Here is a 67,900-nt window from a genome sequence, read left to right as displayed (position 1 = left end):
TCAGGGGCAGCGCAAAGCCATTGATGATGCTTTGGAGTGGAAAGGAGGGGAGCAGGGTTCATGCAATCAGGCTCCAGTCCCTCCTACCAGACCCCCCCCAACTCGCAGGGCTCAGCCAATCAGGCCCCAGTTCTTCCTACGGGTGGGGGGTTGGGGGAACCCCAACTCCAGCCAAAGCAATTACCTTCCTAAGATCTCCAGCAGTTCGGCCACACCATTGAAGTGCTCCAGCTCATAGATGAACCTGCCGGAGAGGAGAAGACTCTAGAGGGTGGGAGCGTTGGGACGGGTTCAGCTCTCCACCAGCCTGACTCACCCTGCACAGCTGTCCAGCTCTCCCCAACCCAAAGCAGTGCACCCTTCCTGGTGCCCCAAAGCAGGCCCTACTGAGTCCACACCCAGTCCAGCCGCCTCTGCCCCTGTCAGTCCCAGCTCATTTCTTCCAGTCCCTAGCGGTCCTTACCTGATGCCCAGACAGTCAGCAGGCACCCAGTCTAGGACCTTCAACCTTCACGCAGTCAACCAAAGCAACGCCAAACACCTCTACCCTGCACTGTAATTCCCCAAATCCCCCTGGGAGGCAGGGCATATGAAAGCCATTACAGAGATGAAGCTGAGACTCCAGCTAAAGGCTACTTGCCTCAAAGTTAATAAGTGGGGAAGCTAATGGACTCTGAGCTCCTAGAGAACAGGGGGCATGTCTTCTGTTTTATCACTAGAAACAACAGCTAATGTTTCAAAGGCCCCACCTCAGGCTAGCAGCTTTGCCAGATGCTTTGGAGGCCCCATCTGGCTTCATCTGGAGAATGGCCCCACATTAGTACAGGCAGTGTGCCCACTTCAAAGAATGAAGCAAGCCGAGAACTCAAGGATTTGCCCGATTTGACCCAAATACTTGAACCAAATACACAACCATAGTCTCATCCACAAGGTCACAGGGGCTCCCAATGCCCAGCGGATATGGTGCTCATTACACGTTTGTAGAAAACCTGATACAATCAGAAGATCTAGACCCTACATTCGACTCGGCTGCCCTCCTCCCTCTAAATACTTAACTGACCCCTGCTTTCCTATTTTCTTACTTGCCCTCTATTTGCTCATCTGTAAAATGGAAATAAAACTTAATTCTCTACTGATATCACAGGCTTCGTATCATCAGTACTACATTGCAGAGACAGACTTTGGTAAACATATAGCCCACACAGCCTGGTAGTCCCAGCAGGGCCCTCCTTCCCTGCCTCCCTCCCAGGTCTCTGCTAAGAGGCAGCAGCCACTCACCGGAGGAAGATGTGGTTGCACTGTTTGCGGATGTAGGCCCGGAGACCCAGGAACTTGCCATACACCCGATGCAAGATGGTCTTGAGGTACTCACGTTCCCGAGGGTCCTCGCTGTCAAATAGTTCCAGGAGCTGTAAGACCCAGGGTTAGGGGAAATAAGCCCAGATGTCAACCTCTGTTTTTCCCATCCTATACCCATGGCCCCCAGATAGCCTGTGCCTGCCGTATGGTACCACCCAGCCTGGGCTCCCCAAGTCACCATCAGGACAAACTTTTGATCCACATATCTCTTGGCCACAGAAGGCTGGAAGTCTGGACTCTCCAAGAAACGCAGGAAAAACTCGTATACCAGCTGGAGGTTGGAGACAAACCAAAAGGTTCGCTTAGTTACGACCTGACTGACTTCCCTCTCAGCCAACAGTGAGCATCTATACAAACTCCCCCCACAACCCTCTAATCTCCTCTGAAATGCAGACCCCTGCTCCCCAGCCCTTCACACCTGTAGATGTGGCCACGAAGGCTCAAGGTTGGGCTCATCCTCTTCAGGGTCAAATTCTGGGTTCTCACTGGGTGGCAGGGTCCGAAAGATATTTATTGATATCTAGGGGGACAAGTCAGGGTTCTTTAAGGATGAGACCTTGGAGGGAGAAGTTTTGGGAACTCTCAGAGTTCTCTATATCCCAGGCAGGCAATGACCTTGTGACCATCCTGCCTCCGCCTCCTATGTAGCTAGGATTATAGGCATGTAGCTCCAGGCCAAGCACTTTTCAAGTACACTGAGCCCATGGGACTTGAACCTGAGGCCATGCATTGAGTTTTACCGCCAGCCCTTTCCTCATCCAGTTCTCCTGGACTGACCTACTCCCCAGCAAGCAACCTACTCCTCTGGACAGTTTTCACCTAAACACCAAGTTCATGAAAACCTTAAGCCAGGGGCTGGGGACGCAGCGGTGGCTTGCCACATCTCCAGATGGATGTGGTGGGACAGTAAGATTGAAAGCAGTGAAGTCCCAGGCATTTAAAAAGAGTTTAACTCCTGAGAAGGTTTCATAGAATAGGATATGCTGGAGTCAGGCCATGGGAGACAAGCGGCTCGAAGGACAGGTACCCCAGGCCAGCCCACACAGGTGCAGGGACAGCAGGGAGAGGGACTCCTGAGTGGGTGCTAGGCTCAGTGGAAATGGAAACATGGTCCTTGAGGCCAAGCTGAAGAGCAGACATTAATTCTTCCCACAGGGGGCCTAGTGGTGGATGGATAGGATTCTTGTCCACTGAGGCTGGCCAGTGCTTACCATGCGGATGACGTCTGGGTAGACAGGCTCGATGAGGACACCCCGGGTGCTCCCCACACATTCCACCAGTTCATTGAGGGCCGCACGCTTCACCTCCTTCCCCTTGAGGTCAGCCACACAGTCTAAGAAGTCAAACATCACCCCACACTGGGCCAGTTTCCGGCTCAGCAACTCATGCAACTCAGAGGCTGGCACATCTGGGGGGGAGGGACAGGGAGACTGAGCCTGGACCACAGCTGCCATCCCTCTGGCTGACTTTCCAAGCAGTTTCAGCTGCCCCCATATGGGGTAACTCTGGTACATCTAGCAACAAGTCTAGTGCCATCCTTCATGCCTGGGAGGATGCGGGTAAGAAGGTGGTCCTCTTTTCTAACCCAAGATCAGAGATTTCATCATTTTAAAGCAAGACCACAAGCTCTAGATACACAGTCATTCCCCCAAACATCCACTGCCTCACTCCTAGGTAGCACATGGATTTATCAGCCAGAAGTGGAAAGCAGGGCAGGAGTGAGGTTGGGGTTGTCACAGGGAATCACGCCAAGCATCTACCCGAAGACCTAGGCAGCTGGCTGTGCTGATAGGAGCATCCTGAAATGTAGGCTGTGTGCCCCACCCTTGGCCCTTGCCTGCCCCTGGCACCACTTCCAGATGCCCCACCTCCAGAGATGACAGGCCAGTCAGGCCATGCGTCAGCAGAGGGCTGGAGACTGAGGGGTCAGTTCCAGTGGAGTTCCCAGCCTAAAAAGGTATCCAAGCTCTACCTGACGGCTCGGTCCTCCCCTACCTTGCTTCCTTCTAGGCTCAGGTACCTTGGCAGATAGCAACAGCTCACCTTTGAGAAGGGGCAGCGGAGTGAGCTCTTGCTGGTTGCTCTGATAGCGGAATTGAGAAGAGCTGTGTGAGCGGCGGGGCCGAGCTCTGCGGAGGGACCGGCGGGAGAAGCCATCCACCTTGTCTGGGGGGGGCACTGGAGACAGCCCTGGGGAGGAGGGGCTTGTGGGGGTGCTCGCAGGGGGCAGCTTTGTCTCCATGGCCAGCGGGCAGCAGTCAACCTTTCAGAGCCTGGGGGGCTCCTTGTAGGTCTTGAGGAAGCTGAGTGAGGCCACTAACTGGGATCCATCCTGACCAGCGTGTTGTGGGGGGGGCACAACCACAGTCCTGACCCCCCCAGGGCCTCTGGCAACTGCCCAGTCCTGGGGGGGACAGGCAAGGTAGGAAGGCAATGGCTCAAGTCTTTCCTGGGGGTCCAGAAGAGTTCAGTCAGGGTTCCCACGCTGGCTCTTCTGGGAAGTCAGGTTAGAAAGGTCAGCAGGAGAGACACAGAGAGCAGGTAGGTTCTTTTCCGGAGACAGCCCGTGTGCTGCTCCAATCCTCTCACTTCTTTTCCCTCATCCCCTTGCTAGACCCCTAAACAAGGTGCAAATATGTCCCTCCCTTCTTCCAGACCCAAGCTCTAAAGTAGCCCCTCCCCAAATACGGCCTACGGCTTCTACTCAGGATGGGGACTCTGTTTAGTATCTCCAGCTCCTTAGAGCAGTGGGACGCCCCTGCTCCACTAACGCCTCCCGTCCCGGTGTACTCACACGAAAATAAGGGTCCTGCTCTCATGCACCCCCTTTGAGACCCTAGCATCTCTCCCTGCATCCCGCTCCTTCCTGATCTCCAAACCTCATGGTGGTAGTAGGGTACACACTCACTTCTCAGAAACACAGACTTTGGTCGCCGACCCCTAGAGGCTGACTCGGAGGAGGGGGCGGCGGTTTAAGGGTCCTTAGCGGCGATTCTGCCGCTCGGGGCGCTGGGGCTGGGCGGCGGCGCTCCTGGGTTCGCTCCCGGGCTCTGGGGGTGCTGGAGCATGCCCCCAGCTCAGCCCCAGAAGGGGCCGGGCGCTCGGCGGGCTCTGGGCTAGACCCCAGCAGCACGCGATCCTCGGCAGCTATCTCGCGACTCAGACCCGCGCGGTGCAGCGCAGCGGGAGCCCCGGCTCGCTGCGCACCGGCACCCGCCGCCCAGCTGCTCAGGATGACATCAAGTCACCTCCCCCCCTCCCGGCCCGTACCTCCCCTCCTCTGGGGGGGCTGCGTCAGGGAAGCCTCGGGGCCGCTGGGAAATGTAGTCCGCGCCCTGCTTAAAGAGAGCGACCAGGCTTTACGGGTAACCCCGGGGACAGACTCTGCACTCCCGGGACAGAGCTGAGACTTTTAAAACCTGCAAGCAGAGTGGGACGGACTCCAGCTCAGAGCTGGACTCCCGAATTCTGGAAGGAACACTGTGTAGGGAAAGAAGAGGATTCTGGGGTCGGAACCTTCTAGTGGCAGAACACAGGCCTAGCATGATGTACCAGGCCCACAATTTGGTCTGGGCTATATATGCCTCAGGCCAACCCCACAGGAGGCCCATACACGACCCAGAATGAAGCCAGATACTTTTTTAAAAAAACCCTTGAAACCGGCGTTGGAGTGGTTAATAGTCTGCTCTGCTTTTGCGCCTGCTGGGAGGGGTGTGGTTCACTAGATGGTCCTGGGAAATGTAGTCCATCCTTCGGGCCTGCAGTGCCCCTCCTGTCACTTGCTGTCTATGGTGACATCATGGTCTGTAGTTTAAAGGGCCAGCCCTGGAATGGCAAAGCATGAGGGCAGAAGTACCACCCTGGAGTTGCCCCCATCCTAAGGTAACCGGACCTCCCACCTCATCTGGCTTCAAGATGTGCCCTGGAGAGTCAGCGTTCTTGATAAAAACACCAGTGCTGGGTATCCAAGACTCAGGTATATTCCAAGAGTTTGGCACTGTGGCCAAAAGTTCTCAGCCTGCAGACCTGGACCCACTTCATAGTACCTGGACTCTAACACTCTATTCCCTACAATGGCTGTGAGATGTGAGATCTTCACCCCCGAAGTTTTTCCCGGGTGACTAACTGGTCCATACTGAACATCAGGAGAGAGAGAGCAATGTGCCTGGACAGTGGGGTCAGGGGTCACCCAGCTTTGTCCCCTGGTGATCACCTAGTGCTGCAGAAGCCTATGTCCCCAAGATGCGCCCATCCGTAGAGCAACGAAGAACAGAAGCCTGGGTTGAGGCCAACAGTTCAGTTGAGCTGAAGTCTAGGACTGCACAAATGGAGACCCAGCCAGTACTCCCTTTGCTCTTCATCTGCCAGGCAGAACAGGAACCTCTAAACCACTACTTGGCCCACCTCTGAGGCTCAGAACAGGACTTTCCTCCCTTACTGCCTAATAATAACTTGGGAAAGTCAGATGCACAGAGCCTCTTATGCCAGACCAGGACCCAGAGGCCCAAATAGGAGACTGGTCCATGGGGGCACAGTCTGTCATCCGAAGCAGGATCAGGCACCAGCTGGCTTTAGGACCCTCCTCAGACCCTCTGTGCTGGGTCTTCAGACCTGGGTCTTCAGACCAGGCTGACCAGGCAGGGTGGGGACAAGGCAGGGGTAAAGCTACTGGACCAAGTGGCCTTGGGGATAGGGCAGGGGGCCCTGCTACTACCAGGTCTCGCTATTGAGCTGCCCAGTCCTTTGCTTTAGAAGTGGAATTTGGATTGAATTTCAAACAGGCATTGAAAGATAAAAAATTGAAAAGTCTCTTCTTATTCTTTGTTTTTGGTTTTTGAGACAGGATTTCTCTGTAGTTTTGGAGCCTGTCCTGAAACTAGCTCTGTAGATCAGGCTAGCTTCGAATTCACAGAAAGTTCACCTGTCTCTGCCCCTCGAGTGCTGGGATTAAAGAGGTGTGCCACCACCACCCGGCTTTTTTTTCTTTATTTATTTATTTTTCCAGACAGGGTTTCTCTGTGTAGCTTTGGAGCCTGTCCAAGAACTTGCTCTGTAGACCAGGCTGGCCTTGAACTCACAGAGAGGGCATGCGCCGCCGCCGCCGCCGCCGCCGCCACCACCACCACCACCACCACCCAACTATCTCTTATTAGCAAAGTTTCATTATATTTACTTCTATCTCTCTGGTTGTGCTGTGTCTGTTATCCCACCTGTCTTGGAACTTGGAACTGCTTAGATTCTGTGGGTGATCTTTTTACATTTTGGCCATTCTTTACAATTTATTTATTTGTTTGCTTATTTTTCTGATTTTTCTCTGTGTAACAGTCCTGAAGTTCCTGGAACTCACTTTGTAGACCAGGCTGGCCTCGAACTCACTGAGGTCTATCTGTTTCTGATCCTGAGTGCTGGGATTAAAAGTGTGTGCCACCGTGTCCTGTACACACTCAACTTGTTTGTTTGTTTGTTTGTTTGTTTGTTTGTTTAAGACACGGTATCTCTGGTAGCCTTGGCTTTCCTGGAACTCAGGGTGTAACAGAGCCTCCACAGAGTCCCACATGCCTCTGCCTCCCAAGTTCTGGGATCAAAGGCATAGGACAACCAGTTTGGGTTTTTTTTTTTCACTCTGTAGCCCAGGCTTACCTAGAGCTATATAGCCCAGGCTGGCCTTGAATTTACAACCACCCTTTTGCCTTTCTCTCCCAGTTGCTGGGACTGCGGGTGTGAGCTACTTCACCTGCTCTATTATTAGTAGTTAATTTTTCCTCCAAGAAATGGTCTCAGGTAGTTTGTACTTGCCTTAGCCTTGTTGTGTTGCAGAGAGTGGGTGACCTTGAATTTCTGACCCTCCTGCCTCTACCTCTCAGGGCTGGGATTACAAACTGACATCAGTATACCTAACTCATGTTAACAATGGGGATTGAACCCAGAGCTTCTTGCATGCTCACTAAACAAGTGCTCTACTAGTTGAACACCATTCCTAGCTCTGATTTTGTCCACCTGTTCCTGTCTTTTGTTAAATAAACATTTGATGAGTGTGGGACTGGTCAAGCCTGTCGAGGGCAGCTAGATCTTCTGGTCACACCACAGATACTTTCATAATAGCTGTCCCCATTCATCTGTCTCTTTGAGTGGGGCCTCTACAGAGTTCCCCAGTTCTCTTGGAGACTCTGTAAAGCCCCTTCCATTTAATGAATGGGCTGTCCTTCTGCCACGCCACTCTAACAGAAAGGTGGAGGGGTATAAACATAAGAAATGTTGGGGGGGGCACAGTTCAGTGGGAGTGTTTGCTTAGCTCAAGGACCTGAGCTCAATCCCCTGTACTAAAAACAAACAAACAACAACAAAAGACAACAACAACAAAACAGAACAAAAAAAAGCAACATATAATGAGCAAAATAAACCAGAATCTCACAGGCAAGCCTGGCAAAGCATGCCTGAAATACCAACACACACTGTAAAAGGCGGCAGAGTTTAGGAGTTCAAGGCCAACCTTGACTACGCTTTGAGACCATCCTAAACTGTGAGATCCTTAGCTCAAGAGATTAATGACTTGCTGAGGCTACCAAGAGCTAAGAGGAAGCCAGGTCTGTCACAGACAAGGATTTTTGCTCATGCTTGCTTCTAGGAAGTTTGTTCTTTTTTTTTTTTTTCAAGACTGGATTTCTCTATGCAGCTGTGTCCTGGAACTCGCTCTACAGAGCAGGGTGGCGTCCATTTCAGAGAGATCTACCTGTTTCGGCTTACCTAGTGCTAGGATCAAAGGTGCATACTCAGTTTTTTTTTCTTTTCTTCTTGTTTTGTTTTGTTTTGCTTTGTTTTTCAAGACAGATTTCCTCTGTGTAGCTTTGGAGTCTACACTGGCTTTGCAGAGTGCTGGGATTAAAGGCATGCACCCCCATCACCTGGTTTGGTTTTGGTTTTTCTATGTACCTTTGCTGTCCTGGAATTCACTCAGGCTGGCCTTGAACTCATAGAGAACCTTCTGCCTCTCCCACACCCAGTTTGTTTTTAAAGAAAGGGTCTCCAGTTGCCCAGACTAGCCTGGAGTGGTCTAGCAGAGGATGGGCCTTGAATGTCTGATTCTCCCGCCTTCACTCCCAGACTCTGGAATTGTAGGCACAGACCACCACACTCAGTTATGTGATGTTTGGGATCGGTCCCAGGAATTACAAAAACTGCAGCAATTGCGCGACTTCTGCAGTTCATATCTCGTGTCCCACAACCCTTTCTTGAGACAGGATTTACCACGCCAGACTTCTTCAAGCTGAGAGTCAAACTATCAAAGCTAAAATAGAATCCCAATTACTCTTGGGTATTCTTTATGTCTGTTATTATGGAAAATGTTTGGTGACCAACTCCATAGAAGAAAGGTGGGTAAACTTTGTTTCTAAATGATTAAAAAATAAACATTTTAGGTTTTGTAGGCCTCCGTCTTGATCTCAATTCCTGAGCTCTGTCTGCCACAGTATCAGGAGAGCAGCCCTCGATTGCATTTAGCAAGTGAGCTAGCCTGTGCCCACTAATAATGTATGAGTACCGGAGTGAATTTTGAGAGACCTTTCCCCCCATGTTATTCTTTCTTCCATTTCTCCCCAACCATTTAAGAACAGAAAAGTCCAAGAGGCAGGAAGATCACCACAAGTTTGAGGCCAGCCTCATCTATATGGTAATTTCCACACCAGCCAATAATCTATAGTGAGACCTAGTCTCAAAACAATGAGAGAAAAGCTGCTTCGAAGTCATTTTTAGCTTCCAGGCTGTAGAAAACAGTAGAACCCTGCTTTGGAGGAAGTTGGATTATTGATTTTAGGATTAGAGATATGAAAGCCATTATTTCAGAGAAGGCCCCGAGGACCACAGAAGGGAGGGTCCTTTAATCTCTTGCTGTGCATTCCTTAGTAAGGAGTGGGGCAGAGAGGGGGGATCTTTCTGGTGATGGGCTAAACAACCTTTGATTCTATTTTCTAGCCCTTAAAATGAGAACAATAGCAAATTGAATGACAGTAAGGACTCCAAAGTATGGTTGAGGAGAAAGTTTTTATTGTAGATAAGAGGAAGAGAACAGTCAGAAGCATCTGGAAGAGGCCAGAGCAGGGAGACAGGGAGAGAAGGCAAATGAACTTGGCAGAGAGAGAGAGAGAGAGAGAGAGAGAGAGAGAGAGAGAGAGAGAGAGAGAGAGAGAGAGATATGGGGGGAGGGAAGGGGAGAGAACCAAGAGAGCAAAGAGGAAGACCAAGAAAGCCTGTGGTCAAAATGGCAGAGTTATCTTCCTAGAAGCTGGGGGAAAGGGAAGCAAAGCCCCCGGGCTGGAGAGGTTCAAGGGACAGGGTATGTCAGCTAGGAAGACTTCATAAAGTTTCATGCACTTGAGAGTGGGGACTGCGGGTGCCTGGAGGCCAGTTTAGAGCTTGATATGCTAATAGGTACCATGGCTCGTGTAATAGTGCCACAGGCCCCTTTGCCAGAGATAAGAATGACTCCTTTCAGCAGGTAGGAACTCTCTTATGCCCTTGAGGGAATGCTGGCTTTTATCTAAATGCCAGACTTTGGGAAAAGTAATTTTTTGGGACCTGCTGAGGGGGCGGGGGCGTGGTGGCACATGCCTTTAATCCCAGTTTTCGGGAGTCAGAAGCAGGCAAATATTTAAGTTCTAATTCCAGGACAGCCAACTACACAAAGAAACCTTGTTTCAATAAACAGAGAAACAAAAAGTGGAAACAATAATAGTTTCTCTTTAGGGAATTGCTAATAAGACTGAATGAGATAAATGGTTAAAAAAGTTTTACAAACTGCAAATGTGTATTTGTTGCCCAAATGCGCGCTGCAGAATTCTCACTGACTTTACTCCTCTAATCAGCGGTCTACAAAGTTAGATGGGTCAGTGTTCCTTTAAATTCTTCCCAATCACCTAAAGAAGGTGGACAAATCTGCACAAGCGCACTTCTCCCGGCCTGACCGTCGCCTTTCGGTTACAGCCTTCCCGCAGCTCGTAGTTTAGAGGTTAAAGGTCCTCCTACGCAGAATTTACGCGCAAGCGTAAACTACGATTGGGAGCACTTTATCTCGCAGGGAACTCGGTCGGTCCTTTTTTCGCTCCTCGAGGCTCCGCCTCCTGTGGCCAATCAGCAGGCCTCGCCCTTTACAATGACCAATGGCATTGAGCGTGGGGGCGTGGTTGGGCGTCCGGGGGCGCGGCCTGGCGCTGAGAGAAGCGGCGGGGCGAACCAGGGGCTCTAGTGAACAACGCAGCCGGACGGAGGTCGCCGGCTGGCGGCTAGAGAAAGCGGCCCGGGCCCTTCGGTCCCCGAGATGTCACGATGGCTGTGGCCATGGTCCAATTGTGTGAAAGAGCGTGTCTGCCGCTACCTGCTACAGCACTACTTGGGTCACTTCTTTCAGGAGCACCTCAGCCTAGAGCAGCTCAGCCTGGATCTGTACAAGGGCAGCGTTGCCCTGCGGGATATTCACCTGGAGACCTGGGTGAGGAGGCACAGCACAGCCGGGATGGTGTGAAGGGAAGGAGCACGACCACCGGAGGGGCTTCGCGGAAGGCTTGGGCTGGAGGACAGGCACTGTGTTTGGAGAGGCCAGTGGGTCCCCACCGTCTCCGCCAGGCCCCCTGGCTGGCCCTTCACTTTTTAACCAGGAACTAGGACAGGAGTCCCTGTCTTCTCCCCTCAAGGGGAGAAACAGCCTGGGGAATGGGTGTCACTTGCCGAGAGAATGCCACAATTATCATATGGAGTTAGGGGAAGCTGGTTGGGAAAGGGGATTCCCGAGAGTTAAGGAGGGGAGCCAAGAGACTGGGTTGCCGGGGGAGCCCTGCTAGGGTTGTGACAGAGCCGGAATTGAGGTAGTTTAGTCAGGGGAGGCTTTGGGGGATATTGAGAGCCCTGCCATGGACACCTGTAGAAAATGTCCTGACCTCCTGACCTCAATGATCCTGAGCATAAAGGGTGGCGATCGCCCCCGGATGTGGATGTCAACAATAGCGTCACTGCCTGCTATGTTGATCCACACCTCGTGTGACTGCTGCTGCTCTCTACTTCCTGCTTTTGGGAGAGTGGGAGGGACCTAGCTTGGGTTTGGGAGGGATTTGATTCCTGGCATCTCTACCTGGAGGGCAGCCCTCCAGGAAAGGTGTTGAGGTCTCCCTTCGGGCAGAATAGGGGTGGGGGTAGGGGTGGGATGAGATTCTGGAAGCTGAAGCTTAGAAGGTCTGAGGCCTAAGATGTGGATTCAGGGGCAGGAGGCCGGAGGTGACAGATGAGGGGCACTGAGTCATGGCTAGGATGACTGGGGAGTAGCCAAGGAGCCACCAATTAGAGGCTCCAGTTTATACTGGTATGGGGTCATCCCAACAGCTCCAGAGCAGTAGAATGGGCATGTGGAAGGGCTTTTTCTTTTTCTTTTTTTTTTAGCTGGCCATTGGGTTTGCAGCTCCACTCAGAAAGACCTATAGGTGGGCCACACCTTGAGAACAAATACTGAGTTGTAGAGTTGGTGGCGTCTCTTAGTGGCCTGGTATAGGAGGCCTCCGGCTTGCAAGAGATCCCAGCATCTCTCTAATGCTCCTTTCTTGGGGGAGTTGATGGCATTGGCTGTTTTCTGGCCTTCCCTGACAGCATTTCACTTTCCTTGACCCTTTCAAAGAGACCACATGCTGGAACTAAGTGGAGATGGGAAGCTCCCAGCCTTGGTTTCCATTTTACCTGGAGTCACTAAGCCTAGGCCTCAGTTTCCCATCCACGAGGAGAAATTTTGAGTCAGTCTCCTCTTGCCTCCTGGCTCTGACTCTGTTTATTTATTTATGGGCCCAGTAGGTGTTTACTGAGGCTCTTTCTGGTACCACCCAGAGCACCTGGGGTCATAGGGAGAAGGACAGTGACTCATGCCCTTAGGAGCTCCCAGATTGGCATGGATGCAACCCCAACACAGACATTTCTGTCCTATGTCTTAGGAGCTCACAGGTGGGCAGGGATGCAACCCCAGCACAAACATTTCTGTCCTATGTCTTAGGAGCTCACAGATGGGCAGGAATATTCTATTGTGGGCCTGGGACTCAGGGCCCATGTGGCCTCAGGTCAATCCCTCTCCTGAACATTATACCCTTGAACTCTTTGCCTGGGATGAGCCTGGATTGCCTGCTGCCCCCTTGACTAGGTCCCTCCACTTGTTCTTGTGCCTATGCTAGGCACCATCCTATTCCCTCTGCCTGGCTGCTTCCTCTTCCCTCTTCAACTGCCCCATCCTAGGTGTGCCCTGTTGGGTTAGGTGCAGGCTGTACTCACCCCTTCCTGGTGCTTGGCATTCTGAGACCCTGGCTGACCTAGCCAGACTGGGAGGTAAAGGCATTTATTACCTACTCCTGAAGCCTCTGGTTGTCACATAGAAGGTGCTCAGAGTATTATGTGGCCCAAGCTGACCTCTAGCTCAAAATGACCAGCCTGATCTTCTAGCCTCTGCTTCCCTAGTGCTAGAATTAGGTTGAGGCTCACCACATCCAGTTTCGCTCTGCTGGAGATGGGAGCCAGAACTTAGTGCACATTAGACAAGCACTTACCCAACTGTAGACCAGGCTGGTTTAGATCTTTAAGATTCACCTACTGCCGGGCGGTGGTGGCGCACGCCTTTAATCCCAGCACTCGGGAGGTAGAGGCAGGCGAATCCCTGTGAGTTCGAGGCCAGCCTAGTCTACAAGAGCTAGTTCCAGGACAGGCACCAAAAACTACAGAGAAACCCTGTCTCGAAAAATCAAAAAAAAAAAAAAAAGATTCACCTACGCCTGCCTGTGTGCTGGGATTAAAGGCATGCCAGCCATCACATCCGGCAGTAAATGAAGTTTTGAACCTAGCAGAAAAGGAAACTTTTTAACTGTCCAAACTTTTAACTGGTCCAAAGGGTTGAGCAGTTTGAAGGGGAGATGAAAACAGGTCAGGGCCAAAGGGAGGGCCTTGTAAATAGCATATAGAAGGATGATGGTACCTAGGAGTTCTCCAAGACAATGGTTGTGCAGGACTGTGGCGGGTAGCCGTATTTGGACTTTCAGTGAGCTGATTTAACTTGCCTCTTGCCCAGTCTGTGAACGAGGTTCTGAGATCGATGGAGTCGCCGCTGGAACTGGTGGAAGGTTTCGTGAGTTCCATTGAGGTGGCTGTCCCCTGGGCTGCACTCCTCACTGACCACTGCACTGTGTGTGTGTCAGGCCTCCAGCTTATCCTGCAACCCCGCCAGGGACCAGGTGAGGGCAGAGCAAGACCAAGGGTGGGAAGCTGCTGGGAATGACCCAGCTCTACCCGAGTCCCTATTCCTTCCCACAGGACCAGGGGCTGCAGACTCTCAGACTTGGGCCTCCTGCATGACCACGAGCCTGCAGCTGGCCCAGGAATGCCTACGTGAAGGGCTGCCTGAACCCTCAGAACCACCACAGCCCCTGGAGGGACTGGAAATGTTCGCACAGACCATTGAGACTGGTGAGCAGGCCCCTGCTCTATCTAGCCTGTTCTTGGGCCCGCCACAGTCTACAGAACCGGTGCTCTAGACAGCAGCATGAGCTCCACCTTGCTGCCCCCTGTACTGCCTAACTCTAAACACTCTTCCACAGTGCTTCGGAGGATCAAGGTGACCTTTCTGGACACTGTGGTGAGGGTGGAGCATTCAGTGGGCGATGTGGACCATGGCGTGGCTGTGGAGGTCCGGGTGCAGAGGTGAGGAGGGAAGACAAATGCCACTGCCCTCAATCCTAGCCAGCCCTCTTAGGATAGGGCAGGGTAGGGCAGGGTTGATGAGAATCGGAAGTGGGCCCTGCTGAGAGCCTGCACTGTTGTCTAGGGCCAGCAGGTATAGGCCCTGTGAGTCCAAGGACCCTGACACTCAGCCAAGGCTAGTTGAGTTTCCAAGATGGAAGCCAGGCTCCTCAGTTCCATGCCGCTAGGACAGTTTTAAAAAGGGAGCTTCTGGCCTGGGATGTCTAGACGAGGCCAGACCCTTGGCTCCACAGACTGGAGTACTGTGATGAAGCAGTGCGGGACCCGAGCCAGGCTCCCCCTGTGGACGTGCACCAGCCTCCTGCCTTCCTGCACAAGCTCCTGCAGCTGACAGGGGTCCGCCTGCACTTTGAGGAGCTGCCCACCCAGCTGGACCCGCCAAAGCCCCCTTTGCAGATTGGTAGCTGCACGGGGTACATGGAGCTGATCGTGAAGCTGAAGCAGAACGAGGCCTTCCCAGGCCCCAAGGTGAGTCCTAGACCTTGAGAGTTGGTTCTATCCTAGATTCATTCCCCGAAGTGCTGATTGATTGGCCCCTAGCTGGATGTGGGAGGAACCAGGTATAGCAGTTCATACCTGTAATCCCAACATTTGCGAGCCTGACAGAAGGCTGCCAGGTTCAGGTCCAGCCTAGACTACAGAATAATTCCAGTTCTTGTTTTCTTTTCTTTTTTTTTTTGTTTTTGTTTGTTTGTTTGTTTTCTGAGACATGGTTTTTATGTGTAGCCCTGGCTGTCCTAGAACTTGCTTTGAAGACCAGGCTGGTCTCGAACTCAGAGATCTACCTGCCTCTGCCTCCTGAGTGCTAAGATTAAAGACTTGTGCGCTACCACTGCCTGGCTTAATTTCAGTTCTTGCGTGAGGATTGGGGGGAGCAGGGAGTGACATTGCTATCTTCTTGACGATTGAAAAAGCAGAGACTCTGAAAGATGAGGTTGGCCAAGTCTGTATAGCTGCTTGATAGCAAATTTTGTATTACAACTGGGATCTCATGTCCCAGGGTATGGGTAGGTGGGTTGCTGTTCTTGGGCTTCACGGCTGTCCACTTGGTCCTCAGCTGGAGGTATCCGGACAGCTGGGCTCCCTGCACCTGCTCTTGACCCCATGCCAGCTCCAGCAGCTTCAAGGACTGCTCAGTGCCATCAACCTTGCAGGTGAGGCTGCTGGGCGCTGGGTGGCAGGTGGGGTGAGCTAGGGGTAACCATGTAGGCTATATTGAAACATCCTTCCTACAGACCCAGGAGGCCTGACTGACAAACTAAACAAGAGCCGCCCACTGGGTGCTGAAGACCTGTGGCTCATTGAGCAGGATCTGAACCAGCAGCTGCAGGCGGGTGCTGTGGCTGAGTCCCTCAGCCTACACCCCATCACCAACCCCCTCAGTTTGGACAGCGCTGGTGGGTGCCAAGCCCTTGCAGATTGAAGGGGCAGTTTATGTCAGTGCAAGAGCTGGGGGGCCCTGCTTATCTATCCCTGACTGCCCCTCACCTCGCCCCCAGACCTCTTCTTCTCCATGGCTGGCCTCACGAGCAGTGTGACCTCGGCTGTCTCTGAGCTCTCCATGTACAGCGTAGACCTGGGCTCCTCTGTTCACAGTAACATGGCCTTCCACCGGCCCTCTACCCCAGCCCACTCAGGTGGTAAGTTGACCCCTTAGGCACTTATTCCAGGGGCAAGATGGGGTGGAAGGAGCATCGGGATGGCCGGGTGTCAGATGATGCAGGAGGTCTCTGATGCCTGTAGACCACCGTCAGTGGGGCTCTCCAGGCTCCTAACTCGGTGGAAGCTGCTAAGGCAGTATGCACAATCTAGATTTCTTTCTTTGTTCCTTTCTTTTAAATTTATTTAGTTTGTGTTTGATGTATGAATGAACGTTCTGTTTGCATGCCAGAAGAGGATATCAGATCTTATTATAGATGGCTTTGAGCCACCATGTGGTTGCTGGGAATCGAACTCGGGGCTTTTGGAAAAACAGCCAGTGTTCATAACTGTTGAGCAATCTCTTCAGTCCACCGTCTAGGTTTATTAGTGAATGCTTTGGCCGGGAACTCCAGCTCTTTGGACTCAGTTCCCCTTTCTATAAAATATAAAAGGGCATAGTGAAGATTAGGCTGTATGGTTTAGTAGGTAAGTGTGGTAGGTCGAAGACTGGGATAGCTGTTTTATCACATCAAATGACCCTTCTAGCACCTTCTGAGGACTAGACTGAGCCTGGTCGGAGGGCCTGGCATACAAGAGGAATTAGGTGTCACCCCTTTCAGGCACGTGTGATTTGGTCCCCATTGTCCAGTTTAGCCAGTTTCTTTCTTCCTCTTCCTCCTCCTTCTCCTGGACAAGGTCTCACTTATGTAGCCCTGACTGGCCTGGAATTCCTATATAGGCCAGGCTGAACTTGAAATCACAGAGATCCACCTGACTGCCTGACTCTTCCTTCTGAGTGCTGGGATTAAAGGTGTGTGCCACCATGCCAGGCCTAGCCAGGGTTTCTCCAACTATTCAGTGGCCAACAGTGACTCCATTTAAGATTCCCAGGAGCCCCTATTGTAGCCTCTCTTTTCCCAGGCAAGCCGGCCCCGACTCCGACTCCAACTCCTCTTGCGGACACCATGCGCCCTGACTCGCTGCTGAAGGTGACCCTGGGAGGCGTGACCCTGACCTTGCTTCAGACAGCCGCCCCATCTTCAGGACCACCAGACCTCAACACTCACTTTTTCGCTGAGTTTGATGCTGCCAAAGATGGCCCCTTCGGCTCCCGAGACTTCCACCACCTCCGGCCACGCTTCCAAAGGGCCTGCCCTTGCAGTCATGTCCGGTACACACCACAGCCTGAGGCAGGAGCCTGGGGGAACTCCCAGAGCCCACAGCTCCCCCTGAAGCTTGTATTCTTGCCCACAGACTAACAGGCACAGCTGTGCAGCTGTCCTGGGAGCTGCGGGCCGGGGGCCATGGTCGGAGAACAAGCAGCACTGACGTGCACTTTGGGCAGCTGGAAGTGCTAGAGTGCCTGTGGCCCAGAGCCACCTCAGAGCCGGAGTACACAGAGGTGAGGGCACAGGAGGGACTGGGGTCAGGGGCTTCAGGGCAGCCTGGCCTTGTTTACCTTGTGTGTCCCCCTGTAGATCCTGAGCTTCCCCAGTCACTCGGACTCCCGAGCCTCCTCTCGACCCTGTGCCCACCTGCGTCACACACAGATCTTGCGCCGGGTGCTCAAGGTAACCACTGCTGCCCCAGCCAGGCTACCTCTCCCTCTTCAGAGGCCCTTGCGTGTCTGTCCTCGTTCTGATCTTGCTATTACTGTGGTCTGATTTCCCCTTCCCGGACTCTGAGGTTGACAAAGCCAAGTGTTGGTACTTTTGTTGTATAAGCCAGCATGATGGGGTAATGGCACAGGCATGCAGTCCCATCATTTGGGAAGCTGAGGCAGGAAGATGACCAGTTGGAGGCCTGCGTGAACGACAGATTGAGTTGAAAACCAACCCAATCAACTTAATGAAGTCCTGTCTCAAAAGGTTAAAAAGGAGCTAGGCAGCACAGTGGTCCCTGGGGGTGTTTAAAGCCCCCTCTGTCCCTGCTGTGACTCCTGTCCCAGCTCCCTTCTCACCATTGGGAAACCTCTGTTTTGTTTGTGGGAGCCCCTTCCTACCCTGACCTCACTCACCACAGCCCTTACCCCTAACTAGAGCCGGTCCCGGCGTTCTGTTGCCTGCCATTGCCACTCAGAGCTGTCACTGGACCTAGCCGACTTCCAAGCTGATGTGGAGCTGGGGTCCCTGGATCGACTTGCTGCCTTGCTACGTCAAACCACCACACCCCCAGAGCCACCCGCTGGCCTACTAGTGAGATGCCTGCTGGTTTTGTACTGCAGGTGGGGGGAGTAGGCACTGAAATTCCCTGTGACAGCTCTGACCCCCAGCCCTCCCACAGACAGAGCCCCCACAGGCCACCGAGCAGCAGACAGTGTTTCGACTCTCTGCACCCCGGGCCACCCTGAGGCTACGCTTCCCCATCCCAGACCTACGGCCTGAGCGGGATCCCTGGGCTGGCCAATCTGTGCGGGCTGAGCAGTTGCGATTGGAGCTGAGTGAGCCCCAGTTCTGCTCAGAACTCAACAGTGGGCCTGGCCCCCCGGCTCCCACCCGCCTGGAACTGACCTGCTCAGACCTGCAAGGTAAGTATGTCCAGGTACAGCTGGAACAGAGGCCTGGGACTCTTAGAGAGTTGGGTTTGAGATTAAGGAGGGTCCAGGTTACAGTTGGAGAAGACCCTTTTATCCCAGGGACACTGACCTGACCCAGCTCAGCAATGGGGAGGAAAAGAAAAGAGGCATCAGGCTAGACAGATGGCTCAGTGGTTAAGAGCACTGACCACTCTTCCAGAGGACCATGGTTCAATTCCCAGCACCCATGTGGCAGCTCACAACTGTCTCTAACTCCAAGATCTGACCCCCTCACATAGACATACATGCAGGGAAAATATCAATGCAAATGAAATAAAAGTAAATAAATTATTACAAAGAAGAGAAAAGATCTCAGCAGTGAGACCCTGTGCTCTCTGTCCCCTCCAGGAATCTACGAAGATGGAGAAAAGCCACCTGTCTCCTGCCTGCGAGTCTCCAAAGCTCTGGACCCCAGGAGTACTGGGGCCAAGTACTTCCTACCTCAGTAAGTGGAGTGCTGGACGGGGCAACTGGAGAGGAGGGATCTATTGGTGTTGGTGGCAGGCCACTAACAGGTCTGTGTCCTGGCAGGGTAGTGGTGACCCTGAACCCCCAGTCCAGTGGCATACACTGGGAGACAGCCTCTGAGAAAGGCCGGGACCTAGAGCTGTCTACCGAGAGTCCGTGTGAGCTCCGGCAGCCTGAGCCCTCGCCCTTCTCCTCCAAGAGGACCATGTACGAAACTGAGGAGGTGAGGCTCCCTGACTCTCCACTGTGGGTGCCACTTGTGGGCCACTGCTGAGGGGAGCATCTCCTATTCTGGGTAACAAGGGACTCTGAAGCACCCACCCTGCCCAGGGGTAGGAAGGGAGGCACCAGGAGCAGCAGACCCTTCAGGCACCAAGATCAGGACCCTGGTCACTTCAGCCATCTAACACCAGTGTGCTCTTGGGCCTCAGGATCCTCTTCTGAGTTGATGGGTACTGGTGCCAAGTGTGAGGCAGCAAAGAGCCTGGGGAGTGACCACCTGGGTTCTTAAGTCTGCTCCCCGGTGGCCTGTGTGTTTCTTTCTCTGGAGTTGCTGTCTTGAAGGCAATTATGAGGGTTGCAGAGATTCATGAAGTCTTGGATGCTTGTGCACTGTGTCCAGATGAACATCACCCACCCCAAGAGAGAAGGGCCCCAGTGGATAGATGAATGGCTGATGCCAGAATCTCCACTTCTGAAGCCAGAGACAGACCTAGGCAGGTCTCCTGACTATCCTCTCCTGTCTAGATGGTGATCCCTGGAGATCCCGAGGAGATGAGGACATTCCAGAGCCGGACGTTGGCAATGTCTCGCTGTACCCTGGACGTGATCATGCCCAATGCCCACATCTTCCTGCCCAGCAAGGAGGTCTACGAAAGCATCTACAACAGGTGGAGACATGGGGTAGGCTGGGCTGGGCTAGGCTCAAGGCCCTGTCCTCTCTGACCTCTGCTGTCACTGCTCCACACCAGGATCAACAATGACCTGCTCATGTGGGAGCCTGCAGACCTGCTTCCCACAGCCGCCACTGCTGCTCGGCCACCTGGCTCAGTGGGCTTCAAGATGTGCAAGTCAGCCTTCAAGCTGGGTAGGAGAGAAATGCTAGTTGGGAAGGAGTTTAGGTGCAGGCGGGGTGGGGCCAGCCTTCCACATCTCCTTCTCACCCTGCCAACTTGTTCACTCAGACTCAGACTCAGATGAAGAGGACACCCAGTTCTTCTCGATGGCATCAGGTGTCCCCCAGACTCCTGCCCCCGAGCCTTCCCATCGTCAGGCTCAGAGTACCTTCTCCACACTGGTGACAGTGCTGAAGGGCCGGATCACTGCGCTCTGTGACGCTAAGGTGAGGCAGCCCAACTCCAGGGAGTTCCTCTTGTCCAGCCAGACAAGCCTGCCAGCGTCACATTAGGAACCCAGAGGGTAGAAAGCCATTGCCACAGTCTGCCTGCCCACCCATACCACCCATCAACCCTCACGGCTGTCAGCCACTTCCCAGCCTTTCTCCGTGTTAGGCATGAGAGTACCTCCAGCTGCAGGCTGGTGCCTGTCCGTCCCCTCCAGCCAGCAACACATGGCGCAGACTCAGTCAAGTCTGGGAGGAACTGGAGCTACCTCAGATTAGGCCGCTGTCTCTGGGTGTTGGCAGTGCTGGGCGCAGCAGTGACGCCCAGCATGTTCACATCTGCAGGACGAGACGGGGAAGCGGCTGGATGTCACTCACGGGGAACTGGTGCTAGACGTGGAGCAGGGCACCATCTTCAGTGTCACCCAGTACCGTGGCCAACCAGGGCTTGGCTACTTCTGTCTGGAAGCTGAAAAGGCAACACTCTACCATCGAGGTTTGGGGGCCACTTGAGTATATATCAGGCCAGGGGAGGGCTGTGGGCTGTAAGAAGGGTGGTCAGCGGCCTCAACAGGACTCACAGGATTCTTCCTCAGCGGCCATTGAGGACTACCTGCTGCCTACTCACCTGGAAATCCCCAGCTTTGCTCCTCCGGCTCAGCTGGCTCCCACCATCTACCCATCAGAGGAAGGGGTGACTGAGCGGGGAGCCTTGGGCCGCAAGGGTCAGGGTCCCCCCATGCTGTCTGCAGCTGTCCGAATCCACCTGGACCCCCACAAGAACGTCAAGGTGAGAATTCTTCTGCTGCCCCCTGCCCACTTGACTTGGGCAACTGCCTCCCTAGTGCACACTGGAGCTGGGCGCCCACCGTCCTCCCAGCTGACCGACTGCACCTCCTTCCCCAGGAGTTTTTGGTGACAATAAGGCTGCACAAAGCCACTCTACGCCACTACATGGCTCCACCTGAGCAGAGCTGGCACTCCCAGGTGAGCAAAGGTGCCTGGGAAGTCACATGGCCCTGTGACTCTGGACTTTTGATTTGAGCAAGCAGGTCAAACATGGCTAAAGAGGCCAGCGTGAAAAATACAGCCTGGCTGAGCGGTGCTGGCACATTCCTTTAATCCCAATACTTGGGAGGCAGAGGCAGGCAGATCTCAGTGAGTTCAAGGCCAGCATGGTCTACAGAGTGAGTTACTGGACAGTCAGAGCTGTTACACAGAGAAACCCTACCTCAAAACAAAACAAAAATAGAAAAAAAGAAAAATACTGGACTGGAGCTTACCTTGGTCAGAGAGCTCCTGACCAGGGGTATGGTGGACAGCTGGTGGGCAATGGCAGGGTGCCAGGCCAGTATTAGAGGAAGAGGTCACTTTGTCCTCTTTGTTGACCCCTTCCCCCGTCCCTCACCTTTGCCTGTGTAGCTGTTGGACTTCTTGGATGTATTGGATGATCCTGTGCTGGGCTACATGCCCCCAACGGTCATCACTATTCTACACACACACCTATTCTCCTGTGCTGTGGACTACAGGTACCCGGGCTGTGGGGTGCTGGGGATGTAGGGTCAGGGCCAGCCTCAGATGGAAGGAACTGCTCCAGCCGCATCTGCCCCTCAGGCCTCTCTACCTCCCTGTGCGAGTCCTCATCACCGCTGAGACCTTCACCCTCTCCAGCAACATTGTCATGGACACCTCTACCTTCCTGCTCAGGTATGCAGGCTACCCCAGACCTGGTCCCTCCACACCCAGATGGACGGTGCTGACTTCCTGCTGCCTGTCTGCCCAGGGCCTCTTGGACCCATCTATCTGTATTTGGAGTGATGGTGTCCCATATTCTCACATGTCAGGAATGTGGGTTGTTTGTTCTTCTACCCAAAATCCGATTTGAACCGCAGTGTCCTGGATTTGTAATCTCCTCTGGCAGTGCTATACAAGTATACAAATGAATGGAGAGCTAGAACAGTAGCCAAATGCAGCCCTGCGTGGGGTGCAGCTCCACACAGCACCAGAAGGAAGGAAAGACATAGACCCTTACTACAATGCCTACTGGGAAATTTTAGATTTAAAAAAATGTTTTGAAACTTATATTTCAGCTGGACAGTGGTATCATATGCCTTTAATCCCAGTATTTGGGAGGCAGAGGCTGGTGGATCTCTGAGTTTGAGGCCAGCCTGTTCTATGGAAGGAGTTCTAGGACAGCTAGGGCTGGTACATAGAGAAACCCTGTCTTGAGAACTCACCGCAAAGAAAAGTTTTGTTTTACTGGTAACGGTAGTTTAACCTAGGGCCTCATGCTTATGCTACCAAGAGCTACATCACAGTTTAAAAAAATGTGTTAGGTGGGCATGGTGGCACAAGCCTGTGATCCCAGCAGGAGGTAGCAAAGAGGAAGGAATGGGCTCAAACACAAGCCCCCTCTCAAAAAAATAAAAAAAAATTTAAAAAAATAGAAATTTTGGTATTGGTGGAGAAGGTGTGTGATCCCAGTCCTGCCTGGACAATTTAGTGAGACTGTCTCAAAAACTACCTCAAGTTAGACTCAACGTGGGTCAGGTCCTGTGTTCAAGATGTACTAGATGGATAGACTGATGATGCTGTAGGGGGATAGGGAAAGGGGACCCTCCACACCGGGAAGTCCAATGCAAATTAGAAAGTTTTTGAGTGTCTGAATTCCCATAGGAGTAAGAACCCGCAGGGTCTTCCCAGGTCCCCTGTGACCGTCAAGGGGCAGTGCTGAGGCTGTCAAGGTCCCATCACTTCCAGGACCCCTCCTACCCCTCTGCCCACTTACTACTGAGCTGCCCCCTGCAGTGGCTCCTGGGCCCTTCTCAGCCCTGTTCCCCACCAGGTTCATCCTTGACGACTCCGCTTTGTACCTGTCCGACAAGTGTGAGGTGGAGACCCTGGATCTGCGGCGAGGTGGGCAGGGCCTGGGGTGGGCTCTCCCAACACTGAAGGGACAATCCCCTGCCACACTCAGCAGCCAGATGTCACCCAGCTGCTGACCTGCACTCAGCTACACATACATGCATTTTACACACCCATGCTCACAACCGTACTGGACACAATCGTGGTGGGTAGTGCGGGACGGGGTGGACGGAGACCATGAGAACCTTCTGCCCTCTGCCTCAGATTATGTCTGTGTCCTGGATATTGACCTCCTAGAGCTTGTAATCAAAACCTGGAAGGGGAGCACCGAGGGCAGGCTGGTAAGTGACTGGCAGCAGAGGTCAAGGGAGCCTCAAGAGGGTCACAGTGCATGCCCTTGCCTTGCCAGGCGACCACTAGTGTTCCTCCAACTCACTGGGGGCACCAGAGGGCACTTGCAGGTGGGACAGAGGTGGGACCCAGGGTGACAGCCACTGTGGGTTCGTTTTTCTCGTCTTCATGGCGAGATAGCAGTTCCTATATAATTAGGTTGAAGGGCAGGGGTGGGCAGGTACCCTGGAACATGGGTTCCCCCATCAGTTGTCATCTGACCAAACAAGAAAAGGTTCTCCTTGTTCCTGTGGAGTGGGGAGCCTGGCATGTGGTGGCTTCTGTGCCAATGCCATGGCCCACCGCCCACAGAGCCAGCCACTGTTCGAGCTGCGCTGCTCCAACAATGTGGTGCATGTGCACAGCTGTGCCGACTCCTGCGCCCTGCTGGTCAACCTGCTCCAGTACGTAACCAGCTCTGGTGACCTGCATCCCCCACCCCGGCCCCCCAGCCCCACGGAGATCGCCGGCCAGAAGGTACAGGTGAGGCCTGGCCACATAGGCTACCAGAGCTCGGCCAGGCCACTCTCTTTACACAAACACAAGGCCTGGATTGGAGGAGACCCGGAGATACCCCTCCTGGTGCTCACTCGTGCCTCTTCCCTCTCCTGCCCAGCTCTCAGAGAGCCCTGCCTCCCTGCCCTCATGCCCTCCCGTGGAGACAGCCCTCATCAACCAGCGAGACCTGACTGATGCCCTTCTGGATACTGAGCGGCGTAGCCTGCGGGAGCTGGCCCAGTCATCAGGTTGGTGAGGGTGCTCTAGGGACACCAGACCCTCGGGTACCCTCAGCTGCATCTCCTCACACTGGCCACTTTCTCCCGTAGGTGGCCCCCTTCCTCAGGCCTCTCCTGTCTCCGTCTATCTGTTCCCTGGTGAACGGAGTGGGACCCAGGCCCCTTCGCCTCCTACTGGGGGCACGTCTCATACTTTGGAGTCCTGTTATAAGACAAAGGAACATGACAAAGAAGAGGAAGGGGATGGGGACACCCTGGACAGCGATGAGTTCTGCATCCTTGATGCCCCTGGCCTTGGCATTGCGGTATGTGTTGGGATGGGGGTTCTGGATGCTCGGGTAGCTGTTCAGCACTAATAGAACTCTTAGGTAGGAGAAGCAGCCAGGAAGCAGCCTTGGCCTTGTGCTTGAAGGGACAGGTGGAAGTCCAGAAGAGGAGACACAGTGTCCTACTCAGACAGGGGATAGAGGAAGAGAGGGCCAGTTAGACGGGAGTACCGTGTAACTACAAGGGCTAGTGGAATGTCCAAGCTCATTGAGGGTCTAGGCAACAGGGCCAAGAAGAGCAAAAGACTATTCCTGGACAGACCACATCAACACAGGCACTGGGCTGGTAGTCCAGGAGGAGGAGAAGAGGGAGACAAAAAAGGCAGGGGCTGGGGTTGGCCACCTCTTTTTCAGACATCTTTGCTTGGCTATTTCCTGGCAGCCCCGAGATGGGGAGCCCATTGTGACGCAGCTGCATCCAGGTCCCATCATTGTGCAAGATGGGCACTTCTCCCAGCCGCTAGGAAGCACGGACCTCCTGCGGGCGCCTGCCCACTTCCCAGTGCCTAGCAGCCGTGTGGTCCTCCGGGAGGTCTCCTTCATCTGGCACCTCTATGGGGGTAGAGACTTTGGCCTTCACCCCACTTACAGGTTAGAGGCATGTGGGTGGCAGTTGGTGGCATTAGGATCTGGGCATAGCCTAGCTGGCAACCTCAAGCTTCATGAGCCTCTCCACCCTGAACTTGAGTTTTTTCCTTGCCTGAGGGTCTCCTCCCCTAAGCTAAAAGGCCTGTGCTGAGGTTGAGGAGAGCAGATGTTTCCTTAGAGTTAGAGTTAACTTGTCCTCATGTGTCTTTTCTCAGAGCAAGAGTTGGCTTCACAGGCCCCAGGGTCTCCCCTTCCCGCTCCTCTGGTCCCAACCGACCCCAGAACTCCTGGCGGACCCAAGGTGGCATCGGACGGCAGCACCAGGTCCTCATGGAGATCCAGCTCAGCAAAGTGAGTGCGAGGCTGAGTGTGGGGTGAGCACAGAAGTGAGGCTCTGGGGAGAGAGAGACACTGTCAGCTAGAGCAGGGCAGTGGCGGGTAATGGTGGATTGCGGAGGGTTGGATAACAAAAGCCACAGGTCATGTGAGAAAGAGATGTCCAAAGGACTTGAGCTCAAAAGGATGTTAAGGGGTTCCTTTTGTTTGTTTTGTTTTGTCTTTTGAGATGGGGTTTTTCTCTGTAGCTTTTGGGAGCCTGTCCTGGAATTTGCTCTATAGACCAGGCTGGCCTTGAACTCACAGAGCTCCTCCTGTCTCTGCCTCCCACCTGGCCAAGAGATTCCAAGTTTCTTAGAGCAGCCCATTTGGTGTTGAGCAAGCATGGCAATGTTAGTAGCTGGGAGGGCTCAGGGAAGAGCATCCTGGCAGTAACTCGAAGACCGGGTGGGAGCCAAAGCATCCAGAAAGAATAAAACCCTCTGTAACAGAAGTTTGGAGATGATGAATCAGGCCTGGGCTCAACCATACAGTGAACAAGAACAAGGACAGGTGTGGAAGGGATGTCAAGGCCCCCCCAGGACAGGAAGTAGAGCATGCACCCCTGGTGTGGAGAATGCCTTAGAGAGGATGGAGCCATCCTGGGTAGAAGGAAGGCATTTAGAGACCAATGAGGGATAGAATGAGCCTCAGCAGTGTCTGGCAAGGTGGGCCTATACACTTGAAGTAGAACAAAGGCTTTGGAAAGGTTGGAGAGGTTTGGGCTGGTCAAGTTCAGTGTGGCCAGGTTGGAGGGATTCGGGCTGGTCGAGTTCAGTGTGGCCAGGTTGGAGGGATTCGGGCTGGTCGAGATCAGTGTGGCCAGGTTGGAGGGATTCAGGCTGGTCGAGTTCAGTGTGGCCAGGTTGGAGGGATTCGGGCTGGTCGAGTTCAGTGTGGCCAGGTTGGAGGGATTCGGGCTGGTCGAGTTCAGTGTGGCCAGGTTGGAGGGATTCGGGCTGGTCGAGTTCAGTGTGGCCAGATTGGTGCCAGGAGTGCAGTGGTGTTAGCAGCCAAGTATGGGCCTGAGGCAGGGTCAGGAAGGGGCCTCAGCCAGACCCCCCCCTCTTGGGCTGCAGGACCCAACTCAGGCCTCATCCACCCACAGGTGAGCTTCCAACATGAAGTATACCCAGAAGAGCCAGCCCCAGGTGGGGGCCCTGGCCAGGAGCTGGAAGAGCGGCCACTGTCCCGCCAGGTGCTCATTGTTCAAGAACTAGAGATCAGAGACCGACTGGCCACCTCTAAGATCAACAAATTCCTTCATTTGCACACGAGTGAGCGGCTGCCGAGGCGCACACATTCTAACATGGTGAGCGTGCCTAGATGCAGACAGCCTCTTCCATAGACCCTCCTGAAGGTGTTGTGTGTCTAGAGGACAGAGCAGCTCAGCCTTGGTGGAGGGAACAGCATGGGCAGAGGCAGGGTTGATGGCAGCTGGGAATGGAGTTCCCAAAGCTCAGTAGAGACTTCGTTTCTCTTCTGCCATCAGCTTACCATCAAGGCGCTGCATGTGGCTCCCACCAGCAGCCTGGGAGGACCAGAGTGTTATCTTCGGGTCTCCATGATGCCTCTGAGGCTCAATGTAGACCAGGTGAGTGGATGGACCAGTGCAGAACCCGGCGTGACCCCTCCCCACCCGCAGGTCCTGAGTCTGACCCAGACCTCTTCCCACAGGACGCCCTCTTCTTCCTCAAGGACTTTTTCACCAGCCTAGCAGCTGGCATCAACCCCCTGGTCCCAGGGGACACTTCAGCCGAGGGTGAGAGACCAGGCCTAGCGGGGAGTCTAGATTCTGGCCACCTCAACCATCCCCAGTTCCATCCTGGGTCTGTGACCTCTCTTCTTACAGCTCACCGAGAAACCCACAGTCGGCCCAGCAGCCCCCAGGAAGGGCAGTCTGAGGGCACAGAGACAACAAGCAGCCCCCAGGAGGCTCCAGGCAGTGGCCACAGTTCCTCTGACCCACAGCCTATCTACTTCAGGTAGGAAAGAGGGCTCTGAACCAAGATGTCTGCCAACCAGGTCAGTGAGCAGGTCAGTGAGCAGAGATTCTCCTTTCCCTTCTTCCCCTTCTAGGGAGTTCCGCTTCACATCTGAGGTGCCCATCTGCCTGGATTACCACGGCAAGCATGTCACTGTGGACCAAGTGGTGAGTGATGCCATCAGGCAGGCTGTGTGAGCCACTCGCTGTAGGTCCAGGGTCTGGGGCCAAAATTCACAGTATGTATCCCGAAACATAACCACACCCCTGTCCCCGCTCCCAACAGGGCACTTTCACAGGGCTCCTCATCGGCCTGGCCCAGCTCAACTGCTCCGAGCTGAAGCTCAAGCGGCTCTGCTGCCGGCATGGGTGAGCCCCAGCTCCCCTTGGGCTAAAGCCTTCCTCTGCTGTTTCTCATGGGTTATATGGCCTTGGCTAAATTTTCACTCTACTCAGACCTCAGTTTCTCCTTTGTAGTAGGCTATTGTTGTTCCACACTGCTGGGTAAGACTCTGGGGCAGCTGGGGGTGCTCGCAGTTCTTGTCTTGGAGGTACCCAGCCACACTTGTCCCTATACTCTCAGTGTGTGGCTTGCCCCCACCTCGTCCCTGTTGCCTCTCCCTTCCAGTCTCCTGGGTGTGGACAAGGTGCTGGGCTATGCACTCAATGAATGGCTGCAGGACATCCGCAAGAATCAGCTGCCTGGCCTGCTAGGAGGTGTGGGCCCCATGCACTCAGTTGTACAGCTCTGTGAGTATCTGGCTCTGAGAACTCTGCTTTGTGTACTTTTCACAGAACAAACAGAGATGAAGGGAAGTAAGGAAAACTCCCAAACATGGGAGAGGGTTTCAAGGGAAGGCGACACTTTTTAAACAATCCCATTTATTTTGTGTATGTGGATTGTGGGTTGTTGCACGCATGCCACCTGCCACAGAGCACATACAAAGGTCAGGGGATAGCTCCTTCTACCCTGGGAATCCTGGATGTTGAACTCGGGTCAGCAGACCTCATGGCAAGAACCTCTACCTGCTGAGCCACCTCTTTCTTTTTTCTTTCTCTTCTTTCTTTCTTTCTTTCTTTCTTTCTCTCTCTCTCTCTCTCTCTCTCTCCCTCCCTCCCTCCCTTCGTCCCTCCCCCCCCCTCTCTGTCTTTCTTTTTCTTTCTTTTTTGGGGGGTGGATGGTTCAAGACAGGGTTTTGCTGTAGCTATCGGGCCTGTCCTGGAACTAACTCGTGTAGACCAGGCTGGTCTCTAACTCACACAGGGATCCACCTGCCTCTGCCTCCCTAGTGCTGGGATTAAAGGCATATGCCTCCGCCACACAGCCTGCTGAGCCATCTTACTGGCCCTCCTGTTTTATCTTATTTGGTTTTTGAGGCAGAGTCTCACTATGTAACCCTGGCTGTCCTGGAACTCACAGAGGTCCCCCTGCCTCTGTCTTCCAAGTGCTGGGGTTCAGAGCACCCTATTTTACTTTTTGAACGTAATCTCATGTAGCCCGTGCTGGGATCACAGGCAGGTAACGTCAAGCCTAAGAACTCTTGAAATTGCACTTGGATGTGAGGAACTGTGATCCAAGCACTGGGGAGACAAAGGCAGGAGGATTGCTCCTTAGTTTAAGGACATCTTGAATGGGGACTAGGCTAGGCCAGGCCAGGGGAAGCTACCTAACAGTATTCTGTCTTTTAAAAAGGAAAAAGAAACTGGATTGGGAAAGGGATAAGGGACCTTGTGCAGGGAAGAGAGGCCAGGGCAGTCTTGACATCTCTTTCTGATAATCCTGTCCTACATACAGTCCAGGGGTTCCGGGATCTCCTGTGGCTACCCATTGAACAGTACAGGAAAGATGGGCGCCTCATTCGGGGACTGCAGCGTGGGGCTGCTTCCTTCGGGTCATCCACAGCCTCTGCTGCTCTGGAACTGAGCAACCGGCTGGTCCAGGCCATCCAGGTGAGCACAGGACTGGCCAGGAAAGGGATACCCTCATCCCCAGGCTCCTGATTCTTTGCTCACAGTTGAAAAGGCTGGGCATAGATAAGGCACATGACATGGTGGCTCATGGTGGCTCCTGGGGTGGGACCAAAAGTCTGTTCTCGGCTCTCAGAGCCCACGTTGCCATGCCCAGCAGCCCTTTGTGGGTGATTGCACAGGAGCAACTGCAGACACTGGCTCTGGTTCATCCAGGTTCTGGGCTGTACTGGGCCCCAGAGTGCACCCCATCACCACCACAGTCTTCCGGTCTGTGATTGAGCTCTGAGGTGGGACTGGGTGAGCCTCCAGGCATGTGGGAACACTTTATCAGGAGACCTTTGAGCTCGGCCCAGAGAGGGAAGGGCAGGCTCCACGCTTCTCCGCAGTGGAGAAGTTCATTTGGATGGGAAAGGCTGGGAGTGGACAGAACACAGGAGACAGAGGGTGGGTGGGCAGAAGGTGGGGTGAGCAGTGGGCATGTTCTGATGACTCTTAGGGTCGGACTGTACAGGGGCATTCTAGTTAGAGAACTAGACAGCTCAGGCAGGTCTCAGCTATGGGCTGCCTGGGTGTGAGGCCCCAGGAGAGTTTTCTCCAGCAGCAAGTACCTTGACCCACTGCACTGATATATCTCACCAAGCCTAAAAGGTTTTTTTCCCTTTTTAATTTACTTACTCTCTATGTGTGTACCCTAGCATGTATTTTGAAGGTCAGACAAAGGGGGAATCAATTCTCTCTACTGTGTGGATCTCTGAGGTTGGGGGTTGAATTCATGTCACCTCCAAGTAAATGCCTTGACCTTTGGAACCATCTCGCCAGCCCCAGAAAGGTTTGCTAATGTCCCCTTAAATTAAGGAAGCCTTTTGAAGAGCTGGAGAGATGGCTTGGTGGTTAAGGCTGCTTGCTGCTCTTGCAGAGGACCTGAGTTCAGTTCCTCCAAAGGATCCTGGGCCTTCTGACTTCTAGGGGCACTGCATTCACACAGTATCATACATAAATAAAAACGAATGAATAATAAAATGAAAATGTAAGAAGGAAGTCTTCTGAGGTAGGTGATGGGAAAAGGCAGGCAAGGAAGTAGACCGAATACGACAGGGAACAGTTATGCTGAAGGAGGTCTGGTCCCAGGCTGGCCTGCCAGGCAAAGGCTGCGTCTGCTTGGCCATCTGTCATCCTCCAACTCTGGTGTCCTCAGGCTACAGCTGAGACAGTATATGACATCCTGTCCCCGGCATCTCCCATCTCCCGCTCCCTACAAGACAAGCGTTCTTCACGGAAACTGCGCAGAGGTCAGCAACCTGCTGACCTCCGAGAGGGCATGGCCAAGGCTTATGACGCTGTCCGAGAGGTGAGAACCACCCTAGTCCCACGCCCAGCTGTCCCATCCCCACTCTCTTGCTGACCTCTGACCTCCACAGGGCATCCTGGATACAGCCCAGACCATTTGTGATGTGGCATCGAGGGGCCATGAGCAGAAGGGACTGACGGGTGCCGTGGGGGGTGTGATCCGACAGCTGCCCCCAACAGTGGTAAAACCAATAATCCTAGCAACAGAGGCCACATCCAACGTGCTTGGGGGCATGCGGAACCAGATCCTGCCGGATGCTCACAAGGACCATGCTCTCAAGTGGCGCTTGGAGGAGACACAGGACTGACTACAGGCACCTAGGATCTACCCACTGTCCCAACATGCTCGTCCTGTCCAGCCAGCCACAGTGGTGCCACCAGCTCCCTGGTTTCCTGATTGCTGTGACCCACAGCTAGGCCACCAGGCCCTTCAAGGGATGGCCACTGTGAAGGATTCCTGCCCAGCCTGCCTATTGCCAATTGGCCGTGAGAGTGGGGCCTCGCGGCTTTGGGGCCTCTGCCCTGTCTGTGCACTTTCGTCTGGGGAGAAAGGACGCTGCTCCTCCCTGCTACCTGGGCCCACACTGCTGCCTTGTTCCAGAATGAGGATGGAGGTTTCTGGACCCGCAGACCCCACTCAGCCAAGTGTCTCTCCGTGTCTCATGGGGAGGTGGGGGACAGATGTCATGTGGGTCAGTGTATTTTTAAGATCCCTGAGCGTGTGGGTCAGTGTCTGCATGAAGTGGAATAAACTTGCCCACCGCCAGCCCCTCATCCAGGTCCTGTGTACCTGTGAGCTCCAGTCTGCCCTGCCAGTTCCCATCTCTGCAGGCAGTACCTGCTTGCTGCCACCAGAGGGCAACACACTCCACCCTTAGCCTTCTACTGACACTAACAAGCCTCTTCCACTTGGGCTCAACCTTGCGACTATCCTTGGTGCCTCTCACCCTGGCTCTATTTCTGACTGTCAGTTGCAGACTAAGGCTGGGAGGAGTCGCCTGGTGATCCCAGAGAAGGAATGGCTCTAGGAGCCCAAATTAAAGCCCTGTTTCTTGGTTCTATCCGTATAAGACCCCAGCGCCCAGCCTTACTCTTGGGCTGGAGCAAAGCAGGGCTCCAGGCCAGCGCTGAGACCCTGGATTGTGGCCTAAGGTCTACCAGCAGAGACAGCACCCAGGACTGTCCCACTCTAGAAGGCTGATTCCTGGGCCCCATGGAGGCTGTTCCCACCATCTTCAGCAAAAGGCTTTTGGAATGCGGGCCTTAATGGGGAGACATACTGGGACACTACTGTGGCCTCCAGGAGGTGCCCACTGCCCCCATCCCGCTTTCCTCGTTCACTAGGGAGCCATACCAGTGACTTCACCCTCAGTGGCACTGCCAGGAAGTGAGTGGTCTGGGGCGGCCGAGGAACAAGTTAGGGACCAGAGGTCCCTCGCTTTGCTGAGTGTCCTGGTGGCCACTGAAGTTAACTGTGGTCTCTTGGGCCCCATCATAGATCTGAGTACTAAACAGAGACCTGACCTCCCTCCCTCCTCCATTTTGACTGTGGTTAGCTGGGGCCAACAGACTAGACAAGAGGTCAAGCCAGTGAAACCTGAGAGGAGACGAGCCCATGGGTGGCCAGGGTCTGCCACTGGGTAGCTGAAGGTCTCGCCTGGCACTTCCTGGACCCGCCCCACCAGCTGGGGCACAGTCCAGGTCTGCTGCCCTTCGGACCCCACTTGTGATCAGTATTGATGGCAGTGAGGTAATCATTAACACTACCAGGGCTGGGCCAACGGCTCAAAAGGCCCTGGGCCGGTGGCCCCACTTCCTCCTTGTGCCCTGAAGGCTGGCTAGGTGCGAGGTAAGACCTCCCAGGCTCTCCCAGAAAGCTGCTGTGAGGGAATGTCCCCAACTCCATGCCTCCCTGCTGAGCCATCAGCCCTTCTGAGCAAGAAAAGAGGTGGGCTTGGGGACTTTGGGGGAGCCCATTACTGCCCTGTGGCCTCAGTGTTACTCCTTTGGGTAAGGTGGCTGCAGTGCCTATGCCTGGAGCTGCCCAGCACCGAGACAATTCCTAAACAGCTACTTCTGCCTTCTGGAAGTGCTGGCACCTTGTGCAGCTGGGCTTACCTAGGCCTTGGGATTTGCTTCTGGGCTCTGGGGAGACAGTTGATCAACTACTTACTCTGTCTTACTCTGTCAGCACCCCCCCCCTTCCCCAAGGCCCAGCAGTGGGTCCTTAAGCAGCACCCTCTGCTTCTCTGGGCCTTTTTCTACCACTGCCCAAATGGGACACTCCAGAGCCTTCCCTCTCCTCTCCAGACTGCTGAGTCCCAGCAGGACAGACACAGACCTGTCACTGAAGTCTTTTGGGCCAGGATCTGCGGAAGGGACGAGAATGCAGATGAGCTCACTGACCCCTGGGTCAGCTCAGGGGTCTCAGCTCCTCATCACAGGGACAGAGTGGGTGGAAGGGTAGGCAGCTTCTCACCAGTGCAGACCAGTGTGCAAGATGGCCTCCCACTCGCATAGGTGGAGCCGGTAGTACTCAGAGAAGGTAAGCTACTTGTCTGAGGTGGCACAGCTCCCAGGCCCTGGCTGACTTAAACTGTTGAGGAACCGAATTCTTCCGGGGACTGCTTGCCCATACTCCCGTTCTTACTACTCAATGAACTTGGCTGGGTACCAGCGCCCACTCCTCTCTTCCCTTCCTGTACTTTTTTTTAAATTTAATTTGTTTGTTTGTTTGTTTGTTTGCACTGATGATTAAACCCAGAGCCTCCAGCTCTGCACTCTACTACTGAGTGTCAGCCTGGGGTCCCTGTCTGTCCCTACCTCCCCTGTCTGTTCTGTCTGTTTGCTTCCTGTCTGTCCTCAAGTTCTCTCCCAGCTCCTCAGCCTCACGCACCCTCTTCATTCTGTCCCTTCACTCTCGTCTCCCGCTTCCTGGGTAGGGCCACCCTCCACCCTCAAGAAAGTGGCATTTCGAGATCCTTGGAAGTCACGGCCCAGCTGTCCTTTGCTCTCCCTCGGCCAGGGGCTGCAGCCCTGAGGGTGGGCAAAAGCAGTACCTGGGCCCCAGGTGTATTTAGGAGGAAACAAGGGGCCTTGGGGACAAAGGGTGCGGGAGAGCTGTAAATGAGAGCCACTCCCGGTCTGAGGAGGAGGCTCCAGGACTGAGCCTGGACTTCGCCCAGGAAGAAGGTTGGCGTCCTATGGGGTGCCAGGTGTGGACCTTGGGTGAATGATAAGAAGCCTCAATAAAATGAGTGTGAACCTGGAGCCAAGAGGGGCATGGGTGGACGGGGAGCTGTGGGACTCTTCCCAGGATCTTGCCAGAAAGGAGGTGCCTGCAGCCGGCCCTGACCACAATGGCTCCCACCTCCTGTAACAGCAACTCCATGTGGAAGTGCCCACTGGTTCCAATGGGGCTGCTGTTATCTGGGGTGGAGGCTGGTACCCACGGAGGAAGAGAAGCCACAGCCACCCCAGCAGAGACATGGCAGTCCACAGGCCTGAGACTGAAAGGCTGTCAGCAGCTGCCGAGATGGAGTGCACAGGGCTCTGACCTATGAATTGACAGCCAGTACTCTGGTTTTTCCTCTGGCTGCCAATTCCATAGGTCACAGGTATGTTCGCCTCAATGCCAGCCACAAAAAAAAAAAAAAAACCTGAAGGAGCAGGTGGGGGTGGGGAGAAAGCCGTCAAGGTCAAGGCCCCCACTCCTTCCACGACATTTCCACCTGTGTCTGCCTTTGAAACATGCTGTCCCTCCCCAGCTTCTTTGCCACACTGTTTGATTGTTGGGAACTTGCTATGTAGACGAGGCTGGCCTTGAACCTGTATCCCTGCAACGCGTCAGAATTATAGGTATACAGGCAGGTGCCATTGTCCATAGCACTAGGCGTGCTCTTACTGATCCCTCTCCAGGCTCAGCCTGAGCATTTGCTGTCTTGTTCTTGAGGTGCTAGGGGAGGAGCCAGGTCCTTGCACTAAACATGAGGTGCTTCTCAGCTGGAAGAAGCTTTTTTCTTCAGACAGGGTCTCACACAGCAGGCTTGCCTCAAACCTTCTGTGTAGTATAGTGTGACCAGGAACTTCTTTTGTTGTTGTTGTTGTTTTGGTTTTTTGTTTTGTTTTTCCAGACAGGGTTTCTCTGAAACAGTCCTGGCTATTCTAGAACTCATTACAGACCAGGCTGACATCGAACTCACAGACATCCACCTGTCTCTGCCTCCTGAGTGCTGGAATCAAAGGCGTGCACCACCACCACCTGACTGACCAAGAACTTGTGATCCTCCTGCCTCTACCTCCTAAATGCTAAGATTACAACCATGCACTGCCTGACCTGCCTATACATGTGCTGACGCTTCAGCCCCGTGCAGGCCAGGCAGACTCTCTGCCAACTAAGTTCATTCCCAGCCTAGGATCCTTCAGGTGATTGATTCAAAATGTCCCCTGGGCCTTCGAGGCTTCCCTAAGCAGTGCATTCACTGAGTCCCACTGCTGGTTTGTGCTTGTGTGTCCATCCACTCACCACCTGTGAAGTGCAACAAGAAAATGGATGGCTCAGGTCCTGAATTCTCTCTCCCCCTTTCCATACCTGAGTGTTTTGGGGACCACTGTCTCAGCTGTTCCTGGGTTCCCATCCACCACAGCTAAGGCCCAGCTCAGGGTCCTGGTCCTGCAGTGTCTGCTTCGCTCATCACCCTTATCTGACTGCTTATTAATCCTTGGCTGGTCTCAGCCTGTGGCAAACACAGTCCTTGACTGACTCATCTTCAGGGTTGGCTCCACACCCTGGCATGGCAGGTACTGGAGATGCCCTGGCTGAACAGATGGGCACCGGACCATCCATCCCTTGCCCCATCCCAGGGGCTGGCTTATGGTAGAAGGCGATGACAGGTGGTCCCTCACCTGGGTTACCTCCATCTGTCTGCACAGCTCATAAAAGTCTCGAATGCTTCAGGGAACCATCTCAACTCAGAGCTCACCCAGCTCTCTCTGGTCCAGGGTCTTGACCCCTGTGGACCTGCGTTCTTTCCCCAGCAGACCCTGGACCTATGAACATCTTCCCTTGCTGGCTCCCTCCCATTCTGCCTCCAGGATACCTGCCTGAGTCACTTGCCCCACCCACTTCCCTGCTGCAGGTGACTTGTTAGTGACCCTGTTCTGCGTACTTCATCATCAGCATCTATTTCCTTTACAATCTGGGAATCCCTGGGAGTGACAGTCACTAACTTTGCTTCCTATAGACTCAGAGATTAACACAAGAATTGCTTAATAAATGCTTATTGAAGGACTCACCACTGTGTAAATAGAAATTCTTAGGGAGAGACATCATAAGGTGGGGTTGACATAGTGCCTGGGACCAGGAGATCCTTGGGTGCCAGCGGTTGTCTTACCCATCACTGCCATCATGGCACACATGGAACCACAAAGCTAACCAAGGATCCTGGGAGCATGCGCAAATCACTCACATGCCCGCGGCAAAGAATGGGCCAGTGGGGAAAGGAGTCAGAGTTGGGCGAAAGTGGCCAACAAAGATTCTTGAGAGGTGAATTTGAGTTCAGCTTTTGCTGCTCTGAAGGTGGCCATTGGCCAGGAGTAGAAACATTCAGAAAGCTCAGTGAGAGCGCCAGGCAACCCGGGAGGAGACAGCGTGCTCTTCTGCAAATCTCACATTTCAGAATCACCACCAGGGGGCGCCAGGGACACCGCTACAGAGCTGGACCTGTTCAGTACCGAAAATCAATCTGCCTCATGTTCTGCTGCTGCTGTTTCTTAAGCCAAGCACAGCGTCTCCCCGGGGTCTCTCCTGGCGCCTCTGAACTGTACCCAGCCACAATGTTGTTCTCCACTGAGTGGGTTTGAAAATGGGTCCTCGTGTAACAACCACATAATGGGTCGCCACTGTTTATATACAGGGAGTTGGCAGGACTGGGTCTGGCTAAGTTCCCCCGAGGTTTCTGGAACCCTAGTTTACTCTTTTACGGCTCAACAGTATTCTGTTATATGAAATAAAAAAGAATTGGGTTTGTGACAGGATTTCTCTGTAGCTTTAGTGCCTGTCCTGGAGCTCCCTCTGTAGACCCTGCTGGCCTGAAACTCACAGATCCACCTGTCTCTGCTTCCCGAATGCTGGGATTAAAGGCATGTGCCACCATTACCCGCCAATTGATTGTTTTTTCGTTTTTAGTATAAACAGATTTGGCACCTGTCCTCCTTAGGGCTCTGAGCAGTGGGGCTTCAGTATTCGGTCTCCATGGTAGGGGGAAGGGGATACCTGGGTTCAGGCCACTTTGTTTTTCTTTTCAACAATTGTGAAACCTTCCGAAATGTTGCAAGAACAGAACAATCAACACCCACAGACCCTTTGTTTGGATTCACGGACAGCTGGCATACTAAAGTAACATCTGCTTCCCCTCTTGCTCTCTCAAGTTTTTCCTGAGCTACCAGAGACCAGCATACAGGGCCTGACCCTTCACCATGAAATCTTTCAACATGTATCTCCTAAGAAAAAAATGATACCCTTACACAACCACAAAGTTGCCAAATTTAGGTCCGCCCCACTGATGCAACCCTGTTCTCAAGTCACAGTCCTGTCAGATGTTGCAGAGTGCCCTGGCCAGCTGCGCTCCACTGGCCTTTCTCGGCACTCCTCTATTCCTTAATGCTGGTTTTTCAACATCCTGGACTTTGATTTTTTTATTTTTTTTTAATGCTGCTGAGACTAGAAACAAGAACTCTTCTTGGTAGCCATCGTCCTGTTAAAGGCCAAGCTGCTTCCCTGCCACTGCGGCGGTGATAGGACAGCTCCATCGCCTTATCTGATGGCTGCTGGGCACTCCTCTCCACCTCAAAACTTTGTTTTCTTCTAGGCTTCTCTATCTTTAAATCAACAAGAAACAACTGCCTTATGAATTTTGCAGTACTAGGCATTGAACCTAAGGCCTCCTGTATACTAGATGAGCATTTGGCCATGAATCTACATTCCTGGCCTACTTTTTACCTTTTATTTACTTTTTAAAAAATATTAATTTATATGTATGAGTATTTTGCTTGCATGTGTGTGTGTGTGTGTGTGTATATATATATATATATCTAGCTCCAGGAGCCAAGAAAGGTTGCCTGATATCCTGGAAAATGGAATGACTGAGGGGTCTTAGCTGTCATGTGGGCGCTGGGAATCGATCCAGCTCCTCTGAGGCAAGAGTAGGCAAGGATACATCCTGACATACCTCCAATCTGTGAATCTCCCACCCGCCTGTGATCAAGTCTAGTGCTGCCTGGTAACACTTGTTTAGGGAAATAAAAAACACGTGGCTTGTTATCATCCATAAACAATAGTCTCCAGCAGTTCAGAAACTGGCTGTCCTCGGGCAAGGGGCTTGCAGACCAGAAGTGTTTTTGCTTCATGGGTTTCTTAGGCACAGTAACTAAAACTTCAAATGTAACTTTGGCTCTCACATAACAAGTGCTCTTAACCGCTGAGCCATCTCTGCAGCCCTAATTTTGGTTTTTATTCAGGAATTACTATTACTTGCTGTGTGTGTGCTCATACGTATGTGACTGTGTACGGCATTCATGGGGCAGTCAGAACGGCTCTCGGGAGTCAATCCTCTCCTTCCACCATGGAATCTGGGCTTGAACCTTAGTCCTCAGGTGTGCGCAGCAAATGCCTTTGCCCACTGAACTGGCCTTACTTTTGAGTCAGGATGCCACCATGTGGTTGCTGGGAATTGAACTCAGGACCTTTGGAAGAGCAGGCAATGCTCTTAACCTCTGAGTCATCTCTCCAGCCCCTCTGCCTTTCTTTTCTGCAACTGTCCAGCAGAAGCTCTGGAAGTTCATCAGAGACAACCATGGAGACTCCTGTGTGTAATCCTAGCACCCTAAGGCCTAGGCAGTTTCAAGGCAAGTTTGGGCTAACTTGTAAAACTGTGTTGAGCCAAGCAGTGGTGACCCACGCCTTTAATCCCAGCATTCGGGAGGCAGAGGCAGGAGGATCTCTGTGAGTTCAAGGCCAGCCTGGTCTGCAAGAGCTACTTCCAGAATAGGCTCCAAAAACTACTGAGAAACCAAGTCTCAAAAAACAAAACAAAACAAAACAAACAAACAAAAAGTTGGGTGTAGTGATACATAGTTGTAATTCCACAATTACAGAGACAGGAGGATCACTATGAATTCTAGGCCAGTTTAGCTACATAGTAAAATTTGTTGTTCTTTTGGGGTTTTTTGTTTGCTTTTTGAGACAGGGTCTCACTATGTAGCCCTGGCTGTCATGGATCTTGACTTGTAGACCAGTCTGGCCTCAAACTCTGAGATCTGCCTGCCTCTGCCTCCCAAGTGCTGGGATTAAAGGCATATGCCACCATCCGACATTGATCCTCTTTCCAAAAAAAAAAAAAAAAAAAAAAAGAGGCCTTCCAGAGGACTCAGGTTCAATTCCCAGCACCCACAAGGCAATTCACCTGTCTGTAACTCCAGTTCCAGGGGTTCTGACACCTCACACAAACATACATGCAGGCAAAATGTCAATGTACATAAAATATAAAAACAGCTGGATGGTGGTGACACACGCCTTTAATACCAGCACTGGGGAGGCACAAGCAAGGGGATCCGTGAGTTTGAGGTCAGCCTGGTCTACAGTGTGAGTTTCAGACCAGCCAGGGTTGCACAGTGAGACCCTGTCACAAAAGAAATCCTTTAAATAAAAGCCCTAGTATAAGTCCATCAGCCTGCAGGGACAACGGCCTTATGGAAAGGAAGACCTTCTAACACAATCTACCAGGAAGAATCCACACTATGTTTAATCCTAGGGTGGGGTGCGCACCCCAGGGCCAAGGGATCTTGGGGATATTTAGCCCACCACAATGATCAAGAGGGCAAGAAAGTGTTGCTGGGGAAGGCTGTGAATGGAGGAACCAGGACACGGGAGGGACAAGCAGCAGACCTCGGCTTGGGCTCCACTCTGGGGAGGGTCCCAGTGCACCCATCCTTGGGGTGGCCCAACATGTGCTCCTGGGAGTGAGCATGGAGCTGGGCACACATGGTCTTGGTGAGAGGATGTCGCTTCAGTCCCTTTCAAATGTCTGTCACTGTCACCCCTGCCTGTACTTCAGGATGAAGAAGATGCAGTCAGAGGAAGGCTCTGCTGGACCACGGGGACAGTAAGCCAGCTGTCTTGTCACAGACAATCTGGACAGCCGCACGGACCACTCAGGGGCCATCTCACTTCTCCTACAGGAGGAAGGCTGACTTCTTTGTGAGCCCCTCAAGACACAGGCCAGACCCACTCTCAAAGGTGCCTGGAGGAGACATTCAGAAGGCAGTGGCCATGTTCATGTATGAGGGACTAACTTGACACCAGGCTGGGAAGCTATCTCTGCAATCCCTATGCATAGCTTGTTTTTTGAGACAAAATCTTGCTATATAGCCAAGGCTGGTCTTAAACTAACAATCTTGCAGCCTCTGACTCCTATAGGCCGATTTCATAGGTGTGGACCATGACACCTGTATTAAAAGGAACCCCAGGATCCTGAAAGGGATCCTCCTATGTTATCTGCCTCCACTCTTTTGTAGATGGCAGAATATTCTGGGGGTCCTGCCGGAAAGGCTAGCAGGGTAGCCAGGCTGGCCAGTGCCCTTTAGGTAATGCATATTGCATCCTGAGGTGGCTCAGCTGTTGCTCCTGCTTCAGCGGCCAGAGGCCTAATAATTGGAGCCAGCAGCAGGTGTCTTCTTTAGCCTGGCAGTTACTAGAGTGTTTTTATGGGGGTTGGTTTTGTTTTTCTTTCCTTTTTTTAAGAGAAGATCTGATGATCCTATCTAATGAATACTGACTTTTAATTCCCTCTGTAGCCAGGGGTGACCTTGATTTCTGATCCTTCTACCTCCACCTTCTGTCTGGTTTACACCTTGCTGGGTACAGGACACGGTGCTCTATGAGGCAGGCGCTTCACCGAGCTACCCCAGCCTCAACTGTCACTTGAGTGGAAACATCCAGACTGCATCCAGACCTCAGCTCTGTGAAGCACTATGGCTGGCTGCATGTGCACCTGTCTGGTTCAGGCGCCAACTGGTGCAGGGACAGGCCTGCTGTGGAAGAAGCAGAGGAGCAGGGGCAGGCGAGCTCCAGGGTGGAGTCCCCACCAGCCTGGACTTTACCAAGAGTCTCTGGATTGCAGGACTTGCAGGTGGGATGGGTCAGAGTGAGCAGTTCAGATTCCAAAGGTCTAGCCTCTGCCAGCCTGTGTTTCTTCAGGCAAGTCACCTGACACCTTGGTCCTCAGACTTTTTTTTTTTTTTTTGACTTGTAACTCTGACTGGCTTCAAACTCACAGAGATCCGCCTGCCTACCTCTGCCTCCTGAGTGCTGGGATTAAAGGTGTGTGCAGTCATCCAGAGGAGGATGTCAGATGTCCTACTCAACATTTTATTCCCTTGAGGCAGGACTCTTATTGGACTTGGAGCTAGGCTCAGCAGGCATTAAGCCCCAGAGATTCACCTGCGTTTGCCATCACAGCATTGGGGTTCCAGCCTCCGCTGACATCTGCCCCAGGGTCTCACTATGTAGCTCTAGATGTCCTGGAACTCACTAGGTAGTGTCTCTGCCTCCTAAATGCAGGGGTTAAAGGCATACATCACCACTACCCAGCTATTTTCATTATTTTATGTTCATTAATGTTTTGCCTGCATGTCTGTGTGAGGTGTCAGAAGCCCTGGAACTGGAGTTACAGACGGGTGTGAGCTGCCATGTGGGTGCTGGGAATTGAACCTGGGCCTCTGGAAGAGCTGTCTCTTAGGCTTTTTATGTGGGCGCCAGGGATTTGAACTCAGGTCCTCATGCTTGCACAGCAAGTGCTCTTGGCTGCTAAGCCATTTCTCCAGCCTGTTTACAGTTTCATAGAACTGGTCCACTGCCAAATCTACTCCTAACTGTGGGAGCACAAGTCTGTGCTGATGTGCAGACTTCCTCAGTGGAAAGAATGAGCCACTGCTCAGCCAGGGAGAAACCTGTGTTTTGGGCTTTTCCCAGTCCAATTCTTTTACCATATTTGGAGAAAAGCTCCCCCTTTAAAAGTTGTCTTTAGGAAGCCTGATATAGTGGTGCACGCCTTCAATCTCAATGTTCAGGAGGCAGAGATAGGCTAATCTCTGAGTTGGGGGCCAACCTGGTCTTCATAATGAGTGCCAGGCCAGCCAGGACTACATGCTGAGACCATGCCTCAAAAAAGAGGGGAAGCAGGGGCTGGAGAGATGGCTTCTCTTCCAGAGGACCTGGGTTCAATTCCCAGCACTGACATGGCAGCTCACCATGGTCTGTAGCTCCAATTCCGGGGCATCAAGCGCCCTCACAAACATATGTGCAGACAAAACACCAATGCGCTAAAAATAAATACATCTTTAAAGGGGGGGGGGGAGGTTGGATCTTACGAGAGAGCTCAGCCGTTGAACACTGACTTCTCCTGAAGAGGACCTGGGTTTGAGTCCCAGCACCCACATAATAGCTCACAAGTACCCTTAACTCCAGCCTCAGGGGATGTGATACCCTCTTCTGGTTCCCAGTGGCACCAGTATGCATGTTTTGTGCAGGCATGCATGTAGACAAAACACACATACACAAATTCTTTTAAAAATCTGTCTTTGGGGATATTGCAATCACTTTCTTAGACCAGGCAATAGAGGACCAAGGAGACTGAGGGCAAAGAACTGGGAGATACATGCTGGGGCAATGCCTGCTTTTCCAGTTTATAGGGGTGTTTTGTGTGTGTGTGTGTGTGTGTGTGTGTGTGTGCGTGCACGCACATGTGTATCACTATCACTGGCAGTGGACAGAGTTTGTGAGGCAGAAGGAAAATATTTGAATCTTGCCCATCTGTCCCAGACACAGGCAAACAGCAGAAGGCCAAATAGCAGAGAAACCAAAAGCACAATTTGCTTGTTCACTTTCAATACCTTCCCACCAAACAGAAAGTGCCCTTCTCAAAACTGGGAGGGAAATCAGGAGCTTCACAATCTGGGACATTCCGGATAGGAAGGCAGCCAGTACCTTGGGGAAGCCTCAACAAGGGAAGGAAAGAAAGAGGAAGGGTGAGGACCCCTTCCCCTGCCCTCAGCTCCTGGGACAAAGTCGAGCAAGCACACACAACATCTCGTTTCAGTTATAAATAATCCAGGAACATTGCGTTTTCAGTTTTCTGGGGCTGGGCTTTCTCAGTACACAGGGCTCTTGGGAGACATGGAAACCATGGCTGGTCAGTGTGAGTGTTGCTGGAGACAGCACCGCCAAGCTATTCAGATATCTAAACAACCACCTCATTTAGAATCCTCAGCCTCCAGCTCTTCTCTGGACCAGCCCTGAAATTACATCTCCGGGGTGGACCCCTTATCTAGGCTGTGTAGGAGTCAAAATCATTGAGTTTCTAAGGCTGGCTGAGGGAGTCTGGACTGGGCTTGCCTGAGGCTCCTGGTCACCAGCTGACACACAGCCATGGTGCCAGCCCTGCCCAGCCCTGCCCAAGAGCCCCTTTTCTTTACAGTGATGGCTGAAAAGAATACTAAGGAAATGAGGGTTGGCGACGGCTCAGCGGGAAAAACCACTTGTCAAGGAGCATGATGACCTGAGTTTGGTTCCCAGGCCCCACATGGCAGAAAGCGAGAACTTCTGAAAGTTGTCTTCTGACTTGTTCAGGGTACACAACCCCCAACCCCACCCCACAAAGAGAAACTCCAGATCAAAGCTGGAAGTCAGGGCCCTGGGTCTGCAAGCAGGTTAGAATTTGTTCCTCCGGCAATGATCTTGGAAGTGGACAACCAAATGTCCCCACCTTGCCTTCTCTGGATCCCACCTGACTCATCCCCAGCACCCATTTCTCTGTCTTCCATTGGGCTTCCTCCCGTTCTGATTTCTTCCCTGTCCAGTCCTGAGGCTTCCAAGTCTCTCAAGACTATGACGTTGGACTCAAGGCTTTCAAGTTCCCAGGACTTTTGCTTGTTGGAGTGGTGCTGGAGTTGGGTCCCACGGACTTGCGCACGCTAGCAAAGTGCTCTACCATTAAGGCTAATCCTATCAATAATATTTTGTCTCTTTCTTTTTTTAATATTGATTATTTATATTTTACGTTGGGTCTCCTGGAACTAGAATTACAGACAGTTGTGAGCTGCCATGTGGTTGCTGGGAATTGAACCCGGGTCCTCTGGAAGAGCAGTCAGTGCTCTTAACCACTGAGCCATCTCCCCAGCCCCGTCTTTTTCTTTTTTAAGGCAGAGTCTGTTGCCCAGGCTGGCCTCAGATTATTGTTAGGTCCAAGTGATCCTCCAAACTTCAGCTTTTCAAATAGCTGAGACCACAGGTGTGTGTCAACCAGTACCAACTCTCCAGGTTCATTTTAGGCTTCTCCAACAGCCCTCTGCTCCTCCTTCCACTTAGGTGATCTGATTTTGCTTACCTAACAATCACAACCCCCAAATCTCTGATGTCACCCACTGGAAAGTCTCACCAGCAGAGACAGCCAGGGGGACTAGGTGTGGCCAGGGATGATGGGGCATGAGCCCGTGGAACAGCCACCAACTGGTGAGGAGGCTGGGATACAGAACAAAACAAAAGATGATACTGGTGGTGTCCCTGACAGGAAAGCGGAAGTTCTTGGGCTTTTGATTTCCCCTAAGTTCCCACCACATTTCATTGTTGCCCAACATTTCCCCTCTTCCTCACAAGGGGAATTTCCGATTTCACTTCCTCAAAACTCAAGTAACCAGAAAGCCTCAACTTCTTTAAGCCCAAATATCGGGACGAAACCTCTTCGGTGAGACCTTGACCTCTCCCCTTCAGCTCACGTCACGTGTGTCCATTGCTGTGTTCCTCTCTCATCTGCCTGAGTGGAGTCCCGTCAGCTGCACTCCTCCTTCCTTGCCGATTTTTTCTTCCCGTTGTCCTCTACTCTCTCAGCTTTCCCTATTTCGCTATCCTGTCCCTCTCTCCCTTGAGCCACTAAAAGATTAAAGGATGAGGCTTAGAGAAGCGGGAAAAGAGACAGCGCCCGGGCTCCCGACGCTTTTGGGGTACCGAGCCGGTGGAAGCACTGTGGTTGGGGAGCACAGTCCACTGGCACTAGAGGATGCTCAGGCTAACTACATCTTGGCACCAGACCCTGGCACGGCCAACTGCAGCACTTCCGCGAGCCGCCCCTCAAGGGGCAGAGCAAAACAGGTGCGGTTGCCAGGGCACCGCAGCCACGGGCTCGCGAGATTTGAAATCAGCCAATGGGAAGCAGGGGAAGACGTGGCACGCGAGTGGGGCAGGGCCTGGAGGCCTCTTTCCCCGCCCCACTCCGGCCGGCCCCCAGGCGGCGGCCCCGCTGCGCCGAGCTCCCGCCTATAAAGGGGCAGCTCGGCGGGGCTCGCGCGGCTGTCTGCAGAGGGCGCTCTCGTGATCCGCGTCCGCGGACCTGCGCCTGCGCACTGTGGGCCGCGCCCCGCCCCCTGCCCCGCTGCCCTCCGCCGGCCGGCCGGCCCCTCCTCGGCCGCGAGCCCTTGTCCCGCTCAGCCGCCACTCCGTCCCGCAGCAGCCTGCTCAGTGTCCGGCAGCATGTTCAGCTGGGTGAGCAAGGATGCCCGCCGCAAGAAGGAGCCGGAGCTCTTCCAGACGGTGGCTGAGGGGCTGCGGCTGCTGTACGCGCAGAAGCTACTGCCGCTGGAGGAGCACTATCGCTTCCACGAGTTCCACTCGCCCGCGCTGGAGGACGCTGACTTCGACAACAAGCCCATGGTGCTCCTGGTCGGCCAGTACAGCACCGGCAAGACCACCTTCATCCGCCACCTGATCGAGCAGGACTTCCCGGGGATGCGCATCGGGCCGGAGCCCACCACCGACTCCTTCATCGCGGTCATGCACGGCCCCACCGAGGGCGTGGTGCCGGGCAACGCGCTCGTCGTCGACCCGCGGCGTCCCTTCCGCAAGCTCAACGCCTTCGGCAACGCCTTCCTCAACAGGTACCTACCCCTTCTCTCCGGGCGCGAGGACCGCCATGGCCCCCCGCAGCCATTGCCCCGCCGGCCTTTGTCTCCAAGAGCCCCAGCCAGACTCGAGGCGACCACTCCCAAGGACATTGACTACCCAGGAATCGGGGAATAGGTATCGGCCACTCTTCTGGCTTCTGTCACCCCCAGAATCTTCCAAGTTATCAATTTAACTCTCACTCCCCCCCCCCCCCGCAGACCCCAGAGCCAGGGGAGGCCTAGGAAGATGAGCCCTTGCTGTCCTCCTTATTCTGGAGGCACCCAGTTCATTTTCATTAATCTCCCTCCTTCTCCACTTGAGTCTGTTCTTTAAGTGTCATGGGGAACCCCAGGAATTAAATGTTCCCTTCGCTGCTCTGTCTGCTTCATATCCCCAGGGACTAGTGGTTCTGTGTAGGAGGGGCAGCCCCCATTGAAGGCAGGGGATAAGGAAGTCTCAACAGCCCTCCTAAAAGTAGCACTTAAGTAAATTCTAGGCCAGCCAGGAGTCCCTGAGACGACCCTGTCTCAAAAAAACTTAATGAGTCAGTGCTGTCTCAAGAGACTTCAGGGAGTTGTAACCGTGAGACCCATGAAATGACCAGGCTCCTCCATTTCACTATAGAGTTGATAGGAGCCTTCAGTGTCACCAGTTTAAGGGGTGAGGTGAAATTCAGCTCCTCAAGGTGCTATGAATGAGTCACAGTGGCCTGCCTGTCTGAGGAGCATTTACACCCAGGGTCACTTCTGTCCGGCCAGTTGGACATCCCAGCCCCCGCTCCCCGAAGGCATGACAGGACTCACAGACCCTGCCCTCTGTGCTCACTCTTTCAAGGAGTAACTCTACATGCCTTTCGAAGTCTGCATTCAGCCTGGGGGAATAGCCTAGGAAAGAATCTGCTCGTGCTTTCCAGGTCTCCGCCCTGTATGAACACATTCCTCTACAGACACTGTCCAGCCGTACAGGGCGGGCCAGCTTGTTCTAGAGCAAGATCACTGCCAGGCCTGCCTCCTGCACGGACCTGACCTTTAATGTTGTCTTTTGTCCCTTCTAGGCAATTTCAGCCTGTCTTGTTTTCTGATGATGTTTGTTTGTCAGGCTTGGATGAGTACAGTGCTGTGGTCATCATAGCCTGGAGCATTTCCAGAAGGTTTTCTGAACTTTGCTGCACCTGTAGGTAGACCATTGGCTCAGACTATGTTGAGAAGTTTGACTGTTGGGCCAAGGAGTTCATTTACGCCTTAGGTCTCCTCTTCAGGAGTGCAAGAGAGAAAGAAGCCTTCACTCCTGTGAGACATCACTCTTTCAGCCTCTGTGCCCTGTCTTCCCCTCATTGTGAGGGCAGACCTTTTGAAACAAGGAACTTGACACCTTGGAAATGCTTAGCTGAAGAGCTGGAAGGATCTCACACACCGTCCACCCCCAGCTCATTAACTCAAGAAGCACAGGCCCCAATGAATTGTCAAAGTTAAGGTCATGCTGATGGCTTGTTCTTTGTGCTTAGTGTGCTCACTACTACTGTCTCCAAAAAAGGAACAACTGAGGAACCCTTGGCAAAGGACGGGCGCTTTGATAGCCTGGGATCCAGGGGATCCAAGAGCTATACTTACATTTCCTTCTTGACATCACCCCAGTTCCAGAGGGTCTCTGATGCTGGTGTAGTCCAAGACTGGAGCTGTGTCAGGATGTTCAGACCACGATGCCTCTGGCCAGGGAGGGTACAACAAAGGGGGTTTTTCTCTGGCTGATACAGCTTTTCCTGGCACTCTCAAAGGGACCCATTGAGCCATGAACTTGACTTGCTAGCCTCTTTCTCTTGAGTGCTCTGCAGAGATAGTGAGAGGAACAGATGGAGGCAAACGTGAAGGAAACCCAAAAGTGGCTTGTGATTGCTCCTCCTTGCATAACTGGACCCACCCACTTGTCCTATGAACTGGAGTCTCCATCCTTGTTGCCAAGAGAAGCATTTTTACTGCCCCTGCCTTTCTTGCTGTAGCGGCTTCTCTTGGACCTGCAGATGCTCCTTTTGGACCCTTTTGTGATGCTACTTCTCAGAGCCAGCTCCACTTCCACTCTTTTTTTTCTCCATCACTCTTTCTCCATTGAGTCTAGAAGTTTCTTCCTAAGCAAGAAGAAACTCAGGTCTGGCCTACAGTGGCTTATAGCAGGAGGGTCTCTGCACTTGGAGATGGTACCTTTCACTTAGTCCCTCCAGCCTGTGGGGACACTGATCATCATCATTTGGGTGTGTGGGGTCACAGGAGACACTTGATCTGCCTGAGTGCTCCTCACTGTTGGAAGAGCAGCTTGGAGTCTGTGTCTGGCAGACAATGAATGGGTCTAATGGATCTGTATTTTCTTTGCTGACAGTGGAGAGGTTTTTAAAGGAGGTTTTTCTCTGTCCACTAAAAAACCCTGCCTTTAGAGACAGCTGATAGCTGCTCTGCTAAACTCTTAGTTCAGCGTGGAACGCAGGTAAATAGCCCAGCCCCCATCAAGGGTTTTCCCTCTCTGTTGTGGCTTCCTCTCTCCTGAGGCTGGTTTTGACTTTCAGAGAATGGTGTATCTGTACTCCTTCCACACCATTTGACTTCTGGTGGCCTATCACAGCCCCTTCACAAGCAGCTAGCCCCAGCAGCAGTAGAAAGTGACCATCCCAGGGGCTGATGGGAATGGTTCGGTGAGCTCAGAGCTCCAGCACCCCTGTAAACATTGGATACAGGATCCTATTGCAGGCTTGCAATCCAGCCCCGGTTGGGGATAGGGGAGCAGGTAGACACCAAGGTGGATTTTGGGGACCCCCTGTCCAGACAGCCTAGCTGAATCTGTGAGCTACAGGCTCAGTAACAGAGTCTGTCTCAGTAAGGCAGAGAATGATAAAGGAAGACACTTGAGGTCAATCTGTAGCCGTCATGTGTGTTTGCACACACATGTACACACACACACATCCACAAGAGACCATTCCTCTTTAGTGTTTGGGAATTCAGCTAAGCTGTTGGGTTTTCTTTTTGTTATTATTTTTTATTTTATTTTATTTTTTGAGTCAGGGTTTGTCTATGTAGCCCTGGCTGTCCTGAAACTCTTTTTGTAGACCAGTCTGGCCTTGAATTTACAGAGATGGCCTGCCTTTCCTTCCTGCTAGCTCAGATTAACGGTGTGCGCCACCACGCCCAGCTGTGTTATTTCTTTCCATTTATTTATTCTGTGTTAGCATTGTATGGCACAGCACTGTGAAGATCAGTGGATAGTGCAGGTTGGCCTTCTTTCACTGTGTAGGTTCTGAGGACTAAACTAAGGTTGCCAGGCTTGGTGGCAAGTGTTCTACCCACTGAGCCTAGGTCTTCCTACATAGACCATGCTGGCCTGGAATTTAATTAGCATCAATCCTCCTGCCTCTGTTCCCTAAGTTCTGGGATTGTAGGTGTGCACCACCATACCTGGGTGAAAATTTTAGGATGGAATTGCAAAGTCCCAGTATCATGCTTCTGTTTCCTTTCAGAACTGAAGCATGGTCTGGGCTCATACAGCTTTGCTAACAAGTCAGCAACTGGGAAGCTGAACTCGTGAACCCTGGGGGGAAGAGATGACAAAGAGGGAAGCCCTGCTGTTCTCAAGTTAGACCCTTCTGATAGCATTTTCAGTTAGTTTCTGTAGGGGGAGGGCGGCTGAAAAGCCCTCCCATGACCTGGATCAGTCAGTGTCAGCCCCACTGTGATGTCTCCCTGGCTTTACTGTCCTGCAGGTTCATGTGTGCACAGCTGCCCAACCCAGTCCTGGACAGCATCAGTATCATCGACACTCCCGGGATCCTGTCTGGCGAGAAGCAGCGCATCAGCCGAGGTAACCAGGCTCTGTGCAGGAGAGCCACGCCCCTGCTGCCTTCCAGGATTCTTCCAGCCCCAGGCTCTAAAAAAAATGTATTCAGGTGACAGGCTTCTTACCTCATACCTCATCTACACATTGGTGACCTGAGGGGCCACAGCTGCCTCCCTGTGCTCAGGTGACGAGAATGGCCCAGCTGAGATCACAGTCCAGTCCATGCTGGATGGCCAGGTGTTTTTGAACCCATTGAGGCTTGGGCCTTGGGCTGTGAAGCAAAGCGTCAGGAAATTGCCTGATACCTGTGCCCAAGTGTCCAGCCAGCGTTGGCTGACCCCTGGCCTTCTTGCCCCTTTTGCATAGGAACACTGTGCCTCTCGGTGTCCTGTCAGTTCCTAGTTAGTTCAGCCAGCTCGGCAAAAGGAGAAACTTGTGTGCGGCCTGCCTGAGCCTAGTGGAAATTTGCTTACATTTGCTTAGCCCTTGCTGATCAGTGGCCTCCCAGGGCCAGGGCAGGGGTTTCCTGCCAGGCCCTGGTGCTCTGGCCAGTCTACTTGTATCAGCTCTGGCCAGATTTTGCCATGCTTTTTAAAATTTTTTAGGCTTGTTTATTTTATGAAAATAAAACTTTTTATTTCCATAAAACATAAAGATAACAACCTTTTCCAGAGTAACTACTGTTACTCTGGGAGTAACTGGGAGTAGGCTGGGAGGCTGGGGGTGTGGTTCAGTTAGTTGAGTGCCTACCTAGCATGTAGAAGCCCTGGGTTCAGTCCCCAGTACGTTTCAGACAGAGCGTGCTGGCACATGTCTGGTTTCCAGCACTTGGAGTGAAAGAGAGGCAAGAAGATCAGTAATTCATGAAGAAGGGTTCTTCTCGGTTACACAGCAAGTCTGAGGCTGTCTCAAAAACAAAAAAGACCCCCGTCTCAAAGAGGGGCTGGAGCGTCAGGGAGAACTGTCTCACAGGTTGTATTCCAACACTAATCCTCCGATCTGTCTATCACGTTGCCTTGAGGTCCTGGTTCAGGACAAGCCTGACTTTGTTTTAACCCTGGCTCTTTAGCAGAGGGCTAGGCACCAGCCATTGGGTTGGAATACCTTCCAGGAGGCGAGTAAGAGCTGGCCAGAAGTAGAGTTAACTTCTACAAAGGAGGAAATGCAATACCCTCACTGGAAACGTAGCTCAGTGGGAGGCACTGGGCTAGAATGCACAGGGCCCTGGGTTCAATCCCAGCATTGCACAAGGTATGTGTTGAAGAGCAGTGCTGGAAAAAAAAAGAGGAAATAGTGAAATGGCCCAGTGTGTAAAGGCCACCATGCCTGGTGACCTGAGTTTGATCCCTGGAACCCATATCATGGAAGGCATGAACCAGTTTCCACAAGTTATCCTCTGACCTGTCTGTTCATGCCATGTCACACACACACATCTCTGACCTATATATTCATGCTGTCTCTCTCTCTCTCTTTCTCTCTCTCTCTCTCTCTCTCTCTCTCTCTCTCTCTCTCTCTCACACACACACACACACACACGTAATTGAAAAGTTTGAAAGGAAGACATACAAGAGCCTGGGTAGCAGCTCTAATCCCAGCGTCCGGGAGGCTAAGGCAGGAGGTCACTTCCATTCTCAGGCTCTAACAAGCTCCTGTGGTTAAGTTTGTTTTCATTAACTTACTTGTCTGTCCTTTGGCCCTTGCCGTCAGGTGGGGCACGTTGAAGCTAGCAGCCTGCGACCAAGCCTGTGTGTCCCTGCAGCTGTGCTAGGTGGTGTTCCCTCTTTTGTGTGGTTGTAGGAACCTCAGCCAGCATGGTGGGAGCTGTGCACAGACCACAGTGCAGTGAGCTGGCTGTCTCTGATCGTGTTAGAAGCAGCCAGTTGAGCTGAATTTCCTTTCTTTTCTTTATTTCTCTCTCTTTCTTTCTTTCTTTCTTTCTTTCTTTCTTTCTTTCTTTCTTTCTTTCTTTCTTTTTTTAAGACAAGCTGATCTCTAATTCTTTATCTCTCTGTCTCAGCATCCCAGATGCCAGGATTCCAAGTGGACCTCATACCTGACGTTGGTTAAGTTTTCAGCCTCACCCATTCTTATGAGAGTGACTCTCTTGGAAGGTCAAGGGAACAGATCTTTGAGACCTTTTGCAAAAAAAGCAGGGGCCACATTTCTTCTTTCTTACTGCTATTACTATTCAGCCTGTTTTAGGAGAACACCTTCTGAACAGGTGACACAAGCCCGTGACCCTTCAGGGCAAGTTATTGAGATCTTGTTCCAAAATAAAAAGATGGGGGGTGGGGAGAAGCTCAGTTGGGAAAGTGCCCGCCACACAAGCCTGTGTCTGCAGCTGGTGTGACTTAGACGCCTGTCATCCCCGTATCGGAGCACAGAGACCATCTAGTCTGTTTGAGTTAGTGAAGTTACAGGTTCAGTGAGAGACCCTGTCATAAAAACAAAGATGGAAAATGGACAAAGGAAGATGTCTGACATTGACCTCTGGCCCCACACATGAACACTCCTGAAAATAGAGTTCAGTGGTAGAGCCTTTGCCTGGCATGCATGAGGCCCCAGGTTCAATTCTCATCACTAAAGAGAAAAGAGATAAAGCTTGGTAGCGATACTCTTTTCTTGCTTTTTTGGTGGTAGGGATGTTGAGACAGGGTCTTACTAGTAGCCCTGACTGTCCTGGAACTTACTCTGTAGATCAGGCTGACCTTCAATTCAGATGCATTTGAGTCTCCCTCAGCAGTGCTGGAATTAAAGGTGTATACCAACATGGTATGCATTACACTTTCCTTGCTGGAACACCATTGCTCATGGACCTTCAGGGTGAAGTGAAGGTGGTAGGAGTCGGGGAGAGAGAATTTGGGGTTCTTGTGATCCTTGTAGGCTCGTAAAGGGAACCCAGAAGTAACTTTCCCCAGAGCCAAAGTAAAGCTGGAAAATCCAAGTAAGCTTCTTTTAAGTAAGAGAAAAACTCCAGTAGGAGCCTGGACCAGCCTACACTTAGGCGGAGGTATGTGGCCATTGTTTGAGGCCCACAGACTTGCTTATCTTTCGGCTGAGCCAGACTCCAGCAGGCTGCTGTGTGGTGAGAACACAGCCTCAGATAGGGGACAATAGCTCACCCTCAGAGGCTTATCTTGCCAGAACGCCACTGCTGGTAAGGCGGAGGTGAGGCCTTTAGGCTTGGAGGGAGGGATGGGATGGGAAGGGTCAGAGGTTTCTGGAGCCCATGTAGCTCCTCAGAAGGAGCTCAGAGGCAGCCAGCACTCAGCATAGTGGTGTTGGTCTGCTCCGCTGTGTCCTCATGCTCTCCAGGAAGACCAGCTTGGACTTCATGCCCCTGCCACTGGGGCCACAGGGACATGATTTTTCCTGTTGCTTTCCTGCTAGGAGAACAACATGGCTGGACCTAAACTTGCTTGTACCTGGGAAAAACCACCATCACTTTGATTCTTTGAGAGTGTGGTTTTTCTTTTTGTCTGTGCTGGAGACGGAAGCTAGAGTCTCCAGCATGCTGGATCAGTGCTCTTACCTCTGAGCCACACCGCACCCCAACAGCGTTTTGGTTAGGGCTAAAGAGGCTATTAGTGTACAGAGACAGGACACTGTGTAGGTGACATGGCACACTAGTTCTGTGGGCTTTCTGTACCCTTCAAGTGGCTAATGGGCCCCTGCAACCAGTTTCTTCTCTGTTTGCAGAAGGCTCCCATTGAAGGTGGGTTCTGCAGTGCAATACCAAGATGGAACCAATTTTTCTAAACCTTTTCCCACTCCATAGTCCTAGCAGTCCCCATTTAAATGTTACCCAGTTAAGATTTGGGGGTGAACATTTCATGGTCATGATCAAGATGATCATGTGGCCCTTTTTAGAGGTGGTCAGTGTGGACTCCAAGATGGTCATAGCTTATGGATGAGGGAGGCCATATCTCAGAGACCTTACCCAGCAGTCCTCCTTGTACGCAGGGAACCGGGGAGTGTGTTCCCATGGAAAGCAGTGTCCCCCCAGAGCACGTGGCATGAGTGACAGGCCTTGCTGTAGTCAGTAGTTGTTCCTTGGAAAACACATCATCCCTGCGTGCTCCCTTTGGGTCCATTCCTACCCTGTCGAGTAGCCCCTCATAACTTTTTGCCTTTTCCCTCATGGTTCCTCATATGTGCAGGAAATTCAATCTAGAATGATAAGCAGGGCTGTCATAGACCAAAGCAGTCAAGGTGCCCTGACTTTTCTAGGGACCCCTGATAATTGTGGTCCTTTGGGGTCCCAGGGTCAGCTTCCTGACATTGCCTATCTGCTGCAGCTTGAGAGATAACATTCTCTTGTGTCAGCAGGGTAAGGTGGCCTTTGGGAGCACCATTTATTCCTGAGTGCCACTTGTGTGACTGATAAAGGGATTCAAAGGGCATCCAGGGCTGAGTGGGGCTGATGCCCTTGGCTTCCAGGGTCATTACCACTACATAATCACACTGTACCTAGGACTGTGATCTTCCTGTGTCAGTCCTTTGTGGGCAGAGTGGCAGGGAGCATGCCAGGGCCCTCCCTGCCATTGTCACTATATGACTGTGAGCTTTGCTGTAACTTTGGTACCTTGCTTGACCCCAGGAAAATTCTATCAGCAAAGGGAGTGTGGCTTCAGCTAGGGTTAGCGAAGTGGCATCCTATCTGGCCTAGCGCCTGCCTTCTTGCTTTCTTGTCTTATCTATGTGCCCCTTTGTGTTATCTCTGTAGCTGTGTAGAGGAGGAAGCCACTGTTGTTCTGATGAGGAGCTCTGTCTGAGGAGCACTGAGAGATGAGCCTGGGGGACACACAGCTGGCTAGTGTCTGCAGACTCAAGACCTGGGAGGGGCTCTGTGCACCTGCAGAATAGCCCAGAGAAACTGTCAGCATGGTACCTGTGTGGGATCAGACCCTCTGAGACTATTACTGGGCTGGGCTTCCTGAAATCATAGGCCACCATGGCCAGACCTTAGTCCAGAAAACGTGAAGACTTTAATAGCTATGCTGTCTTCTGTCTTCTCTCTGTGCCCTGCCTCTAGCCAGAAACCTCCTCATGCAGGGCTGGGGAGATCACTCAGTGGTTAAGAACACTGGCAGTTAAGAACCTTGCAGAGGTCCTGAGTTCAAGTTTCAGCAAGCACATGGTGGCTCACAACCATGATCTGGTACCCTTTTCTGGCATGCAGACAGAACACCATATAAATAGATAAATAAATAAATAAAACGAAAACCAAAAAGCACCTCATGCTCTCCTTGAAAGAGCTCAAGGCCAATCTGACTATTCTTCTGTGTTTTCATTTGCTTTCCTACCACTGTTGTGGGGCCCAGACTCAGCCTAAACTATTCTGTTCCTAGAGATTGGATAGGACCTTTGGCCCAGACTCCCATCCATGCATCCTGGAGCCCAGTGATCCAGAAGTGGGGCTATGCCATGGGTAGTTCTGCCCTCTTGACCATCCCCTGAGATGCTTGCTTGCCATAGACACTCTCCAGCTCGGTCTCAGGATGTGTTTTTTTTTTAATATTTATTTGTTTATTATGTATACAATATTCTGTCTGTCTGTATGTCTTCAGGCCAGAAGAGGGCACCAGACCTCATTACAGATGGTTGTGAGCCACCATGTGGTTGCCGGGAATTGAACTCAGGACCTTTGGAAGAGCAGGCAATGCTCTTAACCACTGAGCCATTTCTCCAGCCCCTCTCAGGATGTTTTGTAGACTGTTTTCAGGGATTGCCCAGAAGCCTGGGGCCAGGTTCAGTGCTGTACCCCTCTTGGTTTCAGAGCCTACCACACAGAATGATACAGATTTAGCTTCCAGGTTAGTACTGTAGGAACCCAAGTGGACATTTAGGGATGTTGGTAACTGTGATAGGGACTTCTGTATGCTGGGCTTTTACCTAATGCCTGACACAATTAAGTGTGCAAATGTCAGCCAGTTAATAATGAGACTGAAAACCCCAGGGTTTCCCAGACTTTGCTGTTTTCTGAGTAATGTCTCAGAGAGGAAGCTTAGGCAATTCTGCTTCAGCTGGATTTCTCTTCAGAACTCCACAACCCCCTGAGGACTGACTGGGCCCAAAGCCTTCAACCCCCATCCCTTCCTGTCTCCCCCTCTCTAGGCAAGCATGCTGCTTTGGCCTCGCCTTCTGGTGTGGGTGCGCCAGCTCTGCCTGTGGAGGCGTCGTACCAGGCTGTGCTGGCCTTGGCACCTGTTTCCCAGGCTGCCAGTCGGCGGCGGGCTAGGGAGCAGCTGGCCCAAGTGCCTGCAAATGTTGGGTTTATATTTGGGGTACGCAGCATTCTTCAAGCCTTAGAAACTACCCTTGCCTACTCATCCATCAGATCTGAGTTTCTTGGGCCCAGTGCAAATTCCTGAAGTAAATAGGAGCAAACATTTACAGAGCGCTGGTTATCTGCCAGGCGTGCATTGCACCCAGCCTTAGCGATCTCGGAGGTGGGACCTTACTGTCATATTACAGAGAAGGGACTAGGGATTCAGAGAGGGCAAGTGGCCTGCTCCAGTGGCCCAATTGCCTCCTGAGTCTAAGGGGTTCAGGGTTGAAATGTGAGTTCAACTAGAGTCTGTCTGGCCTTCCTCCCATCCCCTGCTGTCACTTATTTTCAGTTAAGATGCATTTGGAGCCACATTGCATGTGTGGATTAACCCTTTACAAAGCCATGCCCCTGCTACCCAGGATATAGAGCATCCCCTGAACTGGAAAACTTCCCTCTGCAGTCTGTCTCTTCTGTCCCAGGTAACTCAGTGACATTTGTCTTTGAAGCTTAAGTTTGCCTTTTCCAAAATGTGTCTGTCTGTCTGTCTGTCTGTCTGTCTGTCTCTCTTTTCCCCGAGATAGGGTTTCTCTGTAGCTTTGGAGCCTGTCCTGGAACTTGGCCTCGAACTCAGAGAGATCCTCCTGCTTCTGCCTTCCAATTGCTGGGATTAAAGGCGTGCGCCACCACTGCCCGGCCCAAAATGTCTCTTAAGTGGAATCAGACAGAGTGGTCGTTTTCTGTGATGAAACCTGGCCCTTTTGAGATTTATCCGTGTGTTTGAGAAGGTCAAGGGTTTGTGCCTTTAAAAAATTACTGTTTCTAGAGATGGAGCCAGATCCTAGAGCCTCACGTTTGCAGCCCTTGGGGTGGTGGCGCCCCTCTTTATCACTGTTCTTTCACTCTAGAGGAGGTCTGGGCCACCTCGGCTTTGAGGCAGAGTTGAATCAAGCTACCAGAAACATCTGTGTACAGGATTTGACGTGGACCTCAGCTTTTGTTTCCCTGCGACAAATGCCTAGGGGTGGTGGCCTCTTGTTTAACCTCTGTGCTGTCTGGAGTGGTCCTTCCTTAAGGAGTTGAGCATGAGAAGGAGCCCTCTTTGTGCCGCTTGTCCCCCAGCCCTGGGCTCCTGTCTCCAGGGTCAGTGCAGCTGGAAACTGTGAGGTAGCTCTTTGGTGAGAAATCATGAGGCCCATGCAGCTTGAATGACAGGAAGTAAGAGTGTATGGGAGACAAACACTCCATTGTTTTATGTTCTGCAAGTTTTTGGAATGTGTGAAACAACTTTCCCTGGCTGTGGAATTACCTGTGTTTGGGAGTGCTGCTGTAGGGTGGGGTACTCCATCACAGCCTGGGTCCCCACCTCTGACCCCTCTTGTCAGGAAGGTCAGCTGACTTGTAGATGGACCAGCAGCACCTGGGGCTACCTGGCTCCCTGCACACAGTGGGCCTATGGAGTCGTTGGGAACTCTCAGCAGCCCCAGTACTTACTCCAGGTCAGCTCTGCGCTGCTCTGTTCCCTCTACTTCCTCAGCTCCATTTTGTGTGTGAGTTATCGGTGTGCATATTTGTGCAGCTCTCGCCTGTCTGGTGCTCTTGAAGGCCAGAAGAAGCTGATGGAGCTGTGGAACTAGAGTTACAAATGATTGTGAGTTGCTACGTGGGTGCTGGGAATTGAACCTTGGAAGAGCAACTAGTGCTCTTAACTGCTGAGACATCTCTCTAGCCCTAGGTTTTAATTTTTTGAGATGGCATCAAACTTGCCATGTTTCTACTCGGCCTCTTGAGTGCTAGGGTTGTATAATGTGGACCACCATGCCTGTCTTAGCTTGTGTTTGTCTTTTTTTTTAAATTTTTATAATTGTTTTTATGTGCACTGGTATTTTGCCTGCATGTTCGTCTCTGTGAGGGCGTCAGATCTCCCGGAACTGGAGTTATAGTCAGTTGGTTAGCTGCCATGTGAGTGCTGGTACTTGAACCCGTGTTTTTGTTTTTAAAGGCAGAATGTCAGCCAGGTGTGGTGCCACAGGCCTTTGATCAACACTCAGGAGGTAGAGGCAGGAAGATCTCTGTTCGAGACCAGTCTGGTCTACATTGTGAATTCTAGGGCGACTACTTAATAAGACCCTGTCTTAAAAAAAAAAAAACCAAATAGAATATCACATAGCTTGGGATATATCATATTTCCCCAAGGATGACCTTGAATGTCTAATTCTCCTGCCTCTACCTTCCAAGTGCTGGGATTATAGGCATACATTATCACACCTGAATTTCCTTTATTTTTATTTTTTGGTTTTTTGAGATAGGGTTTCTCTTTGGAGCATGTCCTGAAACTCACTTTGTAGACCAGGCAGGCTGGCTTTGAACTCCTGGAGATCCACCTACCTCTGCCTCCCAAGTGCTGGGATTAAAGGCTTGCACCACCACCGCCCGGCAATTTCCTTTATTTTTTGACTCTCATAAAGTGTACCTGATACATGTAAGGTGTACTGTTTTATACATTCTTAGGGTACAGTTGAGTGGGGTTTGGTTCTTCACATTGCTGTGCAGCTGTCACCCTTTCTACCTTAGAACTCTTTGTTTTCCCAAAAACTTCTCAGTAAGCACTGATTCCCTGCCCTCCATCCCAGCACAGGTTCCACCCTCCTCTCTGAGGGTCCATGGTGTTGGGGCTTGTCCTTTTAGGCTGGTTTATTTCATTTATTGACGTGACTCTGGTTTCCACTGAAGCTCGTCCCCTGCATGTCTGTCTAACTCATTCTCTCTGACTGTAGCTCTGTGTCCCCTCTCTCCAGCCAGCCAGTGCAGCGTATCCCTGTAGGGCATTTTTTAAGAATTAATTATTTTTTATTTTTATTTAATTTGGTTTTTCGAAATAGGATTTCTCTGTATATCTTTGGCTGTCCTGGAACTTGGTTTGTAGACCAGGCTGGCCTTGAACTCACAGAGATTCACCTGCCTCTGCCTCCCTGAGTGTTGGGATTAAAGGTGTGCTCAACCACCACCCAATTCCTGTAGGATCTTCTTTTCCTCTTAGTGGCACACAGCGCGCCCTTTATGCTGTGGGCTTGCTGCTGTGTGTGTGGCGGGACATGCAGCTCTACCTGGTATATCAAGAGTCTGAGGCCTATTGCTCTGCCAGCCCTTGTCACCTGCCTGAGCTCCATGCCAGGCAGTGTGCTGTGGGGCCTGGGCACTGTCACTGCACTGTAGTCTCCAGTGCCCCTGGAAACTGGTGTCTCCTGTAAAGCCACAGAAGGCACCTCTAAGGGTTCGAGAACGCCAGAGCAGCCTGCAGGTGGCCTGCCTGTGACACATGACTGCTGCCCTTGAGGTTTGCTCCCCATGGTGTCTCCCTTCCACCAGAAAAGCATGGTTGCTCTTACCTGTGGTCATAACCCTCAGGGGGTTGAGGCAGGAGAATTGTTACCAGTTTGAGGCTATCCTGTTTTAAAACTCCAGAAATAATTAAATAAATGAAAAATTCCCTTCACCTGGAAAAAAAGGAAGAAAGGAAAAAGATTTAAATGGCACGGGACATGGCGACTCATGCCCTTAATTCCTGTACTTGAGAGACAGAGGCAGGTGGATCTCTGAATTTGACTAGCCTGGTCTCATAGTGAGTTCCAGGCCAACCAGGGCTACATAGTGAGACCCTGTCCTCCTGGAAAATGAAGGAAAAAAAAAGCCCCCCCAAAAACAAAAACAAAACAAAAAAACAACCAACTTGAAGTGATGACCAAGCAAGAGGAGTAGGCAAAGAGGCTCCTCCCATTTCTCCCATTTCTAGGTTCTCTTTCCTCACGGGAAAGGGATTGAGGCCATACTGGGTAGGGCTTGGGAAGGTGACCTCAGTGTCCCTGCTGTGGTTCTAACTGCCTTGCCAAAGCCAATAGGGCCAGTGGTGCTTGGCCCAGAGTGCCCCTGTTCCAAGGAACTGGGATTTGGCTTCACTGCTGCCCCAACAGTGTAAATTAGCTTCAATTTTGGATGAGGCCAAGTGAGTGAGTGGGAAGGAGCAGAGGCCTGACTTTGTCACAGGAGAGTCAGTTCCTGAGTCAGCATGTCTTCAGCACTGTGCTGTGTTCCTAGAACTCACACAGGCCCCGGGGGTCAGCTGGGGTACAGCCCAGAGAGCCCTGGGCAGTATCCATCTCTCCTGGCCTCTGCTTCCCCACTGTTCTGCTGCTCTAGACCTTCCCTTCCGGCTTTCTGCTGACAGTTCACTCCTTAGGTGTCCCCTCCCTGCTCTGAGAGCCAGCTGCAGGGAGCAAGGGTGCCCTGGGCTTTGTACTTTGGAACTGACCATCTGTACTAGTAGCTGACCGCTGACATGAAGTGAGCCGGCACTTGCTGTACACAGAAACCTGAAACTCTGACATCTGACCAGCCACCCACAGGAGAAGCCCTTCCCTGCCCAGACTGCAGCTCAGGGTACCTCCACCTGTGAGGAAGCCCCGAGTTCTTGACCAGTCTGCTCCAAATCCCTGTGTGCTAGGCTTGTGGAGGTCAGAAGACAACCTTGTAGAGAAGTTCTCTTTACTGTCATCTGAGTCCCAGGGGTCAAACCCAGACTTTCAGGCTCCGTGGCAGGTGCCTTTATCGGCCGAGCGATCTCATTGGCCTGGCTTAGTTTTTGTTAAGTTGTTTTCTGGCATTGCCTGGGATTGAACCCAGAGCCATCCTCATACTATGCAAATGTGCTGCCAGTTTCAAAGCCTGTGTTCTTTCTGGATAGCCCTTTGTGGGAGGGACTCACTGACCCCGAAGGGACTGGTGGCAGGAGTGTTAATTTGACTTCGCAGAGCTTTGTTTCTGCTTGGCCTGTTTAGCCTAGCACCTCCAAAATGCTATCACCCCAGAGCCTAGGAGCTTTGCACACAGGATGGGGAGCAGGGCCCCATGCTCTCTCCCTAGCTGTATGGTGCAGTGTCAACAGGCCTTTGTGACCGGGACGGTGGGGTGTTGTGTGCCAGTGTCTGTAGGCTTTGACACAGCTCTTCTCCTGTTGTCTTCATGCCTTCTACATCTGGGGGCTGCACGTCAGCCCTCCCACGGTGTGGCTGCTGGAGTGGTTTCCCAGAGAGCCCTAGAGCAGGCTCTGGGGCAAGAGCCTGCCCGAGCCAGACAGGCAGTGTCCTCTTCTGTCATGAGGAGCTTCTCTGGCTTATCTTTTGGGCTTTTGGCAATACTTAGTGGTTCTTAGAGGGCTGACCTACATCTGGGGTGACCTGAAAAACCTGTGGGTATTAGGTGAGTGACCGACAGAACCCAGGGCCAAGGAGAGTGTGCAGGGTCCGCTGGAGAGTTCAGGCTGTGCTGTAGACTCTAAGGTGTTGTTTCTAGTCTTCCCAGCTCCGCTTTAGTGTTCATGAAAGCTGAGGAGTCCTCACTTCCAGGAGCAGCAGAGTGACATTTGAAGGAGTTGTCAGACAGGATGGAATACTGAGTTCAGAAGCCACTGGCCTAAGTTTACATGACTCGGGCCAGGTCAGACAGTGATACCCAGACCTAACCCCTACATCTGCATCCCAGTCCGCAGAAAGAAACCACAGAGGCTCATACACTGTCTCATAGTCATTCTTTTTCATTTTTAAATTTTATTTATTTGTGTGTACATGAACACATGGTACAGTGCGGTTGTGGAGGCGGAGCGGACGGCTTTCGGAGCTGTTGCTCTTCCTCTGTGGCCCAGGGTCACAGCAGTCTTGCACACCCAGTGCCTTATACCCAACCAACGTGTTGGCCCCAGGTCATACTTTTTTTTGTTTTGTTTTGTTTTGTTTGAAACAGTTGCATATCTCCCAGACTGACCTTAAATTTGTTCTGTAGCTAAGGGTCTTGGCCTTGCTCTTTCTGCTTCTGCCTTCTCGGATTGCCAGCACTAACCACCATGCCTGGCTAATAGTGCTGTTATTGAGGGGGAATTCCAGTCATGTCTCGGTCATAGATGACTCAGGTAACTGCCCTGCCCCCCAGCTCACAGAAATCTGCCTGCCTCTGCCACAGTGCTGGGATTAAAGTTGTGCACCACCACCGCCCGGCTTCAGGTCACTTTAATTGGGGTGAGAAACAGCATAGAGTAAGATATTGGCCAAGTCTGCCCAGGTCAGCAACTTGGTTTAGAGAAGCATTTAAGACCTACAGAAAAAGGAAGTGGTCTGTGGTACTTTTGAGGGCTTGTTGGAAACAGAGGTCAGTAGACCTTTGGGAGGGTTGGGAGTTGGTATTGTCAGCTATATAGACCTTTTGGTTTCTGTTACAACAATTGAACTGAGTTATTACAGACAAAAGTTGGCATAGACATGTAAATGAGTGCCTTTGTTTCTATAAAACTTTATTCATACAAGCAAGTGATGGGCCAGTTTGGACCCTGAGCTTGCCAGTCCCCACTGTTAAAAACGAGTGTGGCTTGCACAAGAACCTGGTGTTTAGACACTGGATAGATGGCAGCTGCAGGTGCGGTGTCACGGCTGTTCAAGGCGCACAGCTGGCGAGTCTTTCTCTGCGTGTGTTTCTGTGCTGAGCTGTCACATGAGCTTAGTGGCCTGCTTTGCCTGAGCATCTGTGTATGTCATATAGGCAAAAATAAAAATACCCTTTGAGGCAGAGAGATCAATGAGTCTGCCTTAAGGCTGCTGTGCTGTTCAGATCAGAGCAATTTAGGAGTTTACAAAACAACCTTCAGCCTAAAAATTCTAGGCCACCTTAGTGCTCAGAAAGGCTAGGGAAGCCTGGACCTTGGGGCCATGCTCAGTCCTCTCCTCCCTCAGGTTATGACTTTGCGGCTGTCCTCGAGTGGTTTGCTGAGCGCGTGGACCGCATCATCCTACTTTTTGACGCCCACAAGCTGGACATCTCCGATGAGTTCTCAGAAGTTATCAAGGCCCTCAAAAACCACGAGGACAAGATCCGTGTGGTGCTGAACAAAGCTGACCAGATTGAGACACAGCAGCTGATGAGAGTGTACGGAGCTCTCATGTGGTCGCTGGGGAAGATCATCAACACCCCCGAGGTGGTCCGGGTCTACATTGGCTCCTTCTGGTCACACCCATTGCTTATCCCTGACAACCGGAAGCTCTTCGAGGCAGAGGAGCAGGACCTCTTCAAAGACATCCAGTCTCTACCCAGAAATGCTGCCCTTAGGAAGCTCAATGACCTGATCAAGCGGGCCAGGCTGGCCAAGGTAGACCCTGTGGCTGGGTGAGGGGATTGGCTGCTACCAGATAGGCCCAGGGGCTCTGGGACTGGCACTTGGGGCCCAGTTTACCAAACATGGATCACATTCCCTGTGTGTGGAAACTAGTGTCCTACATACCTGCTGTGTGGCCTACTCCTCCTAAGGCCTGTAACCTGTGTCACCTCAGCCTTTCTTTCTGAGGCATTTGCCCCACCCAGATCAGAAATGCAAACAACAAGCATTCGCAGTAGAAATGTCAAATAGGAAATTACTACAGAAGAAAGGAGGCCACGGGAAGTGGGATGCGCTGGCCTGTGGACTCCAGCAAACCCCTGGGGGTTGGTATGCCAGTTCGGCATTGGACAGTGAGGACTGTCAGGGATGGGGAGACTTCTGAAGAGCAGTGCACATCTGAAGGGAAAGCTTGGATATCTGGTAACATTGGAGGTAAAGGGTTCTGCCGGAGTGGAGGGCTGGGGAGCCATCTGGTAGGGTAAAGGGACTTGGGAGGACTTCGTGGGACTGCTGTGTAAGCTGGGACAAGAAGTTACTAGAAAAGATGGATGCCAATCTGGGGCCCAGACTGTGCTGGATATTATGGTCCAGTCACTTGGTGGGAATGCGGGCCACACCCAGGCTCAGCAGCAGCTCCCGAGGTGTTTGAGGCCTTAGGAGTCTCTGCAGCATGAGCTGCCTAGATAAGTCACTGGGAGGAACTGTTTAGGGATGGCTCCAGTGAGCCTTTAAACAGGAAGACTTGATGTGGAGCTGATGGCGGGATAGCAACTCTGTCCAGACAGTTAGCAGGATTCTCGTTGTCCCTTTCAGACTCTCAGCACACAGTTCAGTTTTTCAAAAATGGACTCTAAGCAGATGCTGTGATGAGCCCATTATCAGGCTAGTCTGGAGGCTGAGGCAGGAGGATACCTTGAACACTTAGTTTGAAATTAGCCTGAATAATACAAGACACTCTCAAATGCAAAATGTAGGTTCCTGCCTACCCCTCCCTTGAAAGGAGTTGCCTCTCGGCTCAAGAGACCAGTTCTGTGAGTCATCCAGTCTCCAGGGAGACATCTCACAGGGTAGGGTGTTTACAACTGACCGGGATCCGTGGAGAAAGGGAGGCAGGCACCAAGTGCCTATGGCCATGGACGCAGCCACCCCAGGGCCTGAGAAGTGCTTCCCAGCCAGCCCTGTCCCATTGCTGTTTGCTGCCAAGACTGGTGTCTGCACCCTAGAAACCAGGCACTCACCCTACTCAGGGCCAGTTGTGAAATATTTGGGGGGTTTTCTGGCTGGGGCAACTAGAACCGACACTTTATCCTTCACTATTGTCAAGTGTCCATCATTGTCACTCAAGTCCCCTTACTGGCAAAGTGGCAGGCATTTCCCATCCTCTCTCTACAGGAGGGTACAGTGATGATTTCACCCCTACACCGCACCCCCGGAACTTCAAATGTTTGGGTGTGTAGGAGCTCCTCATGAGTTGAGCAGGTCTGAGAAAGGAACTCATGTGAACACCTCTGTGATTGCTTAGGGTCCTAAAGGAGCTGCCCAGGCAGTGCACAACTCCCTAGACTGCAGTCCCCATAGCTGTAAATCCTATCTTCTCCAGCGCTGCTCCACATAGGTCTATTCTGCCGCTTGCTTTCCCTCGAGTGACAGCGACTCCTTGGCTTGTGCAGGCAGAGCTGTGACTGACTTTGCGTGACCTACCTACCCCTGCTTTCCTGGGACGGTCCTGACACCAGCCCCAGGATCCAGGAAGGGCTACATCTCTTGGATGGTTTGGGACCAGGCTGTCCCCTGTGCTGCATAGGTACAGTGGATGTACTGGGGGAGTTGAAGAAGCTTTCATGGAATTTTCTAGTTCTGAGTCATCCAGACCTGTTCTGGTGACATGTGGCTTATTGCCAAGTGGATTTAGCTTGGGAATCCTGAGCACTGCGTAGATGCGTGTCAGGCAGTGGCTCCCACACAATTCTTTGTGGCTCTGCAGTATGTTGTGTTATTGGGAGGGCAGCACAGGGAGAAAAACAGGCAGAACTGAATTGTAGTTCTCTGTAAGATCATCATCTGCCCTCTGTTCAGAGTGCCTTTTTGTTGCTTCCATTCCTGTGGCAGTGAGCTGTCATGCTCCTTGTCAAAATTGTGTGTCATCCCTGGTCCTTTGGGTTCTTGTGATGGTGGCTTCAACTTTCAGCTTGACTTTGACCTTTCTGCTTTCCTCTACCCAAGGAGTGAACCTCAGGCACTAGAGGCCTCGAAGACCCAGAGGGCAGTGTGCCAAGCAAGTCCCTGATGTCCCCTGCTTCCTATTCCTTCAGGTCCATGCCTACATCATCAGCTCCCTCAAGAAGGAGATGCCCAATGTCTTCGGGAAAGAGAGCAAGAAGAAAGAGCTGGTGAATAACCTGGGAGAAATCTACCAGAAAATCGAGCGGGAGCACCAGATCTCCCCTGGCGACTTTCCGAGCCTGCGCAAGATGCAGGTACAGTCACCAGGCCAGCCTGGACCATTCTGAGTGCTCTGTGTGGGGCTGGGCAGTGGTTCTGGAGGGAACCACAAAAGGAAGCAGCTGGATTAGTCACCAGTTCCCCACCCGAGTCAGAGCTGACCTAGGTCGAGACACTGACACTGAAGAAGGGAATGTGGTGACTCAGCGTGGGGGTGTGGCATGGCTGTCGGGGAATCTTCACTGCAGCCCGGCAAGGATGGGTGCTGCTGTGTGAGCCCAGGCCTGCAGCACTAGCTTAGTTGCCTGAGCTGGTAAGTGGATCCCCATTCTCCCTGCTTAGGTAGCCTGGCTCAGTCCACTGGGCCTGGAGTCTGGGAGGTTGTCCATCCAAGCTTTCCTTTCTCCTTCTCCACTCACAGGAACTCCTGCAGACTCAGGACTTCAGCAAGTTCCAGGCCTTGAAGCCCAAGCTGCTAGATACAGTGGATGATATGCTGGCCAACGACATAGCCCGGCTGATGGTGATGGTGCGCCAAGAGGAATCCCTGATGCCCTCACAGGCTGTGAAGGGCGGGGCTTTTGATGGCACCATGAATGGGCCCTTTGGGCATGGCTACGGAGAGGGGGCTGGCGAGGGCATCGATGATGTTGAGTGGGTGGTTGGCAAGGACAAGCCCACCTACGACGAGATCTTCTATACGCTGTCTCCTGTCAACGGCAAGATCACTGGCGCCAACGCCAAGAAGGAGATGGTGAAGTCCAAGCTGCCGAACACCGTGCTGGGGAAGATCTGGAAGCTGGCTGATGTGGACAAGGACGGCCTGCTGGATGATGAGGAGTTTGCCCTGGCCAACCACCTTATCAAGGTCAAGTTAGAGGGCCACGAGCTACCCGCCGACCTTCCTCCACACCTCATCCCACCCTCCAAACGGAGGCATGAGTGACAGCTGTGCCTGACACGCCCCCAAGCCCCAGGGCACTGGCACTTCCTACCTGCCAGTGCCTTGCCTGCCCATGTGGGCCTGGGCCTGAGCCTGGAGGGGCAGAGATTTGGGGAGGGAAAGGGTCACCATCTTTCAAGGTCCATAAAGACTGAGTGGCGTTTCCTCAGCTCTTGAATGGGAAAACCACCATCTTTCTTTTAAAGCTGTGGGGGTTCAGCAGGGAGGCATGGGTGATGCTTGGATGTGAACAGTGAATTTTGTGCACAAGAACCATGGATATTTTTAATATATAATGTTAGAGGCAGCCTTCTTTCTTCCTCCTCCTCCGTCTGGCAGCCCCACACTCAGCCTTTCCTTCTGCCCTGCCCAGGCAGCCGCAGTGACTGGGGAACCACCCCTCACAGCCCACCCTGGCACACCTGTGTGTAGACAGGAGCCCCCCCCAGCTCCCTCAGTTTGTTTTCAACCTGAGGTTTATTCATGGGGCAGTGACTCGCTTCCTGCTAGCGCTCTGGGAAGCTGCTCCATGTCTCTGCTGTGGTCGGGGTGCACACCCTCCCATTGCTTCCACACCCCGTCTCTGACATCCCAGCCAGCACAGCAGCCACAGCTGTGTTCACTTTTGTGGGGACTGGAGGGGTGAGAGACAGTGTCCTCCAGGAAAATACATAAGCTAGATATCGTTCTGTAAGTGACTCTTTATACTTGACCAGGTTTCCAGTAACTCCACAACACTTGTTCAAAGCTGTGATCTTTGTCTTCCCTTTCCTGTACCTCAGCGTCCATCAGTTCCAGCACAGAGCAGACCCCTTGGCCTTGGCTTTGCTGTCTAGCTGAGGGAAGGTCGTCCTCGCTCCTGCTCTTGAGTGTTCTGAAATGTCCTCACTTCAAGTCAGTCTTCACGGCAGCTTCCTGGAGCCCCTGGCTGCCTGGGGTGGGCAGTGGGCCCTGTGACCTGGGGTGGTCTGGTGCTGGTAAGAGGAAGCCTGTGGCTCTGGCCTGGGTGTAGTGGCTGAGTGGCAAGACAGGGGAAAACCCAACCCCTTCCCTCTCATTTCCTTCCTCCCCCTCCTCCCCTGCTGAGCCAAGGAGGTCTGGGTGTCCTGAGATCCCCAGACTGAGCAATAAGAAGCCAGAGCTAGCAAATGACCACTTTAACCACCCCTCACCACCTGACTACAGCCTCTGGGGCGGGGCACACCCTAGGGCCAGTGGTTGTTTGTCAGGGTGGGCTTTCTACTGAGGTGGGTGGGGTAGCTGTAGCCTGCTCATCCCGCACTGCTCTGGGCCTTGTTGATGCTGAGCTCCAGCCTGTTAGCTCTCAGCCTCCCTCCCCCGGCGCTGGCTGAGAGGTGAAATGGTCTCACAGGTTCACTAAAGTCCAGCGGGCTCAGTCTCCACCTGTGTGTGTGTTGCGGGGGGGGGGGGGGGGGTGTGCCTGAGCGAAGACTTTGTTCCTTGCATTAAAGAAAGTTTAATTGTGCCAAAGCTTCTCATGC

At 52.4% G+C, this 67,900-nt stretch overlaps 3 protein-coding genes across 5 annotated transcripts in view; 2 read left to right on the top strand and 1 right to left on the bottom strand.

The window, feature by feature from the left end:
- Ppp2r5b (protein phosphatase 2 regulatory subunit B'beta) overlaps window positions 1-4,595 on the bottom strand; it is a 7,636-nt gene extending 3,041 nt beyond the window's left edge. Inside the window, exons 1-8 of the mRNA XM_048458140.3 lie at window positions 4,268-4,595; window positions 3,403-3,853; window positions 2,571-2,767; window positions 1,778-1,879; window positions 1,538-1,630; window positions 1,279-1,409; window positions 185-244; window positions 1-29 (exon numbers count right to left, since the gene is read on the bottom strand). The exon at window positions 1-29 is cut by the window's left edge and continues 80 nt beyond it. Of these exons, the coding sequence (XP_048314097.1) occupies window positions 1-29; window positions 185-244; window positions 1,279-1,409; window positions 1,538-1,630; window positions 1,778-1,879; window positions 2,571-2,767; window positions 3,403-3,601 (811 nt within the window). The 5' untranslated portion in view covers window positions 3,602-3,853; window positions 4,268-4,595. The remainder of the gene's footprint in view (window positions 30-184; window positions 245-1,278; window positions 1,410-1,537; window positions 1,631-1,777; window positions 1,880-2,570; window positions 2,768-3,402; window positions 3,854-4,267) is intronic.
- A 5,965-nt stretch (window positions 4,596-10,560) lies between these two features.
- Atg2a (autophagy related 2A) lies at window positions 10,561-31,510 on the top strand. Of its 2 annotated transcripts, none has more exons than XM_048457810.3 (40): window positions 10,561-10,840; window positions 13,439-13,601; window positions 13,681-13,833; window positions 13,965-14,067; window positions 14,361-14,595; window positions 15,185-15,281; window positions 15,363-15,524; window positions 15,627-15,767; window positions 16,690-16,939; window positions 17,023-17,170; window positions 17,247-17,339; window positions 17,808-17,963; window positions 18,052-18,295; window positions 18,692-18,788; window positions 18,875-19,034; window positions 19,559-19,701; window positions 19,783-19,898; window positions 19,996-20,153; window positions 20,499-20,649; window positions 20,750-20,943; window positions 21,060-21,140; window positions 21,576-21,682; window positions 21,768-21,860; window positions 22,999-23,069; window positions 23,283-23,359; window positions 23,721-23,885; window positions 24,025-24,154; window positions 24,236-24,450; window positions 24,854-25,062; window positions 25,275-25,410; window positions 26,543-26,746; window positions 26,927-27,028; window positions 27,112-27,196; window positions 27,287-27,419; window positions 27,514-27,586; window positions 27,705-27,787; window positions 28,047-28,168; window positions 29,214-29,368; window positions 30,585-30,737; window positions 30,808-31,510. In XM_048457810.3, the coding sequence occupies exons 1-40, from the start codon at window positions 10,670-10,672 to the stop codon at window positions 31,042-31,044; spliced, it is 5,766 nt and encodes a 1,921-aa protein (XP_048313767.3). In that variant the 5' UTR covers window positions 10,561-10,669; the 3' UTR covers window positions 31,045-31,510. The 2 variants fall into 2 exon arrangements, with proteins under 2 accessions (XP_048313767.3, XP_048313766.3); XM_048457809.3 differs by having other exon boundaries at window positions 23,721-23,891.
- Window positions 31,511-45,213: 13,703 nt separating this feature from the next.
- Window positions 45,214-66,705, top strand: Ehd1 (EH domain containing 1). 2 transcript variants are annotated; one of them, XM_048457836.3, is made up of 5 exons: window positions 45,214-45,721; window positions 49,471-49,568; window positions 62,592-63,004; window positions 65,326-65,490; window positions 65,877-66,705. In XM_048457836.3, the coding sequence occupies exons 1-5, from the start codon at window positions 45,318-45,320 to the stop codon at window positions 66,399-66,401; spliced, it is 1,605 nt and encodes a 534-aa protein (XP_048313793.1). In that variant the 5' UTR covers window positions 45,214-45,317; the 3' UTR covers window positions 66,402-66,705. The 2 variants fall into 2 exon arrangements, with proteins under 2 accessions (XP_048313793.1, XP_087764326.1); XM_087908200.1 differs by lacking the exon at window positions 45,214-45,721 and adding an exon at window positions 45,728-45,863.
- The last annotated feature ends 1,195 nt before the right edge of the window (window positions 66,706-67,900 follow it).

The sequence above is a fragment of the Myodes glareolus genome, chromosome 7 (genome assembly GCF_982192425.1).
Source record: "Myodes glareolus chromosome 7, mMyoGla1.1, whole genome shotgun sequence".
NCBI classification, from domain to species: domain Eukaryota; kingdom Metazoa; phylum Chordata; class Mammalia; order Rodentia; family Cricetidae; genus Myodes; species Myodes glareolus.
This window is presented reverse-complemented; position numbering and strand designations above follow the sequence as displayed.

Coding starts and splice junctions, on each gene's coding strand:
- Atg2a (XM_048457809.3), top strand. CDS start 10,670: ATGTCACGATGGCTGTGGCCATGGTCCAATTGTGTGAAAGAGCGTGTC. Junction 15,282..15,362: donor CAGTGCCATCAACCTTGCAG/GTGAGGCTGCTG, acceptor TCCTTCCTACAG/ACCCAGGAGGCCTGACTGAC. Junction 21,683..21,767: donor TCCTGTGCTGTGGACTACAG/GTACCCGGGCTG, acceptor TCTGCCCCTCAG/GCCTCTCTACCTCCCTGTGC.
- Ehd1 (XM_048457836.3), top strand. CDS start 45,318: ATGTTCAGCTGGGTGAGCAAGGATGCCCGCCGCAAGAAGGAGCCGGAG. Junction 45,722..49,470: donor GGCAACGCCTTCCTCAACAG/GTACCTACCCCT, acceptor ACTGTCCTGCAG/GTTCATGTGTGCACAGCTGC. Junction 65,491..65,876: donor CGAGCCTGCGCAAGATGCAG/GTACAGTCACCA, acceptor CTCCACTCACAG/GAACTCCTGCAGACTCAGGA.